This window comes from Gracilinanus agilis, chromosome 2 (assembly GCF_016433145.1).
Source record: "Gracilinanus agilis isolate LMUSP501 chromosome 2, AgileGrace, whole genome shotgun sequence".
NCBI lineage: Eukaryota > Metazoa > Chordata > Mammalia > Didelphimorphia > Didelphidae > Gracilinanus > Gracilinanus agilis.
Window position 1 is genome coordinate 278,497,766 of NC_058131.1, and position 72,089 is coordinate 278,569,854.

The 72,089-nt window shown below is 40.1% G+C and overlaps 1 protein-coding gene across 1 annotated transcript; it reads right to left on the bottom strand.

Moving 5' to 3' along the window:
- Nucleotides 1–30,447: 30,447 nt before the first annotated feature.
- On the bottom strand, nucleotides 30,448–39,016 carry GFI1B (growth factor independent 1B transcriptional repressor). The gene is made up of 6 exons (XM_044661310.1): nucleotides 38,917–39,016; nucleotides 35,505–35,630; nucleotides 34,179–34,441; nucleotides 32,105–32,242; nucleotides 31,322–31,586; nucleotides 30,448–30,626 (listed from the first exon to the last, which is right to left on the bottom strand). The coding sequence occupies exons 1-6, from the start codon at nucleotides 39,014–39,016 to the stop codon at nucleotides 30,448–30,450; spliced, it is 1,071 nt and encodes a 356-aa protein (XP_044517245.1).
- Nucleotides 39,017–72,089: the final 33,073 nt, after the last annotated feature.

Below are 72,089 nucleotides of genomic sequence, written 5' to 3' on the forward strand. Positions count from 1 at the left end.
CATATACAAGCATCTGCATTGGATTTTGTTTTTTCCATCCCCTTTATAGCCTGGTTGAAGGGTTGATTTCAGGGGAATACAATAAGAAAAGCAAGATATTAATGAATTCGAAGTTCTACTTCCCCTAACCTCAAAGCCAGAGATAGCGTCCATTTCTTCTCCTGCAGGCTGACACCTCCCCAGCATCCAAAGGAATAGGGATATAGAAAGCAATGAAATAGAAAGAAATGAATAGAAAGCAAAATAGGGACTGAGAAAGCAATGATTCCTGCCAATCCCAGGGACCCCTAAGATGGAATTCATGCTTCATTCATCCCCTTGTCCTACGTAGACACTCTGCTTCCCTCAGAAAAGTTGGGGAACTGGCAGATATGCAGTCGCAGGCGCAGTCGCCAGAATCAGCGCTTAGCCCTGGGAGCGCAGAAGTTCACAGGGGAAAAGTTATTTAAAAAGGAAGTGGTTAAGTCGCCGTGCTTTCCTCCCCACCCCACCGTCTCACCTCTACATCCCTCCAACCAGTACACACACGCACATGCCACACAGATACAAGCACACAGATACACTGTCCCACACACATACACAGAAACTTGCGCGCGCACAAGTGTATAAGCACCACTCATACAACTTCCCCCTCCATCCCTTCATCCTCGAACAAATACATCCTCCCGCACCGGAACACTTACGTATAAATACCCCGATTCCCTCAATACAAGAGTGCTCGCACTTGCCTGGGCTGGGGCTAGCCCCCATTGTAGTGTTGAGCTAGGAGAGACCTGACGGTACTGCCTCCAAATCCCCGGGAGCAGACGCTAAGGGGCGCTGCTCTTCCGCCCTTTTACCTAAGCCTAAGCAGCCTCCCTGGGGAGGACAGAGGGCCCAGGGGTAGCCCTGGTAGAATGCGAGGTTTAGGCTCTGGGCTTCTGTACTTTACACTCAGTCTAACTAGGGTCTTCTTCCTCACTCCCCTTTTCCACCTCCCCAAACTGTAGTCCCAAAAAGGGAAAATTATTGATACTTCGACAAATCAGATTTTCAAGACAGCTCCCTCCAGCCCGCGCCTACCCCGAGGGCTAAACGCGGGCTGAGTTCCGAACAAAGGATGACAACCCTAAAAGAAGAGCAGAGCCCGGGCGAATCAGAGCTGTCTGAGCAACTTCAAGAGTCCAACTCCGGCCACTGCTGAAGGCAACGAAAAGGCAGAACCATTGAGCACACAAAGACCTGGGGTTCTAGTGTCCGCTCAACCTGGCTTTTAAAAGCACCCTGAGTGGGAGGGAAGTGCAACTTCTGCAAGAAGCGCTTAATTTATTCAGTAGCGTCACTTGTGGAATCGAAAGAGGAGCTATTTATAAAGAAGTTTACTTATTTTTTATCCTGATTTTAACAAACACCAAATAAAATGGGCATTTCCACATATATAGTAGAACAGAAAAAGATGATTATATATGAAATTTCAAGTCGCTCTTATGGATGACTTGCTTTTATTTATTATACAAGAAATTAATCTTGTAGCTTTCAAAGCTTCCCTTCTTATCTATGCTTCTTTCTGGTTTTCCTTCAGTTTACTTCTCTACATTTAAAAAAAAAAAAAGAATGCTTCAACGATCCTCTTTTCTTTCTTTGCTACTCTATCCTTATGCCCCTTCACCCTATTACCCTTTTGGGGGAGAGAGAGATGTCCCACAAAGCCCTCCTACCAAATACGCATTATCAAACAAAACAAATTTGCACACTGACTATCCAAAAATGTAGATTTTATTCTGCTTTTTAAATCTATTCTCGAGAAGGAGCTCCATTTAAAAGAATCTTTCAAGTCTAGGTTTGACAAAAGCTCTTGCCCATGATCAGATCTGACTGAGAGCTTAGATAATGGGGGTCCCATTACCCCACCACCACCACCACCACTAGTCTAAGGATACCTCTAAGACTAACTTATTTCCTTTCTAGGGTTTCTAAGTAGTGTTGTCTTAGACTCCTCCAGCTACAGCTTATTTGACTCAAGCCCCTGACTTGGATTTGTTTCCCACCCTGACCACCAATATTACTGTAATATAATATAGTCAATAGGTATTTATTAAGCACTCACTATATGCCAGGCACTATGCCAAGCTCTAGGGAATCAAAAAGAGGCAAAAACATAGTTCCTGCCTTCAAGGGTAATAGGGTGAAGTTCCTGCCTTCAGGGGGTCCATAATCTAATGGGGGGGAGCCAAGCAAATATATACAACAAGTTATATACAGATAAATAGGAAATAAGAGAAGGAAAACACTAGAATTAAAAAAGGGTTGGAAAAGATTTTTTTTTGATGTGAAACTTTTTTAAATGATTAATTAATTTAGAATTTTTTTCCCATGGCTACATGATTCATGTTCTTTCCCTCCCCTCTTCCCTCTTCCCTCTCTAAGCTGACAAGCAATTCCACTGAGTTATATATGTATTATTGTTCAAAACCTATTTCCATATTATTAATATTTGCAATAGAGTGATCGTTTAAAGTCAAAATCCCCATTCATATACCCATCAAACCACGGGATTGATCATATGTTTTTCTTCTGTGTTTTTCCTCCCACAGTTCTTTCCTTGGATATGGATAGCGTCCTTTCTCATAAGTTCCTCAGAATTGTCCTGGGTCATTGCATTGATGCTAGTAGAAAAATTTGTTACATTTGATTGTGCCACAGTGTATATCAGTCTCTGCTCTGCATCAATTACTGAAGATTGTTCCAGTTCACATGAAATTCCTCCAGTTCATCATTCCTTTCAGCACAATAGTATTCTATCACCATCATATACCACAATTTGTTCAGCCATTCCCCAATTGAAGGGCATACCCTCATTTTCCAATTTTTTGCCATCACAAAGAGCTCAGCTATAAATATTTTTGTACACATTTTTCCCTACTATCTCTTTGGGGTACAAACCCAGCAGTGGTACAGCTGGATCAAAGGGCAGCATTCTTTTAAAGCCTGTTGGGCATAATTCCAAATTGCCCTCCAGAATGGTTGGATCAATTCACAACTGGGAAAGGCTTTTTGTGGAATTTTAGTTGGGACTTGGAGGAAGCCAAGGAAGCCAATGGGAGAAATGAAGCCAAGGGAAAGGGTATTCCAGGCATGGGAGATAGCCAGAGAAAATATTCTCCAAGTATTTCTCTGCCCGGGCATTTAGGATTGTTATTTCTTGTATTTGCAGAAGGTAGTAGTAGAGTCAGAGCAGAAAGGACAAAGTGAAATAAGAGGATACTGAAACCAGTTGGGAGTCCACTCCTGACCCCATCTTCACCTCTTGGTTCTCTCCTGTGCAGCCTCCACATCAGCTGGGTGTATCTGGTTGGGGTAGGCTGAGGGTAAGGTAGAGGTTTGGATTTTCTGAAAGGCCTCCTCTAAGATTTGTCCTTTGTTGTCTGTAGGTCCCGGAGGGCACCTATCTCAGGCAATATCTACTCCTAAATGAATACGGGGGAAGGACTCTAAACAAAAGAGAAGGGAAGGTTTTAAGGTGGGCATAGTAGCTGTTTTCCAGTATTCAAAGAATAGTGTTATAGAGAAGGGATTAGATCTACTCTGCTTGGGTCTCCAAAGGGTTGAACTGGGAGGAGTAGATGGCAAAGACAAAGCACATTTGAGACTATTAAAACTGTACAAAAGCAAAACAAGCTACCTTGGAAGAAAGTGAGTTCCCTATTTCTATAAGTCTTTATCTCCAATGTGAGGGCTTGCTGAGCCCTTTCCAGGGCAGTTCATCCTTTTTTTGGTGTTTGCTTCTCATCCAACTCTCTCCTGTGGCTCCAAGAAACTGTGGGTTGCTTAGCATCCACACCTGGTAAAATCATCTTGGCAGACAGTCCTCAAACCCTGATTGGTGAGTTTGAGGGGTGTCTACCCTAGGCATATGAAGACTTCCCCAGCAGATGTGAACAATGTGTTCCATCAGCCATGAAGGCAGCTGAAGTAGATGCTGTGGAGCTCTTAGAGCTTAGTCAAACATCAAAGAAGCCAATGCCATCCACTTCATCCCGGGCCATCACCAGACATCCCGACTTTTGTCTTGTCACTGGACTTTGATGAATCTGGAAGAGAGAGTGAGTCTGACGACTTCGTGCAACTCTGCCTCACTTAAATCCATGCTCAGATCAAGACATCATTGTTCCTCTTTGAAAATGAAGGATGAACAACAACAATTCTTCAAGAGGAGGCTGCATGACCTGTTATGGGGCATGGTGTAGGGGGAGATTTGTCTTGGACTGGATGACCTCTGAGGTTCTATGTGATTTCATAATTCTGTTGTCTCTTCTTCCTCTTTGGCCATAGTACTCACAAAACTGCAAGATGAATTATAAAGTCTTTGAGCCAAAAAGGGCCTTAGAAATATTTGATTCCAATTCTTTCATTGTACAGTTTGGAAAATGGAGGCCCAGAGCAGAGAAAAGAGTGGCCCAAGGACGTGTAGCAAATTGGTAGCAGATTAAAAATATCTAGTTCTGTGGTATTAGTCATCTTTTGGGGTGTTAGTTGTCTCCCTGGCTGTGGGGAGGCTGTGAGCTCTAGGAGGTCAGGAACCTTCTTTCCTTAATTCTACAAACCTTTACTGAACATGGTGCTAAATGCCATCCCTTATTTGTCATTGTACCTACACCTACTCCTCCTATAGTACCTATATAGTTACTGAGATTTGTTTAATCCATATTAACTTAGTTTAGTTCTACTCTATACTTCATTTTGGTCTCCTGGGAAGAATAATTTGGGAGAGGATCTTAAAGTAGCTAATCTGGAATTAATTCCACAGATCAACTTCCCTTTTTACACTAATTTTTTTTTTTTTTTTTGCAGAGGGGGTGTGATGTTGTGACCAACTCCCCTGGAAGCCCCAACAGCCTGACCTCCCTTTGCTATGTTTCATAGAGGAAGTCCTAGCAATGAAATAGGCCTGCTACCCCTTGAGGACCCAAGGCCTGGGCTAAAATCACACCTATCTCAGCTAAGGAGAGAGAGCCAATCACATAGCTAGAAAAGCAGGCCTTCTCTAGGAGAACTATTTCTGCTGGAAAAGCCTCCAGGGATGATAAGCCCCAAACTCACCCAATCTTTTCCCAGAAGGGTTTCCTAGTCACCATTAACTGTCCTATGTGTTATGTCTTCAGACAAAGAGTTAGCATACTCATTTGGGGGCATTGGGGATGCAGCCCTTAATTCCTTCAAACCAATCTAACTCCTTAGGAACTCTGTTAGGAATCATGATTCTTTACAGGTACAAGCTTCTAAACTTGCTGGACAATCTTGCTTTATGCTACCCCAGGAGTGGCTGCACCTCAACAGCCACATCTATTTATAGAGATGCTTTGGAAGAACAGGTCTATTTCCCCATGAATTAATTTATAAATTAAGGTCAAAATCATGGAAAGGACAACTAGCAATTTGCTGCCCCATTTCTATCTGCCTGGTCCCCAGATGCTTTCTGAGAGGGGAACCCCACCCTTCTTGCTCCCCCCTTTTGGCCTGGGGTCGGATGGCCACACCAAACCTAAGTTAGCTGGTTCCTCTTTGTCTCTAGCTGGCTTTGCTGCATAGATCTCTCAGCTTTGCAACTAGTCCTCAGATCCCCGGTTAAGAACATGTATCTTCCTTCTAGGCCCTACTTCCGCCTTGCCTATCCTCCTCCTCAGACCTGCTGCTGTGGACTCGCTGGGCTTTTTAAGGACTATGGAGGCCTGAGGGGAGGCAGAACCCTTATCTCTCCTCTGGAGGGTCTGCTCCTTCAGTTGAGAGTTTGTAATCTGACATTGTGATTTTTTTTCCACCCTTGTTCTTTTCTCCTCAGAGGGGAGAAAGGGTTCAGGGAAGGAGATTTGCTGAATCATTTAGGAGGAGGTGGTGGTAGGTGGTGGTGGACAGGACAGACAGCTGTGGAGCAGCGATAAAGACTGTCTGAGTCCATACACAAAGGTCTCTTACAAACAGGGCTAGAAAAGAAACTGTGGCCTCACTCTGGCTTTCGACTGGGATTTCTGAGCCGCCTAATACTAAGCTTAGGTCCTTCAGTCCTTTTCTTCTTTAGGGGTCTGGTCAGGCCTCCCAGTTGGGATGGAGGAAAACTAAGAAATTGGTAAAGTGCTGTTCTACAGAAAACTAGGCCTCTAGAAAGGGCCCAGCTGTCAAATCTCCAGATTGGTTTCATTCTACCACCACATCCCAGGTTGGGATCTGGAAGGTGAGAAAGAGGGAAAGGAGGAAGGTTAGGAAGCAGGTCTATGTTTGTGGTCATTAAAAGATTAGCATGACCCAAAGATTAAAAATAATAATAATAATAGATTTAGAACTGGAAGGGTCTTAGGAGGCCATAGACTAGGTCAATCTCCTCATTTTATAGATGTAGACTTGAGATCTAGAGAAGTTAAATGACTTGTCTGAAGATACAAGTAGCAATAGGCAAAATGATTACAGGTAGAAATCAGCAAAGCCAGTGTGTGAACTTGAATCTCTAACTCCAAATCTAGCACTCTTTTCATTGTATTAGAGACAATTATGCCAATTTGTCCTTTAAAACAAACAAACAAAAACCCTTACTTTCTATCTTAGTAACAACTCCAAGACAGAACAAGGGCTAAGCAACTGGGGTTAAGTGACTTGCCCAGGGTCACACAGCTAGCAAGTATCTAAGGCCATATTTGAACCCATGTCCTCCTGGCTCTAGGCCTGGCTCTCTATTCTCTACTACCTAGCCACACCTGAAATTTGTCTTTGAATTTAAGTTCACGGCACCAGTCCTCCCTACACAGAATTGCTAAGGCTGGAGCCTGAGTAGTGGCTCAGTAAAACAGTATTGCCATGGAAAAGGTTAGAAATGGTCCTCACAGCTGAGACTTGATTTGGGCTCTCCAGTTTAAAACTATAAAATATCAAAGCTGGAAAGAACCTTAGAGATGAGAATGCCAAAGACTGAAGGAAAACAGAATATCAAAACTAAACTTGACCTCTGTGGCTGGGGCAAGATGAAATGACTGCGGAAACAAAGGTTTGATCTTTTGAGCATATTAATTTATTAAGCAATGCTTGGCAACTGCCAACAAACCAGGACCAGACCTCCACAGCTTAGGGCTGGACCCCAAATACAGGGAGAAACAGAATTTTATACATTAAAAACAATCAAATAAAGCTGGCTAATTAAAAGGAAACAGTACAGCATTAGGTAATCTGATTTCTAATTGGAAGAAAGATTAGGGACTTCCAAAGTTGGGAGTAGGGAGAGTGAACAGGTACAATTCCCTGAATTCAGGAAAAGAGGTATCTGTAAACAAAACGAGCAAAGAAACATGGAAACCATAACTGATTGATCAGTAGGGAGCTAGTTTTCAGATAAGACACATGGATTTCTTGAGATGTACAATTGTGAGAAAACTCCTTGCCTCAGTCTTTGGATCTGACAGTATTTCTGGTCAATATAACCTAGGTCAGTGATGGTGAACCTTTCAGAGATTGCATGCCATTCCCCACCCCACTACATGCCTGTACCCCACCCCAGCTTGCTGCCTTACCCCAGACAGGGGAGGGAGAAAGAAAGGGGAGTGGTTCTGGTGCTCCACTCAGGGGAGAGAGTAAGTGCATCCATTGAGCTGCTGGGTAGTGGGGCTGGGAGGGATGGTGGAGAGGGGAAAGGAAGAATTTCCACAGAGTCCCTCTTGGTCTTTCCAGTAACTAACTCTGGCAGGCAGCATATGCCCACAGGGAGGTCTCCGTGTGCCATCTTTGACACACATGCCATAGGTTTGCCATCATGGACCTAGGTCCTTAGTTAAGGGTCTCTATATAGCAAGTATAGGTGGCCCAGTTTCCAAGTCATGCAGGGCTAAGTTCAAACAATGCAATGCAAAAACTGGGAATTTCTCCCAGTTCCCAAAAATGAACAAATTTTTCTCACAAGACAGAAATTTGACTAAACTGATCATTGAATGGAAACTGAGCAAGTTTCAGAATTGAGTCCAAAGACAGTGTGGTTCACTCAAATGCCTCAGTTCTTACTACTGCTTACTATCCAAATCCCCTCAATTCCCTTACCTGAAATATAGAATGTCAAGCTGGAAGGAACATTAGGACTTGGTCAAATAAAGCAATCAAGCATTTATTAAGTGCCTTCTATGTGTTGAGCACTATGCTTAATGCTATATATACAAAGAGAGCCCCCCAAAAAGTCCCTGCTCTTAAAAGCTCCCATCACACTCTAACGGAGGAGACAACACAGAAACAACTTTGTACAAATAAGATATATTCAGAATAAATTGGGGATAATTTCACAGGAAAGTCACTAAAATTAGGAGGCCTGGGAAATATTTCTTTCTTTTTTTTTTTAAGCCCTTACCTTCTACATTAGAATTGATACTATTTATTCCAAGGTAGAAGAGCAGCAAGAAATAGGCAATTGGGGTTATGTCACTTGCCCAGGGACACATAGTTAGAAAGAGTCAGAGGACAGATTTGAACCTAGAACCTTCTGTCTCCAGGCCTGGCATCTAGCTGCCCCTAGAAAAGATTTCTCAAAGCAGGTGGGACTCTAGCTGAGACTTGAGGGAAGCCAGGAAAGACAAGAAATCGAAATGAGAATGGAGAGAGCTTCAGGTAGGGAGGCAACCAATAAAAATGCAAAAACTCAAGAAAGAGAAAATTGTATGCTAAAGACTAGCAAGGAGGCCAGTTTCACTAGATTAAAGAGTAAAGGAGTAAGACAAGGGAGTAAAGTATAACTGGAAAGGAAGAAGGAGGCTACATTACGAAGGGCTTTAAAAGCCAGAAAGATATTATCCTTGATCCTGGGGGTAATAGGGAATTGATGGAGTTTTTTGAAATGGTGAGGAGAGCAATATGGTCAGAATTGCCCTTTAAGAACATCAATTTGACAACTGCCTGTAAGATAGACTGGAATACAGAGATGAGTAAGGGAAGCCAACCAGAAGGACAGTACAATTATCCAGTTGTGAGGTGATGATGTCCTGTACCAGAGTGGTGGTAGTGCCAGTGGAAATAAAGGAATGCGTATAAGATATTTCATAATGAACTGGAGGAATTCCATGTGAACTGGAATGACCTCCAGGAATTGATGCAGAGTGAAAGGAGCAGAACCAGGAGAACATTGTACACAGAGACGGATACACTGTGGCACAATTAAATGTAATGGACTTCTGAACTAGCAGCAATGCAATAATTCAGGACAATTCTGAGGGACTTGTGAGAAAGAACGCTGTTCACATCCAGAGAAAGAACAGTGGGAGCAGAAACACAGAAGAAAAATAACTGCTTGATCACATGGGTCAGTAGGGATATGACTGGGGATGTGGACTCTAAGTGATCACCCTAATGCAAATATTAATAATATGGAAACAGGTCTTGATCAATGACACATGTAAAACCCAGTAGAATTGCTCCTTGGCTATGGGAGGGGAGTGGGAGGAGGGGAGAGAAAGAACATGAATCATGTAACCATGGAAAAATATTATTTATTAATTAATTAATTTCAAAATTTCAAAATAAAAAAAGATATTTCATAGGTAAGTTCATTAGGGATTGGAAACAGATTGAACATGGAGGGGGGTGGTGAGAGAGTAATAAGTTGAGGACGATGCCTAGATAACTGGGAGGATGATGATTTTGACTTTTAATGTCAAAGATTGAAGGAACTTTAGAAATAGAATGAGAGCTGGAGAGAAACAGAACACAGAATATCAGAAAAGACCCTGAATCCAATGTTATCCAAGATAATCTTACCAAAACTTCAATTTTACAGATGGAGGAATTGTGGCCATGAGAGGGAAAATTACTTGTCTTATGTCACACTTCTAGTTAAAGAATTAGAACTAAACCCAAATCTTCTAACTCTTAGTCTATTATTCTTTCCATGGTACATTGATTTGATATTAGAGGGTCTCTTTCTATTCTTATCCAACAGCTAATAAAACTAGAACCTATATACTTGAAAAGTTATCTTTAGAATACCTGGAATACATTGGAATAGCTTCTTCAAAAATTCTGTACCTCTATTGTCCAGAAAGATCATCCTGGATTAGGATACCACCAAAATCTTCTAATGCCATGATGGCAATTGTCCTGCCACCCCCCAATGTTCTTTGATCCCAACTGACTTTTCCACTTCTTCCAATAGTATATGGAGGAATTATGTATGTGGACTATATGGATTTTCAGAAGCCCTGGTACTGCCAGTTTTTCTTTTTCTCCTTTAGCCTCCTTCACCCATTCAATTGTCCCTCAGAGCACTCACTCTCATTCTCACCCTTGCTCTTGGAGTTCCCTACAAAGGACATACCTTGGGATGAGAATAGAAACAAGTCAGTCCTGCCATATGCTTCCCTAAGCTGTCTTTTTGGCTGACTGATTTCCAATCCCACCAGGAGTAGGATGGGCAACCACAGTCCCTGGGGGAAGGGGGGTGATTGATGCCCTGAGTCAGTGACCACTTCCCCCTCATCACTCCAAAAAGAGGCCTCTGGGTCAGGAAGAGCTGCCCACCATGGTCTCTTCCCTTCCTGCTCCCCAAACTGAGCAGAGAGATAAGTTTTGGCCTCTCTAAGGAGAAAACTCTAAGGCTAGGACAGCCGTAGAAATCATGTCAGAGTTCCTAATATAGAGGAGCCTGAAGAGCATGATAACTCCCTTTATTTTTAAATGCTCTGGGAGGAAGTCTAAAGTCACAGCTCACATAAATAGTGCAAAAGTTCCAGCTTGGAAAGACTGTGGTGACATCTGTCAGAGAGTTGATGGCCCTATCCCTAGCCCTACCTCTACTCCTGCTCCTACCCCTTCTATCTTGCCTACAGTAAGACATTCATTAAAACCAAGGATTCCTAATTTTTTTCAATCATTTATCTGGTCACTTGTCAAGACCAACTAAGATGGAGGAAATGTCCATCTCTTGGTTTTATCAATTGTTTGTATATAATTCCCTTGCCCAGTTAGAATCATGGCATCATAGATTGAGAGCTGGAAGGGACCTGAGAAATCTAATTCAACCTCCTTCTTTTAGAAATAAAGAAACTGAGACCCAAGGAAATTAAGGAACTTGCCTGGGTCATGCCAGTAATAAGTGGCAGTCAGGATTTGAACCACATTTGACTCCAAATCTTATATTCTTTCAAAGCTGTGTTTTGATAAATTGTATATACATTTTTAAAAAAAATCCTTACCTTCCGTGTTGGAATCAATCCTGTGTACTGGTTCCAAGGCAGAAGAGTAGTAAAGGCTAGACAATGGGGAGTGAGTTACTTGCCCAGGGTCACACAGCTAGGAAGTGTCTGAGGCCAGATTTGAACCCAGGATCTCTTGTCCTGGCTCTCAGTCCACTGAGCCACCCAGCTGCCCCCTAAACTCTCTATATATTTTAATAATTACTATGCTTACCCAAACTTATGCCACTGAATAAATACACTACGGCACCAGCTTGAGAACACAAGTGTTCCCAACATTCACTGTCAGCTTATATACATCTTTAAAAAAGTTTTATTACTTAAAGATGCCCTTTGTCTTATACATTTCCCAGTATTACCCCCATTGAGATCTCCCTTGTAACAAAGAAAAAGTTGAGCAAAATCCAACTAAGAAAATGACCACATGGGAAAGCATATGACCATTCCCCACCTAGAATTCCCCACTTCTTTACTGAGAGAAATGAAGAGTATTTCCTATCTAACCTCTAGGACTAAGATCAACCATTACATTGAGTGGGATTAACTGCCTTTTGGGGTTCCTTTCATTTACTTTATTGCAGTCATTGTTAGTCAATAAACATTTATTAAGCCCCTGCTATGTTCTAGGCAGTGCTATGTGCTGAGGATACACAGAAAGGCAAAAGATAGTTCCTGCTTTTGGAGGGACTAAGAAGAGATGTAAGATATAAGATTGCACAATCTAATGGAAGAAACAGCATTGTGTATGTTATCCTCTTGGTTCTGCTTTCTTTACTCTGCATCACTTCAAGCAAGCAAGCAAGCAAGCATTTATTAGACATTTACTCTTTGCCAGCCACAGTGTCAGACCTGGAGAAATTAATACAAAGAATGATAAAATCATTTTATGAAAAACCTTGTATTCTAACAGGAGAGACTTCATATAAGCCTTCCTATGTTTCTCTGAATTCCTTATTATCATTATTATTTTGGCACCATAATATTCCTTTTCATTTATGTACTATAATTTATTTAGCTAATTCCCAATAAGAAGGCACTTGGAAAATTTCTCCTTCAATGTTTTGCTATCACAAAAATATAACTATGAATATTTTAGCATCAAAAGGACTTTTTCTTCTATCTTGGACCTCCTTGGGCTAAAGGCTGTCTTCAAGGGGCCTTTCTTAATGTGCCCAGTTTTTACTGCCCTTCTCTATCATTGTACATTAATTATATATTAACACATATAATTAATATTGGTATTAATTATATATTATTTATTTGTAAGTGTGTTATATCCCACTAGTAAAAATGTAAGCTTTTAAAATTTTTTTAATTTCATTTTTCTTTCATTTTTACATCAACTACATTTCCCACTGTAACTCTCCCCTTACCCATTCCAAGAGAGTCGTCACTTATAATAATAGAAAAAGAAAGGAAAAAAAATTCTATAACATTTTTTAAAAGTTTAACATTATAGTTAGTTTTCCAAATTTTTGGCATTCCCCACATACATACTATTTCTTTGTTTTTAAACCCTTACCTTCTGACTTCATATCAATTTTAAGACTGAAAAGTAGCAAGGGCTAGACAATCAGGGTTAAGTGACTTGCCCATGAGACTAGATTTGAACTCAGGTCTTCCTGACTCCAGACCTAGTGTTCTTATCCACTGTGTTACCTAGCTATCTTCCCCGAACACCTTGGCCCCATGGGCCCTACTCCACTTCTTAAAAGGAATTGGTAGAGGCTACTTCTCATCTCTCTTCTTTGAGCTCAAGGTCATGTTGTAGTCACTTCTGTTGATTTCCTGATTGCATAATTTCACTTTTATATCAGTTCACACAACTCTTTCCAGGCTTCTTCAAATTCATGTTCATTATTTTCTTACAGCACAGTATATTCCATTGCTGTCATGTACCTTAATTTATTTAGTAGTTGCCCAGTTGAGCGTATCTACTTTGTTTCTAGTTCTTTGCTACCAAAAATACACTGCCATAAGTATTTTTGTATAGATAGGACCATTTTTTTATTCTTGACCTCATTGGGGTATATGCCCAACAGTGGAGCCTCTGGGTCCAAGGGAAGGAACATTTCAGTCACTTCCCTTGCCTAATTTCCAATAACTTTCCTGGATGATTAGACCAAGTCACAACTCTAGCAAACGAAAGCTTTTTAAGGAAAAAGACTGATTCATTTTTGTAATTGCATTTCCAGGACCTAAGGCGGTAACTGGTACCTTTTCTATATGTGTGTGTCTGTGTGTGTGTGTATACATATATACATGTGTATATGTATATTTGTATTTGTTTCCTATATGTGAAATGTTATCTATACATATATTTACAAATACATGAATATTTATATATTATATTAAATAAATATATATTATACATACATTTATAACATTTTTATAATTTATTTTTGAAGCTTGGTCCCATAGATGAAATGAGAAAATGTGTCCCCTGCCTTTCTTCTTAGAGGTGGGACTATAAGTGCAGAATATTGCATATATTGTCAGGCTCCATAGATGGTATTAGTTCATTTTGTCATATTGCCTTTTCCCCCCTTTTGTATTCTTTTTTACATGGAATATCAGTCAGTCTATCAGTTGATTAGCATTTAAGTGGGTATTCTGAAGGAGGCACTAAGTTAAGAACTAAAAATATAAAGACAGAAAACAATCCCTGCTCTCAGGGAGCTTACAATCCAATGACTATCTTACTGGATAAGGAAGAGATAAGGGATATATTTGAAAGTGAAGGTGATATAAAACAAAAGACATAACTAAAATTTAATTTAAATTTAAAATTTGAAAATTAATTTAATAAAAATTTGAAATGTAATTTAATTTAAATTAATAATTTAATTTAAATTTAATTTAATTTATTTTAAATTTGAAAATTAAACATAATTAAAATATATAGCTAAAAATAAAAAAATTCATTAATAGCAAGGTCTCTGGGTCAAAGGATAGTTGAAGGACTGCCTAATTCTCAATAGAATCTGAATGATTTTTTAGTTCAGAACTCTGTCAATAGTGTATTAGATTTCATGTCTTCCTAGATGCCCTCTTACACTGACTAGTTCCCTCTTTTTTGGAACAGCCCACTATGGACTGACATGTACGGGTGTACATGTACTATAGTCTGCATTTCATTGTTTTATCTCCTCCATGCAGGACACACAGTCTGCAACACACTAGAAAAGGCTAATGCTGGAGAAAGAGTGAGAGATGATGAACGAACAGCCTGACTGCTGCACCAATATCCATAAAACAGCAAAAGAAGCAGAAGTCGTTCAGCATGTTGGTAGATCCTCCATGGAGAGCGTACAGCGTACAGGAAGAAAAAGATCAGAATGGCACAGAAAAAAGAAAGTCTGAATGGGTTGCAATATGAACTTATGAAGATAACACTACCTTCACTCACCACCCTATGATTTCACAGATTTATCAGAACATAAATATTTTTTAAAATCCTTATCTTCCAATTTAGAATCAAATTGTGTATTGGTTCCAAGGCAGATGAGTGATAAAAGCTAGGCAATGGGATTGAAGTGACTTGACCAAGATCACATAGCTTTGAACCTGGGACCCCACATCTCTGGGCCTGGCTCTCAATCCACTGACCCACCTAGCTGCCCCCAGATTCATCAGAATATTGAAGTCAACTCCCTCAGCATCCATCATAGAGCTCTACGCATGGAACATACTTAGCATGTTTGTTATATATTAAAGTCCCATCCCTTCCCCCTCTCATTTCCCAGGTAATAAATATCAAGAAAATCTGTCTCACTTATCGTGTTAATTTGACAGATTATAGGTTTTGTTGGTTTAGCTTCAAAACCATGCTTCTGACATCTTTGTACCTCAATAACATTTTCCTTTGGAGTTTTAAAATCCAATTATGTTATTCACACAACAGGTACAGTTTTGACATTTTGAATGTCTACTTACTTAACAATATTCCAAAGACTTTGTTCCTTTAATCTTCAACCCAATATTTAATTCCCTTCAAAATATGACTCCCATCTACCTTTCAAGCCTTAATACATGTTATAACCCTCTTCAAGAACTCTCTGTTCCTATCCAACTGACCTGCTGTTTTCTTTTCCTACCTCTCAGCCTTTGTAGAAATAACTCACTTATCTAGATCTTATTTTCTCGTACCATATGCCTTACAGAATCTCTAGATTTCATCAATACCCAACTCAGGTGCCAACCCCATAAAGATTTTCCTTCCTCTTCAGACTGCACAAAAATCTCTTCACCCTGGAAGTTCACTCTACCCCTTGACTTCCCACACTGTAAGTATCTACCTTCCACTCCTGTGACTTCCTCTTCTGATTAGTTGGTCTCTCCAAGAACTTCTATTTTAAAGAGGATATCTAGGTCAATCATATCTTCATTCCTCTTTGGTCTTCTTGCCCTCCTGACCCTCTGGACTTTCTCCACTGTGCTTTCTCCTTTCCCCCTGTCAACATGAAACTTACAAGCTAGTCCTAAAACTTGGGGTTCATCAGATCTTACTAGCTTACAGGTTTGGAGTTTCTAGATTCCATGTAGACACACCACCCTGAATATCCTCTCCTTTCTGCCCTCTTTTCCTTTTTAGCTTTTGTAAATACATAAATATGTTGTTTTCCCTCTTTAGAATGTTTCTTGAGGGCAGGGACTGTCTTTCTGCTTGTATTTGTATTGAAAGTGCTTCCCTGGTGTGTAATGTATAGCAAACACTTATTAATAAATATTTGTTGATGACTTTTTTTAGCCCTTTGGGTTATTAATGTTCACCAGCTCTTGCAATTACCTTTTTTATACTTATTTCCTTAGTAACCCATACTTTTGGATCTCAAAATGTTAGCTCTCAGGGTCAGGAGAAAAATTTTCAAATTAATTTATGTTTTCCCTGCTCCTGGTACATAGTAGGCACTTAAGAAATGTCCTTTGAAGGGGCAATTAGGTGACCTAGTGGATATTAAGCCAGGCTTGAAGATGGGAGGTCCTGGGCTCAAATATGACTTTAGATACTACCTAGCTGTGTGATCCTGGGCAAGTCACTTAGCCCCAATATTCTAGCCCTTGCTACTCTTCTGCCTTGGAAATGTACTCAGTATCGGTTCTAAGACAGAAGGTAAGAGTTTTTTTTAAAGTGTTTGTTGAATTGAATAGCTCAGATTCTTATATCGGGTACATTAAGTATTACCAAGTGCTTTATCTATAACCCCCACCCTGAGGTAGGTAATATTTACAAACATTATTTTCCATATTTTACAGATGAAGGAACTGAAGTTTGGAAAGATGAGGAGACTTCTCTAGGTATCATCTGACTAGTTCATATCACAATCAGTTCAAATTCTGATTAAAACCAACTAGTGGTTTTATTGTACAATAGGATAAATTATAACATGTTTATCTTTGTGTGTAAATGTCTTACCAAAGTTCAAACTAGGAATATATTTTATTGAAATGCAAATTATAAACATATATATATATATATATCCTCTCTCTAGGTTAACTATCACTGCCTCTCCCTTCCTAGTCAGGAACTGACAGATAACAATAATAGCACTTTTTCCTTAGAAGGGGTCTTATTGAACATCTAATCAAGTATCTCCCCTAATTTTTATTTTATTTTTCCCCAATTACATGTAAAAACAATATCCAATATTTTAAAGAGAATTTTGAATCTCGAATTCTCTCCCTCTATCCCCCCCAGTCCCCAAGATGGTAAGCAGTCTCAGATAGATTTTACATGTGTAAACATGTAAAACATTTCCCCATATTCAGATGTTTATAGAAGGAAACTTGAACAAAAAAATTAAGAAAGTGATAAAAGTTTGCTCTGGTCTGGATTCAGACCCCATCAGTTCCTTCTCTGGAAGCAGATAGCATTTTTTATCTTGAATCCTTTGAAATTGTTTTGGATTGTTGTAGTTTTGAGAATAGCTAAGTCATTCACAGTTGTTCATTGTACAGTATTCCTGTCACTGTGTACAATGTTCTCCTGGTTCTGCTCATTTTACTCTGCTTCTGTTCATATAAGTCTTTTCAGGATTTTCTGAACTCTTACTTGTCATTTCTTATGCACAATATTATTTCATTTCAATCATATGCTATCCATTATTTTTTTTTAACAAATGAGGAAACTGAAGTCCAGAGCCCAGCTAAGTAAAATCACTCAGACAAGGTCACACAGTGGCACAGACGGGACTAGAATACAGATGTCTTGATTCTCAGGCTAGTGCTCTAGCCAGGTTGCCACACAGCTTCTCAAATGAGAAAACTAGTATATTGTAACTGATTAAGGGTATTTTTGCGATCTGCTTTAAGGGCAGCATGCATTTATTAAGAACTCATTTCAAACAAAGTATCAAGGTAGACTATAAGAGAGATATAGAAGTAAATCCTAGCCTCAATGTGTTTATAGTCTAGTAAGAGAGATAAGTCCTATCCATAAATTACAACAACATATGGTTGAATGTGGGAACTACTCTAAGAAAGATACAACATACTTTGGGAATTTAGAGAGATGAAAGGGCACTTCCAGCTTGGGTGATTAGGGAAGGTTTCAGGGAGGAGGTATCATTGGCTTTCAAAGGAAGGAGGAAGGTTTTTAACAGGCAAAGATGGGGTTGGGGAGAAAAGGTGCATCAGAAATTGTATGAGTAAAGCATCGGGGCAAGGAAGTTAGAGATATTTTAGGAATGGTAAATGGAGTCTTGAAGTCCTTGCTGAGAATCTAGAATCTGTGTTTTGGAAGGGGCATACTATACTATACTACACTATAACCGATCAGGAGTCCTTGCTGCCTGAATATCCTCAACTTTGGTTTCAGAACCATAGGCTAAGGGTTTCATTGCATATCCTCCTTGCTCCTGGTCTGGAAGTTCAGAGATCCTGAGTATTGGTTCAGCTTCCCTTGGTTATTGAGGGAGATGTGAAGGAGGCATTGTTTTATGATAATTTTACTTCCTGGCACTCACAACCTCTTGATACTGTCATATCTGTTAATCTCCCATCTCCATTGCTTAGTGAAAAAAACCATCACCATTTGATCATGTCCTGAGCTTTTATTTGGCATACATGGCTTATAAGTAGTACCTTTCCCAAGAACTTTCCAGACTTCAGAGTTAGTTAGCTACGTGTTAGTTAAATCTGAAAGTGTTTGCCTGTTTTTCATACATATGACTCCCTGAAGAGGTGCCTCTAAGGGCAGGGAGAGATCAGATTCAAATTAGTTTCCTCCTTTAGTGCCACCTCTAATGGAGGGAAATATGGTGGAGTGGAGAAAGGGCTAGGAAGAATGACCAAAAATGAGGGTTTTGATCATTTCCTCATTTATAAAGTGAAAGGAGTGGATTATTGGGTCATTGGATTCTGAGGTCCTTTCCAGCCATAATCTTTATTCTCTTTCCTTATTCCCACGGCTCTCTTGACTCATTTATCCTCTCAGCTTTTCCATTATGAGCTGAATGTAGACAGGAAATGGACAACTACTTAGAAGCAGTAGGGATTTAGAATAGGCATGAAGAAGGTCATGGGAGTATAGGATTTAGACCTGGACAACTTGAAGATCACCAATCTAGGGGGTAAACTGGGTGGCTTAGTGGATTGAAAGCCAGTTCTAGAGATAGGAAGTCTTGGGTTCAAATCTGGCCTCAGACACTTCCTAGCTGTGTGACCCTGGGCAAGTCACTTAACCCCCATTTCTTAGTCCTTACTGCTCTTCTGCCTTGGAACACATGCATAGTATTAATTCTAATATGGAAGGTAAGGGTTTAAAGAAAAAATCACCAATCCAACTCCTCCCTACATTTTGCAGTTGAGGAAATGGAGGTCTAAAAAGATAACGTGATTTACTCAAGGCTATAGAGCTAAGAAACAGCAGGATGAAGAGGTTTTGATTCTGAGAGTTGTAAGAAAAGGGGGGAAAAAGTCTAGTGATTTGGTGTCATCTCTTTTAAGGAGAAGACTGATATCCCATCTTTTATAAATACACACACACACACACACACACACACACACACACACACATACATACACATACCACCACCACCACCACCACCATCCAATCTGGCTGGTATGAAGGAAATAGCTTTCACTAGGTGACTTTTCTATGTTCTTTGACATTTTGAGGACTTCCCTGCCTCTCAGTTTCAATGGCTGGTTGGAAGCCATTTTCAATAGATGGATTCCCTAATTATATACATTCCCTAAATATATGTCATTCCCTAATGGCTGGCACAAAAGATAAAAACAGTCAGGACATTTGCACTGGTAGCCAAAAGTATGGATCAGATTGAGAAGGAGAATGCAGTTGCAGTTGGTCTCTGCAGTAGCTACAGAGATGCTGGAAAATAGGAAACATACAGAAGAACCTGGGAACTGCCTCTTCCTGTCAATCTATCTACTGCTGGGATGAAGAGGTTGAAGGTTGTAAAGTGTTCTTTGTCTCTCTCTCTCTCTCTCTCTCTCTCTCTCTCTCTCTCTCTCTCTCTCTTCTCCCACCCTTCCCCCTGTCTCTCTGTTTCTGTCTCTCTCTCTGTCTCTGTCTCTGTCTCTCTCTCCCCCTTTTCCCCCTCCCCCCTGTCTCTTTGTTTCTGTCTCTCTGTCTCTCTGTCTCTCTCTGTCTCTCTCTCTTACTGCTCCAGGCCCCCTGATAACATGTGAAGGCTCCTATCAGGTGCCCAGGAGCTGTTTTCCTTCCCGGGCTTGCCTGCCTTCTCCAAGCTGACGGTTGGCAGCCGGCACAGTTTGATAAACTTATCAGCCCAAACCTGAGCCTGCAGACCACTGAGCAACACCCCTTCCTCAGATTTTCCCTGTTCCAATGTCCTTTGGCCTAGCTAAAGTTCAAAAAAATCATAAGCTTTAGAAGTGGAAAGGACTTTAGAGATCATCTAGCCCATCATTCCCTTTTGATGGATAAGGAAACCAATTTCCATGGAGGCCAAAGGACTCGTCTCAGGTTACAAAGAGACTTCCCTGCCACTTTTTCCCCCCCTCTCCCTCCCTGATTGTAACTGCCAGAGCCTTTGGCTTTCATTTCCTCCTTTTCCAGATGGCCACCAAGGAGCACTGCCAAGCTGTTAGTCCAAATACAAAATAGGCAAACCCACTCAATAAAGCGGCCTGGGCCCATCCCCAGGAAGCCAGGTCCTAGGTAGAAAGAAGGCTGTGAGGGGCTCAGCTATTGCTGTTCTCTCCAAGAGCTAAGTAAAAGGAAAGGCATTTAGTTATCTATTGTTTCTGCTGCCAACTGCTTCCACAAGTCCCTAAACTCCCTTGCTCACTGTGACCATCTCTCAAGAGGTAGAAATGTACACTGACTGGGTTTAGAGTCAGAAGAGCTGAATTCAAATTCTGCCTCAAACTCTAATTAGCTATAGTATCTAGTTGCCTTTCCATTAACTTGCTCACACGTGTTTGTTGAAATTCCTCCCGGGCAATAGACCTCTGAAACCCTCTTAGCGATGACTGTATTTTAATTATACTTGACTTTTGGTTAACTCTGACTTCAGAGTTTTGCTCATCCACTTTACAATAACTCCTATATGTTATCCATAGAGGTTCAGAATGAGCCACCAGGAGAGACACTTTCTCAACCCTATATGGCTCACATGATTTTTCAGTTGGTAGCTAGTCAATTCCTAACTTAACAGTTAGGAAAAATCCAATTTAAGAACTGCTCTCTCCAGGAAGTCTTCCCTGATTATCCCAGCCAAAAAATGACCTCCCCTTCCTCTTCAATCTCATGGTGTGCTTTTTGTATATCTCATGCATTTACCACATTTTATCTTGAATTTTAGCGAGCAAGAGAGAGAGAGAGAGAGAGAGAGAGAGAGAGAGAGAGAGAGAGAGAGTGTGTGTGTGTGTGTGTGTGTATTTTCCTGTCTATATTATGAGCCCTGAGACTGCCCTGTGGCTGCCATTTTTTGAGGTGCTGTAGGAAATACAAAAGGGTATGTGTGGCAGGGGAAGGGTGTACAAACATCTTTCCTGAACCTGAACTTAGAAAAGGGGTGAAACAAGTTCACCTAACAAGCCACCCAGTCCTTTTCTGAGATTTGAATCAGTCTCCTCTGCCATGCTCTGGAGAGTACTAGTAAATGCTTAACAACTGGCTTCCCAAGAGAAATGTACATATGCAGCAGCTTTTAAGTTGTTTTCTCTCTCTTTCTTGGATCTAGACAATTAGCAAAACAAAAAATCAAGCCCGGATTTGTAGCTTTTGCTGATTTCCTAAGTGTGAGTGCTCACAATGAAAACTGAACACTCTTTCCTGGAAAACTAGTTCCGGATGGCTGTAAAATATATATCCTGTAGGGCAGCTGGGTAGCTCAGTGGATGAAGAACCAGGCCTAGAGATGGGAGGTCCTGGGTTCAAATGTGACCTTAGACACTTCCCAGCTGGGTAACCCTGGGCAAGTCACTTAACCCCACTGCTGAGCCCTTACTGCTCTTCTGCCTTGGAACTAATACATAGTATTGATTCTAAGATGGAAGGTAAGGATTAAAAAAAAAAAAAAAGAATACATATCCTGCCTCAGGATGACTCTTCATAGGCAGTCCTGTACACTGAGTTCAGAAGAAAGGCTCAGAGAAGAAGGGAACAATCAGAAGAGCTGAAAGAACAGAAGAAACATGGAGCTGGAGAGAGAGAAGCTATTGAAAACCATATGGATCTGAGGGAGTTCTGTAAGAAGCCATGTAGATGGGTCAATGACAAGATTGGGGATACAGACTAAGCGATCACCCCAGTGCAAATATTAATAACATGGAAATATATCTTGATCAATGACACATGTAAAACCCAGTGGAACTGCTTGTTGGCTATGGGAGGGGGTAAGGGGAAGGGGGGAAAGAACATGAATTATGTAACCATGGAAAAATATTCTAAATCAAATAAAAATTTTCAAATAAAAAAAAAGAAGCCATGTAGAGCTGAGAACAGAAGAGTTGGCAGAGGGAATGATACAGGTTCAAAAGTATATATGGAAAGTAACATTGAGGTTTGGGTTTGTATTTGGCTCTGACACAAGCTGAGTGAGCAAGGACAAGTCACTGTATCCTTGAGTTTCTTGATTTTTTTTTTTTAAACTCTTACCTTCCATCTTAGAATCAATACTGTGTATTGTTGGTTTCAGGCAGAAGAGCAGTAAGGTTAATTAGGGTTAAGTGACTTGCCCAGGGTCACATAGCTAGGAAGTATCTGAGGTCAGATTTGAACCCAAGACCTCCCATCTCTAGGCCTGGCTCTCAATCCACTGAGCCACCCAGCTGTCCCCAAGTTTCTTAATCTTTCAAGTTTTATTCCCTCATTTATACAATGGGATGTATTTTTAAATTTCTTCTAAGGTGTCTTCTAGGAAGAGGTGTTCTAGAACCATCTTGAAGAGAGATTCCTGCGATTGCTAGCCCTTGGAAATGGGAAAAAGCTACAAATCAGAGCTTAAGCTATTGTTTTGCTGTTTTTCAAGACTTAAGATATCAAAAATGTTAATAAAGTAGGTTAAATTTAAAAGTATATTCTGCAATTTTTGTTTGTTTCTGGAGGGCTGTCAAACATTTTCCTAGCACACTACTACTTCTAGGTCAAAATCTAAAAGTTTGAGGTTAGGGGTGCTTTTTGTAAACCTTAACATATTCTGGATATGAGTTGTTATTAATATCAAGTGTATAAGCTTGAACAAAAAAAAATGGTCTTAAGATGTGTCAGGATAAAAGTTATCTTTCTGACACTTCTGATCTCCTCCAAAGCAGTAGTCCAGAATCCCTTTTCCAATCTTGAGGATTTTTAAGGAAACCTGAACTCTTTTCCTCTTTGTTCTAAATGTTTACTTTGTCATTATAAACAGTACTAATTGGGAAATGAGAGGGTGTTCATTGACTGGGGAATGGCTCAATAAATTGTGGTATATGTTGGTGATGGAATAAAGGAATGGAGGAATTCCATGTGAACTGGAACATCCTCCAGGAATTGATGCAGAGTGAAAGGAGCAGAACCAGGAGAACATTGTACACAGAGGCTGATACACTGTGGCACAATCAAATGTAATGGACTTCTGTACTAGCAGCAATGCAAAGATTCAGGACAATTCTGAGGGACTTATGAGAAAGAAAACTATCCACATCCAGAGAAAGAATTGTGGAGCCAGAAATGCATTAGAAAAATATATGATTGATCACATAGTGCAACAGGGATGTGATTAGAGTTTTAATGTTAAAAGATTACTGCAAATATTAATATCACGGAAATAGGTTTTGAACAATGATACATGTATAACCCAGTGGAACTGCTTGCTGGCTTTGGGAGGAAAGAGGAGGGGGTTATCATGTAACCATGGGAAAATACTCTAAATTAAAAACAAACAAATAAATAAATAAATGAACAGTACTAACCCTAGACAGTTGCTTGTAGGGATTGTACTTAATGGGCATATAGTTAGAAGGAATCAACTGTTGGGAGCAGCTGGGTAGCTCAGCAGATTGAGAGTCAGGCCTAGAGAAGGGAGGTCCTAGGTTAAAATCTGACCTCAGACACTTCCCAGCTGTGTGACCCTGGGCAAGTCACTTGACCCCCATTGCCCACCCTTACCACTCTTCCACCTAGGAGCCAATACATAGAAGTTAAGGGTTCAAAAAAAAGAAGGAATCAACTGAGAATGGAAATCTCCCCAACAAAGAGATTGAGATAGGTTTAACACAAATATTTTTCAAGAAGAGTTATCTCTGACTGGGAGTTCAAAACTATCAAAAATACAGAGAAAATGAGAGATCCGTTGATACAACTTCCTCTGGTGTAAAATTAGTTTTTGTGTAAGAAAACTCATCTTTGCAACCAATCAATAGGAGGGTGAGGGCAAAATAGGAGTGGTTAAATACTCTGATCACCATCATATCCTTACTATTGTTACACAAAAATAAATGTTTGTTAAATGAATGAGTAACAAAGATTGCAGTAAGGGGGGGAAAAAGATTACATTTGCTCTACTTGACTTGAGTAGTGAGAATCTAGAGTAATAGGTAGACACTGCAGACAGGCATATATTTTATCTAGCTATGAAGAAAAACATACTATATTAACCATGTTGTTGTTTAGTTGATTAGTCATGTCTGACTCTTCTTGAGCACATTTGGGATTTTCTTTGCAATACACTAGAGTGATTTGCCATTTCCTTCTCTAGCTCATTTTATAGAGGAGGAAACTGAGGCAAGCAGGATTGACTGCTATTCAAAAACAGAATGGGCTGGCAAATGGAGGTGAGATAATCACTTATCAAGATTTAATGGAGGAGATTCCAGTTCAATTATGAGTAGTATTAAATTATTGTTGACCTTTTACTCTGAATTCTATGACACTGTAGTCCACCTAATACATATAAATGGGCTGAGAAACTATTTGAAACTTCCTTAGTCATATTCCTGATATCCTTAGGTATGTCTTATCTTTCTCAGAACCTTGGTTTTCTTCCTTATTCAAATGGAGCCATTTAATTTCTCTTCTTTACCTCCAGCTCTTAAGTCTTCAAGAGTAAGGAATTTTTCCTAGCTAATGGGGCTATCTCTGAAACTTCCATTAGAGTTACTTTAATCGTTCCTGTTAATCTTGAATGTCTCCCCAGGGCTCTGTCTTTGTTCTTTTTTTCTGCCTTCCTACTATTTCACCTGATGATCTCATCTGTTCCCAGGGATCCAACTATCATCACTATGCAAAAAGGTTTCATTTCTCCTTAATATTTTTCCTTTTCTCCAATCTCACATCTCGCATCTCAAACTGGGTGCTTCATGGACATTTTAAACTCAACATGTCCAAAACAGAATTTTTTATCTTCTCCCTCAAATCCTCCCTTCTTTCTAACTTCCTTATTACTTAGAGAATACCACCATCTTTCTAGTCACCCAGGCTTAAAAATCTAAGTATTATTCTCAATTCTTCACTTTCACTCTTCACGTATCAAATCAACGGCCCAGATCTATATTTATAACTTCTCACATAATATACTCCTTTTTGTCCTTGGACACTCACCATCTTGGTGATTTTAGGGGAATGAGTATTCAGAGAAAAGAATGCCCAGGAAAATGATGAGACCGGAAGAGCCCTCAGGGCTCTCAGAGGTCCAAGCAACAAACCCAACTGGTAGCCATAGAAGTCCAGCTTGGTGAGGAGCCAGTGCAGGAGCTCAGTGATGTACTTGGTCCAGCCCAGAAGTGAATTTGACTCATCAGGCTGAAACATTGCACACAGCAAAGAGCCAGCACCTCAGCTAGAAGTAAACTGAGTGGGGAAAGGAAGAAAAGGATTCCCAGGGCCAGGATTCAGAAGGCACCCCTTGGCCCCATGTGTTCCCTACATATGTGTTTGGTTTTTTTTTTTAAACCCTTACCTTCTACCTTAGAATCAATACTGTGCATTGGATCCAAGGCAGAAGAATGGTAAAGGCTAGGCAATGGGGGTCAAGTGATTTTCCCAGGATCACACAGCTAGGAAGTGTCTGAGGCCAGATTTGAACCTAGGATCTCCCATCTCTAGCCATCCAGTTGCCCCCACAAGTGTGTTTTCCAACCTTAGTCGTTTGAGTTCACTCTCTCCAGGGACCTTTTGTGTAAGGGATAAGAACACCTACCAGTTTGGAGGAATTATTTTATAACTACTGTTCCTGCTATACCTTCTCAGCAAATGCCCTTCTGTAAAAGCTGGTGAATATTAAATGATCAGTATTGGGGAATATTTCAAGTGAAGACTCATTCATGTCATAAGAATAGAAAACTCAAACCATTAGGATTATCCCCCTGGAATCCTAAGAGAGTGCAGTAAACATTGCTCTCTCTGGGGAACCTAATCTACTAATCCAGTGTAAATTGGGAAGAGCCCAGAGGGTGTGCTGCAATAAGATCATAGATTTAGAAATAGTAGTACCTTAGAAGTGGCACCATCAATAACCTAAGGCTTTAAACATATATACTTGTATTATAGGCAGTCTGCTTGATAGGAACAATAACTCACATCTCTTAGAGTATTTGTTTAGCTTCCCTAGCTAAAGGCTTTTAGAGACCTTAGAAGTCATCTATCTAATAGAATCCTCTCATTTTTATAGATGGGAAAACTTAGGTTTTCAAAAAGGTGCAATGATTTGTCCGTGGCCACTCCACTCATGTCAGAGGCAAATACAATCCCAGAACTCACTGCATTGCTTTCTACAAACACCCCTCAATCTGCACCAGGGACAATCTGTCAGCTCTTCTTTCTTCCCTCAGGACTTCCTTTGATAGTCACTTTAACTAGATTTCATCTGGATACACAACACAGCTTTGGGGGGGAGAGTGATGTGGAGAGAAGATATCATGACATGCTTTGTGGTTTTACCCTGGTTCTCAACCTCTGACAGCTGAGGTCCATTTGGTGTGGGTTAAAGGGGAAAGGAGCCTAGCCGTAAAGGGAAAAAGATGTCCAAAATGAGATCATGGGAGTCATTTTTCCATCACCCCTTGTCTATTTCAGGGTAGGGCTAACTCAAGAGGTGCCACTAGAAGGATATACAATACAACGTGTCTCTTCTACACACACACACACACACACACACACACACACACACACACACACACATCTTCCCCCTTTGGCTCTGGAAGCAGGGAGCTACTTTGCATGTCTCTTATTTGTTAAACAAAACTGAACCAATATCAGAACTTTTGTTGCTTCTGTGGCAAAGGAATTTTTTTTTTAAAGGAGGGGCAAGGGAGAGCGTGGTTGGGTTGCAAGGAGAAAGTCAGACAAGGAGCTCTTTCTTCATCCTCTGAGGTTAGTTGAGATTGGGTTTTAGGTTATCTGGTTCCACCACTGACCATCCATCAAAGGGGTGGGAGGAGCAATGGGGAAGGAAGAGGAGAGACCAGTCTCAAAGTAAGGGCAAACTAGAAAGAATTTGCATATTGGGAGAGAGGGACCAGGTGAGTTTATGTGAAGTCAGACAGCTCCAGGGAAAGCCTAATTAAAACAGTCTTCACAGGAGCCAGCTCAGAGTCAGGCATAAAAGTCTGTCTCCTTAGCTCTGAGAAGAGAATAGTTAAATTGGGAGCTATCTAACTATCACATATCTTAATTGTGCACTGCTTGTCTCTTCAGCTCTGGGAAACAAAAGTAAATTTGTCTTTCTACTCTGTCCAAGATTAGACTACAAGCTCCAAAAGGGTTTGGACTATGTATTATAGAACCACTGTATTATATTCATTTCCACCTACCCTCATACTTCACACATAGTAAGTGGTTTCTTGATCAAAGTTGAATCAATCAGCCTATGATTTAATGAATCCTAGAGCTGAGAACTTGGAATTCATACTGGAAAAAAGATTCTTCTATAGAGTTAAATAAATCAGCATTGGTTTACAGATATCTAGACAGTGGAAACTATAATCCAAGTTGAAATCAAAAGTCTCTACTCTGTCTTCTTTTCAGGGCCCAGATACAGTCCTTTCCTGTGTATCTCCCTCCTCCTGACTTACATGTATTTTTGCCCTTGTCTTCCTACTTAACCTGAATTTTTCACTTCAGAATTAAACAACCAAGATGGGACCATTGTTTTTGAAAAACTTCTTAGAAGAAAAGGAAGGCTCTCAGGATCTCCATCAATCCTTCTCCTATTAACATGCAAACATGAATTAATTAATCAGATTATAAAGGTCCAGGGAGCCCTCAAGCATGTCATCTAAGACAGAAAACATTCCACTCAAACTGAGCTACTCTTTGTTCCCCAAACATGGCCTGAACTTTCTATCTCTATGCTTTGGATTTCACTGCTTATTTCTTCTGGAATATTGTCTCTTTATCTCTCTGTCTGTTAATATCCAACCCATCCTTCATATCATCTCCTATACTAGGGTCCATTATCTTCAGAATCTCAGCTTCAAACTTGCTCTTCTTGGGTCCCCAGGATTGAACAGAATTGAAGGGTAGTGGGGCAGCTAGGTGACTTAATGGGTAGCCAAATTTGGTTTTATAATTTATTTTTTAAAAATTTTTAAATATTTTTCCATAGTTACATGATTCATTTTCTCTCCCTCCCCTCTTTCCTCTTCCCCTCCCAAAGTTGACAAGCAATTCTGCTAGGTTATACATGTGTTATCACTTCTGGGTTCAAATTTGGCCTCAGACACTTCCTAACTGTGTAACCCTAGACAAATCACTTAACCCCCATTGTGCAGCCCTTACTGATTTTCTACCTTGGAACCAATACTTAGCCATTCTAAGACAGGGAGTTAAGGTTTAAAAAGAAAAAAAGACTAGAGTCTTGAAGAGAGAACAGCACATTAAGACTTTTAAGCCAGATCTTTTGGTATTATTGGCTTTACTAGAATAAGGTAAATCTGGGAGTCTAAGGAATCCAATCCTTTCCCAGGCTAAGAAACCTAATTCAGACTAGAGATCCCCAGGTTTCAGGATCATGGACTATGGGATTGAAGGAGGTATCTGTACTGAAGGGATTTCTTTCTTTCTTTTTTTTAAACCCTTACCTTCCCATTGGCTCCAAGGCAGAAGAGTGGTAAGGGTAGGCAATGGGGGTCAAGTGATTTGCCCAGGGTCACACAGCTGGGAAGTATTTGAGGCCAGATTTGAACCTAGGACCTCCCATCTCTAGGCCTGGCTCTCAATCCACTGAGCTACCCAGCTCCCTCCCTCCCCCAAAGGATTTCTTAACCCAGACGTCAAGGAAGGAAGCTGAAGAGAATCCTATAAAGGAGCATCCTATCAAGTTTTCTTCACAAAGGGATCAGGGAATATTCCAGAAATTTAACACTAGAAGTTTCATTCCTCTCTTTCTTTGATTAGTCCTCTCCAGGCTTGTAGACTGGGAATACACAGTCCACCTATAGCTTCCAACCTAGGCTGGTCAGGTTAGAAAGTACACAAAGTGTCTAGGACTGGTAGGACAACAGACTCAGGGATGCCATCTCATGCAAATCCTAGATAAGAATGGAAATATCCTTCAGAGTCCCATTGTCTGCCTGGCTCCAGATTTGTGTTTATAGCTAAGGAAGGCAGCTGAGTGTGTTTGGCCTTCCCATTCTCAGTGCCCTGAAATGCCATTTCATGGAGGGAGTGGGAGTTGTGCAGGATGGAGAGCAATCTTCAGATGTTGGAGGAGGGAGATTTTAGGATGCATTTCCTGAGAAACAATAGGTCTTCAGGGTCTTGGTGAAAGAGGAGCAAAGACTGTGAATATGGGTAGTAAGGTACAGTGGGCTGAGGTTATCAACTCCTAAAAGTGAGAGTCCCAGGATATCTTTCATAGTAGGCCCTTAGTTAAAGGAAAAACTCTCCAAAGGCAGGAAACACAATCACCCTAGAGATCATATATTTTCTTAAGCCTGTGTTTTATTTTATTTTACAATGCTCCCCCCAAATGGCATATAGAGTACAGAAGTCGCTACTGGAAGTACATGATTGATTCTGTCTCCTAGATAGAAGGGCTGGAGACCTAATGGAGAGCTGTTTGAGTTAGGGCTAATCTCTTGTGCTTCCCACTAAGGCCAAGAAGCCACTATGATTATCTACTTGGGAAAAAAAGTGTATAAAAATCAAGACCAAACTATCTTCCCAGCTCCCATTACAAAGCCTTATACGCAGAATATACTCAATAAATGTTAATTGAATGAATGAATAAATTTATAACCAAAGAAAGGGTGGGAGAGCTTTTCTTTCTGACTCTTCCCATCTCTGGCTTATTCCATCTTTGAAGTAAACCAGATCTAGTTCAAGTTCAGGTTATGGAAATTGCTCTAGAAAATGAAGTCCAAAATAGTATTCAAAAAACAAAACAAAACAACTCTTTACCTTCCATCTTAGAATCAGTACTATGCATTGGTTCTAAGACAGAAGACTGGTAAGGACTAGGCAATGGGGGTTAAGTGACTTGCCCAAGGTCACACAGCTAGGAAGCGTCTGAACCCAGGATCTCCTGTGTCCCGGTCTGTCTTTCAAGCTACTGAACCACTTAGTTGTGGCCCCTCTTCCTCCCCTAGTATTTTAGAGACTCACTAGCCCAATCCCTTCATTTTATAGAGGAAGAAACTGAGGTCCAAAGAAAGCAATTGGTCCAAAGTTTCACTAAGAGTCAGCAGCAGAGCTCAGACTATGATCCAAATGATCTGGCTCCCAATCTGGGCTCTCTCTTCAGAACCATTCTCAGCACTGGAGGAACCCAAGGTGGAGAGGCATTCAATCTCTCTGAGGTTCAGCAGGGGAGGTGCTGGCACACTGGGGTTCACAATGAGGAAGCATCATTCATTTCAGACTGTGTTGGCTCTCCCGGTGGCGCCGGAGGTCTACCTTGCGCTGGAAGCCCTTGGCACAGAGCTCACAGCTAAAGGGTTTGAAGCCCGTGTGTTTGCGACTGTGGGTGATCAGGTTGGAGCTCTGGCTGAATGCCTTCCCACACACCTGACACTTGTGGGGTTTCTCGCCTGCAAGAAAAAGAAAGTCACGGGATGTGGCTTTAGAAACCTCAATAGAGCCTAGCTGTTGCCATTGCTAGATTTCCCTAGATTCCTGAATTCTCCTTGATCTTTAACCCTCCTACCCCCATCCTTAGAACTTGGCTTCTCTGTCATAGTTAGGATTGAGGAACAATGGCATTGATGATATAAAACCGACATAAGGATAATTATTTTGGTTCAACTAGAGTAATCTCCCAACATGGCTTAGCTGAGGCCAATATTAACTAAAGGTTGTACCCTTCACACACACACACACACACACACACACACACACACACACACACACACACACACACACACACAACATTGTCAGGTCCAGAGACATTCCTTTTTTTTTTTTTTTTATCCTTACCTTCCATCTTAGAATCAATACTATGTATTGGTTCCAAGACAGAAGAGTGGTAAGGCCTGGGCAATAGGGAGTTGAGTGACTTGCCCAGGGTCACCCAGCTAGGAAGCATCTGAGGCTAGATTTGAACCCAGGTCCTCCCATCTCTAAGTTTGGCTTTCAACCCACTGAGCCACCCAGCTGTCCAGGAACATTTTTGAGTGAAGAGGAATATAGTCTGGAATGAAGTCATGTCACAGATGATCCCGCCCCTAGATAATGGAGAGTTAAACCTTTGTGGGTTTTGGCATTTGTGTGATTGTCCCCAGCTTACCAGTGTGGATGTAGGTGTGCTTCTTCATGTCTGACTTCTGGTGGAAGCGCTTGCCGCAATATTGGCAGGGATAAGGCCGTGTGTCCGAATGGATGAGGAGATGGGTGGACAGGGTGGAGGAGCGCTTGAAGGTTTTGCCACACATCTTACATTCAAAGCTCCTCTCCTGCCGGAGGAAACGGGGCCCCGGAGGGTCAGGTGCAGGCAGGACCTCAGGGTCGTTTATTGTGAACGTTTGAGCAGGACTGGACCCAGCTGGGATCCCCTGAGGAACAGGAGACTCGATTGGGATGACTTTGAGAACACTGGGTACCTAGGAGATGAAGGTCCCCATTTCTATCCTCCTGGGGTGGGGGAATGTTGGGGAAGGATGTCACAGGGTTATAAGTGAATGTTCTGACAGTATTCACTATCTATACGCCCAGCTTATTTTTTATTGCTTTTAAGAACTTTTAGCATCTGCCCTGAGGCCTCAGGAACTCATACTATGCCTCCACATCTGCAGTTTTGTCATCTGTGGTGCATCCCAGCTTTTCTCTAGGGGATTGGGGGGGACAGGGAGGGAAAAGGACCTGTGTTGTTGATAAGAAGTGATAAAATAAGCTAGAGATAGGAAAGGAGATGTTTGACATAGGGGTGTGGAAAGGGCTCCCCAACTGTCTCCTCTCCACTCTTTCTGCCTCTCCCTACTCTGAGTTGTTTCTTTTAGGATGGGGCAGCATGGAAAAGAACAAGAGAAGAATTCTTGCTCCCTTCTTTCTCCACCCATTGCAAACTACTAACCTGGGAGTGGATATGAGCATGTTGTTCAAGACTGACTGCATGGCCAAAGGTTTTGCCACAAACTTCACAAGCAAATGGTCGCGACCCACTGTGGGCCCTCCGGACATGAACCTCCAGTCCATGGGGGGTAGAAAACACCTGCAGGGAGGTAGGAATGAGGAAAAGAGAAAACAGTGGGTGAGGGCTAAAGTGCTTCCTCTGAGGGCTGATCCTTTTACTGTGGGGATAAACTGAAGTATCCCCCCTGGGTTTGGTAAGATTTAATAAGGGTTTAAGCCTTGGGCAGCCAGGATTACTCCATTACCTCTCCATGGAAGCAGTGGGAAGAGCCCTGGACTGAATTCAGAGAAATACTGAAAGTGACTACAGTCTTTGGAACAGGTAGATAGCCCAGGGGATAGAGTACTGTTGGGAAGGCCTGAGTTCAAATGTGGTAACATGTACTTCCTAGTTGTGTGACCTTGTGCAAAGTCACTTAGCCTCTGCCTCAGTTTCTTCATCTGTAAAAAGGGGATCATAATAGAGCCTACCTCCTAGAGTTGTGAGGATTAAATGAGATAACAATTGTAAAGTGCTCAACAGTGCCTGGCATGTAGTAAATGCTATATAAATGTTAGCTATCATTATTGTTAAATGATGTAAAGTGAAAAAAGCACAATTAGAAAAATAATAATACATGCTGAATGGAATGGAAATGGAAAAATAACAATGAATTAATAGAAAATTAATATTATAAAATTAAAATGGCTAAACTTGGTCCAAAATAAAAGATATGAAAACATCCTGCCCTCTCCCCCTTTCTTTGTAGAGATGAGGGACTGTGGTTGTGAAGCAATAATATTAGTCTTTTTCTATATGTTAAGTTAGTTTCATTAAACTGCATTTTAGCCTCTCCTTTATTTTCTTGCTCTTTTGGTAGATGCAGGGAGAGGGAAATATCAGAAAATGTAGATGATCTAAAAGTCCTTCCTTCCTTCTATCCCTCCTTCTTTCCTTCCTTCGCCTTCTTTCCTTCTTTCCTTCCTTCCTTCTTTCCCTCTTCTCTTTCCTTCCTTCCCTCCTTCTTTCATTCCCTCCCACTTTTCTTCATTCCTTCCCTCCTTTTCTTCATTCCTTCTTTCCCTACCTCTCTTCCTTCCTTTTCTTCCTTTCTTCTTTCTTTTCTGCCTTCCTTCCTTCTTTCTCTTCTCTCCTTCCTTCTTTCCCTCCTCTCCTTCCTTCTCTCCCTCCTCTCTTTCCTTCCTTCCCTCCTTCTTTTCTTCATTCCTTCCCTCCCTCTCTTCCTTCCTTCCTTTTCTCCTTTTCTTCCTTCCTTCCTTCTTTCTTTTCTTCCTTCCTTTCCTCCTCCTTCCTTCCTTTCCTCCTCCTTCCTTCCTTTCCTCCCTCCATCTCTTCCTCTCTCTTTTTTGTTTCCTTCCTTCCTTCCTCCTTTTTTTAAAGTGTCCTAGAGGATAGGTTTGATTAGGTTGAATCTTTGCTCTGCTGTGAACTGCTGGTTTGATATGGTCAGGCAAGTCACATAACTCCTTTATACTTTTGCTTCCTCATCTACAAAATGAAGGAATTAACATCCTAAGGAAGGGGTTCTTAACCTAGAATTCTGAGCTTGTTGTTCTTGTTTTTTTAATATTTTGATAACTTTCAATATAAATGGTTTCTTTTTTTGTTACTATGTGTTTTTTTTACATTTAAAAACATTATTTTGAGGAGCCCCTAGGCTTCATCAGATTTCCTTAAAATGTTAAGACCCCCTGACTTGGGAGGTAAGGTCCCTTCCATCTCTAACATTACCTATTTTAAGGTCTTTCCCAGTTTTGATATTCTAGATTCTACATACTAAGGTTCCCTCCAACTCTTATAATCTAGACTGTATATTCTTAGGTCCCTACCAGCTCTAAAATTCTATAGTTATTTGATTCCCATGATAGACACACAGTCACTCAATTCAACATCAAGACAAGGTAATTCAGAGACATCCTTTGATAGTAATGGAGAAGGTAAGGAGATAGGAAGGCCAGGCAACCTGCTCAGAGATGACTTCCAAACATCTCTTCTGTTTCCTCTGATGACTTACCTTATTGCACTTGACACAGTGATAGGCATCCATGCCCGGGGAGTAATGGAGGCTGTAGTCCAAGGGAGGGTCAGAGCTGGGGACCAATGAGCTGCCATACAAGCTTACTGAGTTCTCTAGGAAGGCAGATTGCATGGTGGAGGTGATCTGTCCATAGCCATAAGGGGAAGAGAAGGCATCCCAAGAGAAGCTGGGTTTGTAGTAGTGGGGTGGGACAGGGGATAAGTTATGGTCCTGGGCCTGGAGAGTCAAGACGGAAGTCTCTAAGGGGGGTGAATGGAGAAGGAACATGAGTACAGAGACTTCTGCATAGCTCTCCTATTCAGTAGACCATAGTCTAAAACAAAAACACTGTAATACCCGACCCGCTCTTAGCTCTGACCAAAGCCTGCCTCTATCAGATAGCCAATGCTCTATCTTGAACAGTGAAGGATGCTGGGATGTATCTTGGTCAACAACAAGCACTTAATAAAAGCAAACTATGTGCTTAATATGAGAAAGCCTGGGATAATTGATAAATAGCTGGCCTTGGAATTAAGGAAACCTGAGTTCAAGTCCTACCTCTGATATATACTGACTCTGGGGCCAAGGGCAACTTAGTCTTTCACTAGCCCCAAGCAATTCCTTATAAATGTTTAAATTCTTTTGGTCCTAAGTATCAACTCCAGGACAAAAAAGGAAGGGCTAAGCAAATGGGTTTAAATGACCTTCTCAGGGTCATAATCCAGTAAGAAGTGTCTGAAGCCAGATTTAAATTCAGGTCCTACTGACTCCAGGCCTGGCACTCTATCCACTGTGCTACCTCCACCTCCTTATAAGTTTTCAAAGAGGCACCTATTTGCATTGGCAGAGGGAGGTTCCTCACCCAGGAGACCCCTATACCAGTGAAATCACAGATCCAGTCTCTGTTCTGACTTTAAATCTTACAGATGTACCAGGCACTATGGCAAGTACTGAGGTCACACATTTTAGTGGAGGAGACAGCACTGAAATAGTGAGATACATATATGGAAGAAGTCAAGTTTAAACAGGGTTGAAAGAATTGGTTCTGCATTCTATCTTTTCTCCTCACCTCAGTCTTGCCTTGTACTGGGTCAGTTCTATCACTCTGAACTCTTGGTCTTATTCCCCTGGTCTTCCAGAAATCTAAGAACACAGCTCAGTTGGGTCTGCCATGCTTTAGAATTAAAAACCCTTTGGGGTAGGTTATTCATCCTTCCCGGTAGTAGATAGCCTTTCCCCAATTCCCACCCTTACTCCTCCCTACTTCCTCTGGCCCCAGGGTGTTGATAAGGGTTCTCCCAGAAGGGAGTCTGAAAAAGATACCTGGAACTGAGGTGGTCCTGGTCAGACATCGGTCCTTGTTATGATCTTCTTTGGATTGATGCCATTCTGGGCATTGGTTTTGGCTATTAAAGGTGTTGTTTTCCCCTAGGACCTGATTGGTGGTAGCTACAGGGAAAAAACACATGGAGAGTTACTATCCTCTGGAGGCAATAACATCTGCAATTCCCTTTCCAGGGGGATAAACTCAAAAGGAAAAGTCATCCATGGGAAGAAACCAACTAGAATTCCCATCCATTGTTCTCTGGCCTAAAGGAAGAGGAATTTGGGGGAGGGGGGATGGGACTGAAATTCCAACTTCAACAGCACTGCCTCCAGAGATTCTTCCTCCCTCTCCCCTCTCCCCTCTTCCCCCCTTTTCCTCCCCACTCTCTCTCTCCCCTTCTCTTCCTCCCTTCTCCCCCCCACCTCTCCCCTCTTACCTTCTGTCTTAGAATCTACACAGTATTGGTTCCAAGACAGAAGAGCAGTCAGATTTGATCTTTGTCTCATTAGTTGGGAACACCTTTACAACCACCATCACTATCCTCCATCCTTACAGAAAACATTTTGTTTTGTAGCTCTCTGATGCATTTATCAATTATATTATGTACTGCTATATATTAGCCTGTGTATGTCATATCTCCCTATTGGGGTATAAAGTTTCCTGAAGGCTCGGCCATTTTATATTTAAAAGTTGTTTCTCCCCACCAGTGCCTGGTTCTCCACACTTTAGGTGCCCAATAAATGTTTGATGAACAATAAGTTGACTTATTCATTTGACATAAATGATGAATGAAATTGGACATAATTTGGCACATAAAGTTGAGATGACAAGCGTTATGGCACTCAGTCCAGTTTAGGAGCATGACACATAGATTGATGCAAGACAAAAGGATCTTAAGGCAGATCAGGAAGAAGGTGGTTGGCTTTTGATTTGGGCTTTAAAGTCAAAATTCAATATGAATTGAATAGGAAAGGATAGGGAAAGAATATATAGGGGAAAGGAACAACATCCTGATCCAAGCCATGGTTAGGGGTGGGAGTGGGAAGCACAGGGTTTATTCAGGAGGGGGAAAGGAAGCAATCTAATTTAACTGGAATAAGATTAACAATTTAGAGCTGGAAGGAATTTATGACATCTAGATCAGTGGCATCAAACCCAAACAGAAATGGGATCACTTATGTACACTAAACTGTACATAAGGATCCTTGCCAGCCATATATCAATGCAGAAAACCACATATCAGATTATCTATGTTTTATTGTATTTTAATTTATTTTGTTAAATATTTAACAATTACATTTTGATCTGGTTCTGAGGGATGAAACCTGGTGTTTTGGTTTGACCTCTCTAATCTAGACCAATCCCTTCACTTTATAGATGAGAAAACTGAGGCTTAGAGAGATGAAAGTGAACTGTCCATGGTCACACATATAAGTTGCAGGATCAGAATTAAAACCCAGATGTTCTACCTCCAAATCTGTATATTTTTTCAAGGTACCATATTTTCTCTTATAAGTAGTATAAGATAAGGATGAAAAGGCAAGCTGGTACCAGATTTTGGAGGACCAAGAATAGGAGACTGAATTTTACTTTGTCAACAATAGGAATTGAATTCATACGTTTCCCAGGAGATATAGATACAAGGTTTTCCTTTACTTCCCCCTTTCTTCTGAGCAAAGTTTCTCTAAAGGCTCTCTGACCGGAACCAGAGTAAAATGGGTATGAAAAAAAGGGAGACATCAGAGAGTGCTACAAAAAAATCAGACTTGTGATCTCACTATTCCCCTAAGGACCTTACAATTAGTACTGAGTTCTGATTAGGACCACACATTTATTTTTAATTAAATCTTTTTTTTAATCAGCAAAAATCTGCCATCTCTCCTTTCCCTTCCCCATAATCTTCTAGTGAGAATGAAAGAAAAATGAAATCCATTACAATGTTTATTCAAGCAAAAAAACATTTCCCAAATTGGCCAAGTTAAAAAAAAAAAAGTTTCATTCTCTTGAGTCTTTTACCTCCCTATCAGGGAGGGGACAGCATATTTCTTTAAGATTTTTGCATCTATGTTCATTAAGGAGATTGGTTTGTAGTTTTCTTTCTCTGTTTTTGGTCTTTGGAATCAATACCATATTTGTGTCATAGAAGGAATTTGGTAAGATTCCTTTGCTTATTTTGTCAAATAATTTGTATAGTATTGGAATTAGTTGTTCTGGGGATTTTTTTCTTAGGAAGTTCCTTGATGGCTTATTCAATTTCTTTTTCTGAGATGGGATTATTTAAGTATTCTATTTCATCTTTTGTTAATCTAGGCAATTTATATTTTTGTAAATATTCACCATTTCACCTAGATTGTCATATTTATTGCCATATAATTGGGTGAAATAGTTCTTAACAATTACCTTAATTTCTTCTTCATTAGAGGTGAGATCACCCTTTTTATCTTTGATACTGTTCATTTAATTCTCTTCTTTCTTTTTTTGGTTAGGTTAACCAGTACTTTATTTTATTTGGGTTTTTTCTAAGTACTAGCTCCTAGACTTATTTATTAGTTCAATAGTTCTGTTACTTTGAACTTTATTAATACCTCCTTTAGTTTTTAGGATTTGGATAGCATATTTCATCATGAGCCCACTGGCACTGAAACTGGTCATTACTGAGTCTTCACAGTAGTATTCCGTCACATTTTTATACCATAAATTGTTCATCTACTTCCTAATTTATGGACACTTTCTCAATTAGGATCATATATTTAGGGTTTTAAGGGACCTCAGAGGCCATCTAGTTCAATTTACTCTTTTTTTACAGCTAAAGAAGTAAAGATCTGTCTAGAAAGAATAAGAAACCTATCTAGGTAATAAGTAGCAGTGCTAGGCATTTAAACCCCAGGACCTCAGACTCTGTCTTTAACCTCTGCTTTCCACAAGGCCACACCCTAAAAACTCTAGAAAGTTTTCCAGAGCAGATGGAAACTCAAGGCTCCTATTGTAGTAGGGTGTTAGAAAGGATGGAAAGATTGATGAATGTAGAGCTTGGGGATCAAGAAAGGAAGGAAAATCTTAAATGAGTGATCCTATTGCTCTCTATCTTCCCCCTTTGAATTTAGCAATGAACTCTTGAGTTCACAACGCAGCTGTTCAGTGGATAGAAAACCAGCCCTGGAGACAGGAGGACCTACTTAAGTTTAAATCCAGCCTCAGACACTTATAAGCTGTGTGATCCTCAGCAAGACACTTAACCCTGTTTGCCTCGGTTTATTCATCTGTCAAATGAGCTGGAGAAGGAAATGGACAACCATTCCAATATCTTTGCCAGGAAAACCCCAAAAGGGGTCATGAAGAGTCAGACATGACTGAAAAAAACACAACTAGTGTTTATTCAAGGGGTCCCAAAAGAAGGATCTAGCTCACCTGAGGTGGGGATATGAGTCCAGAGTAGATCATCTTGCTGGGCCCTAGGCTTATGGTAAGTATGGGCCTTTTTACTCTTGACCAGGAAGGAACGAGGCATTTTTAATCACCTTTCTGGAGCTGAAATAAAGATAAAACCAACAATAACACTTTTGTGATGCTTTTAAAGTACATTCATTAGAACAATCCTGGAAAATGTTAGGAAATTTTATCATCTTCATTTTATAGATAAGGAAACCGTGAGCCTGAGGGTTTCTGTGATTTGTACAAGCAAAGCTAGGAAGGATCAGAGTCGTGACTTGGACTGGTGTTCTGATTCCAAATCCAAGGTTCTTTCCCAACTTAGCGTGAAAAATGGGAATCTTTTCCTTTTCCACTAACTCCTGGAAGAGTCACATTAATATACACTTTATAAACTTTCCTCACAAAAAACCTGAGTTAGGTAGGGTAAATTATGTCATTCTCAACTTTGAAGATGGTCAGAGGAGAAAAATCCAAACCTTCCCATCACATTACAAACTGAATAGTTATTATATGAAACCTCAACAGTCTTGCTGTGAAATCAGAACTGCTTTTTTCCATTCTCATGAAAATCTTAACAGATCCACATTCCTTTCTCCAAAAGAGCAAAGGAGGAAGGAAGAGGCAAGAATTCCAATTTTTCAGAGGGAGGGAAAAGGTCACAGAAAATGTACTTTATCTAATTTCTCACTCACCTCAGCCTTCTCTGACTGGGAGCCCTTAGAGATTTTGTAGACAGGACAAAAGAAAATGCAGATACGAGTCTTCTTCTCACCAAGGGCCCCCAGTCTCCAGCTTTTCCCTTTAGATGCTCTTCTGGGTCCATCAGCCTCCCCTACCTCCTGTTTTCTTTGCCTGCTCTGCCTTCTCTCTCACCTTCCTCCACCTCCTCTGGCTCAGGCCTTTTGTGGAGTATTCCTTCAGGACCTTCTTGTGCTACTGGGCTACTTTCTTTCGAGGGGGGTCTCCTTTTAGAGGAGTGGTTAATCCTCAACCTCCTCCTTTTGTGGGCTGGGTCACCATTGTCTCTTTTCAACTACAAGGTCACCACCCAATTTCCACTTAGATTAACACCTTTTATTTTCCTTAAGCAGAAGATGTGAGCAAAGCCAATCTTTGGACATTTCAGAGACTGAGAAAGCCCAGTGTGTAAGGCAGTTACAACCCAAGTTAGTGACAAAATGATTCCATTCTCTTCAGTTTAGCACTCACTTTTTAAGTGCCTACTGTGTGCCAAGAGGGTAACAAGAAAAGCATCTTGTAATCTGTATCTTAACAATAAAGGATAGCATTTTCCATCTTTGTGTTCCTAGAGAGATCACACTTCCATGATTGAAGATAAAAGTCTCTGATCATACTTAAAGCTGTTCACAACCTGGCCCTTCTCTATCTTTCAAATCTTTTAATTATATTATCACCTCCCCACGTCCTCCAGCCATGCCAGTCCTTTGCACCAGCTATCCTACAATATCTACGGTCCTTGGTACTTCTACCTCAGATACTCCCAGGAAGCTAGGTAGTCAAATAGCTAGAGCCCTGAGTCTGGAGTCAAGATAGACCTGAGTTCCAGTCTGGTCTCAGACACTTAGTGGTTGTGTGAATATGGACATATCACCTAATCTCTGTCTGTCTCAGTTTCCTCAACTAGAAAAGAAGGGTATTCATAATAATAAAATCTATCTCCCTGGGTTATTGTGATATATCAAATGAGATATTTGTAAAAGTCTGCCACAGAATATTTCTTTATTTTTTAGACCTTTACTTGCTGTCTTAGCAACATGTCTTAAGACTAAAGGGCAAGGAAGGGCTAAAAAAATGGGATTGAGTGACTTGCCCAGAGAATCACAACTAGTAAGCATCTGAGTTCTGATTTGAATCCAGGATCTCCCATCTCTAGGTCTGACTCTCTATCCACTGAACCATCTAGTTGACCCCAAAGAGTATTTATTAAGCTCATTTCTTTATTTTCCCAATACCCCTTTCCCCTCCAGTAGTAGCGAATCCCTTCTGTTCTGAAACTTTTCATTAGCTTCAGCTTCTTGGAACCCCAGAGGAGAGTTATAGACACTTTTGGTGCCCACATTTGGGGTCTAAAACTCTCACTTGTGGCTGTCCCTTCCCCTAGTGGAATGGGAGAATGAGAAAAATTTGTTCCAATGGCCATGAAGGTGGTGGAAGGCCTAGAGCTTGGTCAGACATCAAAGAAACCAAGGTCATCTACTGAATTCTAGGCCACACCAGTTGTCTTGGCTTCTATCTTGCCTTTGGAATTCAGCGACTGGAGGAGAGTGAGGCTGCTGACTTTGTGCAACTCTGCCTCACTTAAATCTAATTCAAGGGCAAGTCAAGACATCACCACGGGATATCATTGGTCCTCTTCAAAATGGATGAACAACAAATTTTCTTGTTGGTACCTATTTTTATGCCATGTTGTCTTCCCTGTGAAAATGTAATGTTCTTAAAGGCAGCAAAGATCTTTGCTTTTTCTTTGTATCTCTGGTGTCTACTGACTTAATCAATGTTTGTTATTGAGTATAAGTACTACACTGTTAGCACTGAATAATTCTAAGAGCTGATACTTGTAGAAAGCATTCAGGTTTGGTTTTGGTGTACTTTGTAAGCTGTCTCAATCTTGCACTGCCCAGATAGTATCCCTATTGTTTCTTTCCTTTTTCTCCTCCTCATTTTAAAGATGAAAACACTGAGAATCAGAAAGGATGAATGATTTTCCCAGATCACACAATTAATATCATCAAAGTTCTAAGTCAGGCAACAGTCATTTATTAAATGCCTAATCTGGGCCAGGCACTGTGCTAAGTTGATGAAACAAAGAAAAGTAAAAGACAGTCCCTATTCTCTAAGGAGTTCCCAATCCAATGTTCCTTCCTCCGAACTGCAAGTCCACCATTTTGTCCCCTCCAAGGACACTACCCTTCTCACCTCATTACTTCCTAGCTTGTTTCATGTTCGTATCCTGTGGCCTCAACCAAGCTGTATGTATGATCCTTGGAGGCAGGATCAGGGTCTTCTGCTTTTATGACCAAAGTGAGAATGGTGGTTAAGACCCTTTTTTTTTTTTTAAACCCTTGTACTTCGGTGTATTGTCTCATAGGTGGAAGAGTGGTAAGGGCGGGCAATGGGGGTCAAGTGACTTGCCCAGGGTCACACAGCTGGGAAGTGGCTGAGGCCAGATTTGAACCTAGGACCTCCTGCCTCTAGGCCTGACTCTCACTCCACTGAGCTACCCAGCTGCCCCATTAAGACCCTTTATAACAGCCCCCTTCCTAACTTTCCAGTCTTCTCCATTCCACATATTTTGTGAGTTGAACTAGCTTACTTACTGTTCTTTGAGCAAAATACTTCATTTCCCAACTCCAGTAATTTTCATTGATTGTCCCTCATGCTTGGAATTCTCACTTTCCTCCTCTGTTTCTTGGCTTTCCTGGCCTCCTTCAATTCCTAGCTAACATTCCACTTTATAAGGAACCTTTCCAGATCCTCCTTAATGCATGTTGTTGTTTTTCAGTCCTGTCTGATTCTTTGTGACCCCATTTAGAATTTTCTTGGCAAAGATCCTAAAGTAATTTACCAGCACCTTCTCCAGCTCATTTTAGAGATGAGGAAACTGAGGCAAGCAGATTAAATGACTTGTCCAGGATTACACAGCTAGAAAGTGCCTGAGGCCAGATTTAAACTGAGGAAGAAGAGTTTTCCTAACTCCAGGCTTGGCACTCTTTCCACTGTGCTGCCTAGCTGCTCGTCCCTTAATGCTTGTGCCTTCCTTCTATTGATTATCTCCAATATATCCTGAGGAGATCTTATTTGTACAAACATAAAGTTTGTCTGTTGTCTTTCTCATTAGACTGTGACCTCCTTGAGAGCAGGGACTATCTTTTGTCTTTTCTCATATCCCTTATGCTTAGCCCAGTACCTGGCACATAGTAGACCCTTAACAGCTCATTGACTATATTCTAGATATTTCATAAATGCTTATTGAATTCTTCTGATAGAATCATTTCAAATATTTCTGAAAATTTCCTTTGCCCATAGAGCTTTGAGACTGATATCTGTAAAGTGCGGGAAAAGCATTGTAGCACCCTCAGAAAGCAAGCTCTGAACAACACTTTAGGGATGGGGTGGGTGTTTTTCACTGATAAAACATCTGGCTGGGACAAGGAGGGTAGGTGCCACTGGGGAGATTACCCAGATCCCTACAATATCAAGCTCTGGTCTTTAGGGCAGTTATAGGAGGTGTGTGTGTATGTGGGGGCGGGGGGGGAGCTCCCTGAACCAGGAAGGGAGAACTCCAAGCACAAAGGACAACTGTCCCCAGCATTTGCCTGTTTTCTCCATATGTCTCTACCTCCCACACCCAGTATTAGTGTTTTCCTCAAGCAAGGGCGCAGGAAGGAAAGAAAGATGTGAAACTATTTTATATTTTTGAAACCTACAAACCTTTGCCCAAATTTCTAATCTTAGGGACAAAAGATGGCCCTTCCTGAGTCCCTTAAACCCATAAGGTCTTATCTTTCCATGACAGCCAAAGACCTCCTATGCCTGGGTTAGGGAAGTAGAAAGAACACTGATCTGGACATCAGGAGACTCCGGTCATAGTCTCTGCTGTGCCACTTACAAGATGTGTGACTTTGGGCAAGTTGAATCCTCTCCCTGGACCTCAGTTTCCTTTTCTGTTAGATGACAGGAAGGGATTAAATGCTAAGAAACCCTTTTGACTCTTAGATTCTAAATTCTAAGAGTATAGGGAAGGAGAGACAATGAGAAGGCTCTGGGTATTGTCCCTCTCAACCCCTTGTCAGGCAAACAGAATGGGCTGGCACTGTAATCACCCATACTTTCCTTGCAATAAATTCCTTATCTCCTGGGGACAAGGTCTTCCTCCCCTTGTGTCCCCACCGCCACCAACACACACACACTCACCCCACAACCCCTCCCCTCTTCCTCTCCTCTTCCTCCAACTCTGTCCTTCACTAAATTAGTTTGGTTTATGGGAACATGAAAGACTAAGTCCTTGATTACTGACAGCACTCTAGGTCTGGTGGGCTCAGGGTGGGGGAAATGTGGGAGTTGGGATGGAGAGTGGATTTGCATGAAAATTTGCATTTGTTCAAGTACCCTTGGGTGGGTAGCAGCAACCTGTCACCCCTGTAGGTGAACTAGCTTTGGATCTCCCCCTCCTCCCAATTTCAGGGAAAGTTATTTTTCTTGTTCTAAATGCTTTTAATCAGACCCATTAGAGCTGAAGGTACTTATTTGCTGTTCAGGAGAAGGAAAATAATGACTCTTTTTTTAGAGCTTCAAGGAAAAGTCAAGGCTAACTCAGGCTGGGGAGCCTCTGATTGCTAGGCTGTCTATCGCTCAGGATGCTTCCCCAAGGATATATGGGCAATGAAAGAACACAATCCTAAGCAAGACGGACTCCAGAGAAAACCGGTGCTTAATTGTGAAGCTGGCAGGTTTGCTTCCTTTTGGTAGAGAGGGCTTCCTGGCCCAGATTTGAGTAGCTAAAGGTGGACAATGCTTCTTTGTGTGAAGGTGGAATGGAAAGGGTGGGGAGGGGGTCTTCTAAATGGGCTAACTACAATTGATTCAGGCTGGGCTGGTTGGAGGGGACCAGGAGGGCAATTTACCATCCTATTCCACTCATTGAGGCACTTGGGAGAATCCCATTGGCTTTACCTTCAAAGGCACATATACTTCTGGGGATCAACATAGCTACCCTTCCGAAGCCACAGAGAAACACTACCCAACGGCTTAGGGCAGGAAATGGCAAGGGACCTCACTGAAACCACAGGGCAGGGGCATCCTGATGGTTTTTCACATTTTAGGTCACACAGGACACCTTCCACTAGCAGATTAGGGTTTGCCAATACACTCAGAATGGCCAAATCAAATTCTCCGGAGATCACCTGATCTCTTTTAAATCTTTCCCTAAAACTAAATATGCAGGGGGCAGCTGAGTGGCTCAGTGGATTGAGAGCCAGGCCTAGAGATGGGATGGTCCTGAGTTCAAATATGACCTCAGATACTTCCTACCTGTGTGACCCTTGGACAAGTCACTTAACCCCTATGACCTAGTCTTTATTACCCTTCTGCTTTGGAACCAATATGCAGTATTGATTCTTTTTTTTTTTAAAAAACCCTTACCTTCTGTCTTAGAACCAATACTATGTATTGGTAAGGGCTAGGCAATGGGGATTAAGTGACTTGCCCAGGGTCACAAAACTGGTAAGTGTCTGAGGCCAGATTTGAACCCAGGACCTCCCATCTCTAGGCCTGGCTCTCAATCTACTGAGCCACCCAGCTGCCCCCCACAGTATTGATTCTAAGATGGAAAGGAGGGATTTAAAAAGAAACTTAAATACACACATATACAGGAATTGGAAAGAATCTCTTCCTTTCCAGGAGAGCTATGTGGAGAAAGGCAGATGAAATAATAGAACACCCCATTTAGATTATAAGTGACCTGACCTCCTTTATGGAATTTCAGAGATAAAAGTAAACTTTTGATCTCATCTAGGACAACCTACCCATTTTACAGACAAATAAAATGAGGCCCAGAGAAGTGGAGTGGCTTCCAAAGTCACACTATAATAACGGAACCAAGTCTTCTAACAGCCAATCCAGACAGAAAGGTCACACACATACCAAAATCTTCATGGCAGTACTTTTTATGATAGCAAAAAAACCACCAAACAAAACCCTGAAAATAAAATGGGAGTCCAATGATTGTGGAGTAGCTAGAAAATTTATGGTATATAAATAAAATGAAATATTATTGTGCCATAAAAAATTACAGAGATGATGAATCCGGAAGAAACATGAGGATATTTATAGCAATTGATGCAGGGTAAACTAAGTAGAACTTGAAACACATATGCAATAATGTGGTCCCCTTTATCATCAATCACACAGATATAAAAGCATCACAGTATGAGATGGCAGAACATGGATGAATGGCAATGACCAATCTCAGATACTGAGAAGAAATGAAAAATCCACTTCAGTTTCTCTCTGGTAGAAGAGTTAGAATATGGATTCAGAATGTGCTGGTTGGACTCAAAGCAATGTAACAATTGGATTAGCTATAATAGCGTTATCTGTTTTTATTTATTACCAGAAAAGGTTCAGTAGGGGAGGGGAAAATATATTGGAAAAGGATTGTGGATTCAAACAAACAAAAAAAAAAACAACAAATTTTACTGCTCCTTTTCTCCCTGTGTGATTCCTTTTATAAGAACTGCAAAGCTGGATTTAATGATACAAGGGACCCCAAGTTTGACTAAGCCCTAAGTACAGATATAATGAGGAATGCCTGAAAGGCACTTCCCTTTGCTCTACAACCTTTCCCCCACCCCACCCCATCCCACACACAAGAAAACAGGAACAAATCATCCATAATGCAGTTAATTAACAACTAAATAGCTAGTAAAATTTTTTTGATTCACACAGATCTAGCCTGGCAGAGAGCTGAGGGCACAGATTGTGAAAGAAGGCACCGATTTCTTCATAAAGCAAGTGTCTTAATCTTATCAGGTGTCCAGAAAGTCAACCACTGTTAACATCTTTTCAGAAAACTTCAATTCCTGAGAGATCAGCTCCTGATTTTAAGTTAGTATGATATTTGGTGCTTCTGTAAACATATCCAGCATTTTGTTTTGACTCAGAGTGGTGTCTGGTCTTGGATGTATCATGGTACAATTTCTGGTGCAGACAAAGGTAAACAAAAGTATGTGATTTGTTATACAAGGACACGTTTAGGCAGTAGAACTGAGATGGGTGGTGTATCACATACATAAGAATTTTCTAAAGCAATTGACTTGAACAGGTAGCAGGAAGCAGTAGAAAGGGCACTTTATTGGAGTCCAGAACTGGGGTTCAAATCCAGTTTGTCACTTATGCAATATTGGGTAAGTCATTCAGGCTCTCTGGACCTCAGTTTCCTTATTTGTAAAATGACCAGATGATCTCTATGATTCATTCCAACTCTATATTCAAGGTCCTATGAATTTAAGGGTGTCCTTTCCCTTCCAAGGGAACTTTCCTCTCTGTAAAATGAGAAGAATAGACTAGCTGATGGCTGAATTTTTTTTTTAACACTTACTTTCTATCTTAGTAATAACTCTCAAATAGAAGGACAAGGGCTAAGCAAACAGGGTTAAGTGACTTGTCTAGGGTCACATAGCTAGGAAGAATCTGAGGCTAGATTTGAACTCAAGTCCTCTGGATGACTTCAGGCCTGGTACTCTATTCACCATGCCACCTCAATCTCCAACTCCAAGAGCCTATGAGTCCATGTCCTCAAGTGACAGACTCACCTTGACAAAGAAACTTCTCTTTCTGGTGTTCCCTTTTAGAGAGTATTGGGTAATTCTCACAGAACCTTCCCAAGGTCAGTAACATGGGACTATCGACTTCCTTTGTGTTTAAAGACCATGTTCAAGCCCTCTAATGGTAAACTTCCTGAAAAGACACTATGATATGCCTATGTCTACCTTTAGCTATAGAAGTCAGAATAGTATATCACTTTAAGAGCAAGTCTACAAAAAGTAATTGTGCTTATTCCTTTTTTTTAGAATTTGGAAGAGGCTAATTATATTCTACTGTTAAACTCCAAGAATGAATGTATACCTGAAGTGCACATAATGGAAAATATATATAGCCTTTGGATATCTAAGTAGTTCCTATAAGTTGTTTTTTTTTCTTAAATTATTACTATAGTGAAAAGAATAGCCCAAGAAAAAATACTACCATCTTCTAGGCAAGGGATTCTTAACTTGGGGTTCATAGTTTCCTCCCCTGCCCAAGAAGTTCAAGAAGCCTAAAGACAGATTTCTGTGGGGTCTGTGAACTTGGATGAGAAAAGCATTTTGAGAACTGTTTTTCAATATTATGGGATTTGGGGTAATTATTCTAAAAGGAAACCATAGGCTTCACCAGACTACCAAAGTTATCTGTGACATGAAAAAGGTGAAGAGCTCCTGGTCTAAACTGACCTGGGGCAAATCTTTCTTTTGTTCCATTTAAGGGCTAAGATAAAGCACTTTTGTACCCTATGCAACAGTAAATTCCTTGCAAGTAATACTGGAGCAAACTTTCCCAGGAATAGCTAGAGAGGACCAGTCCCCAGAATTTTATGGTGCCCTTATTCTACCATAGAGTTGTCTTCAACTTTATTCAACAATACCTTTAGAGGATGTAGTACATTTTAAAAAACAGTTTGGGGTCAGCTAGGTGGTTCAGTGGATAGAGAGAGAGGCCTTGAGATGAGAGATCCTGGGTTCAAATCTGGATTCAGATCCTTCCTAGCTGTGTAACCCTGGGCAAGTCATTTAATCCCAATTGCCTAGCCCTTACCGCTCTTCTGCCTTGGAACCAATACACAGTATCTATTCTAAGACAGAAAGTAGGGATTTTAGAAAAATAAATAAATAAATGAAAAGCAGTTTTGGAGAATGAATCAATCAAATTTTAAACTAGCTATGAAACCTCAGAAATGATCTAAGTTTCACGGAAGGGACCAGTACTGAAATGTTCTGAAGACCCCTTGGTACACTGGCCCTTCCTAGAGAGATTGGAGGTGGTTAGTTTCAACACAGTGAGTTATTTGAACTTATTATATGTCATCAGGCTAGCTAGAAGTAGATCGAACGTGATCTCTACCCTCCCATTCACAAAGACTGCACATACTCTGTGCCTTTTTTCTGAAAGGAAGGTTGAAAAATGGTGAAAATCACGGGGAAAGCAAACTTGGTTATGGCACCCCATATCTATGCAACACACTAAGAAAGTATTTTCTTTGTTCGACAGAGGAGGTCAGGTGCTGGATATTAGTGATCTACAAGCTTTGCAGAAACTGGCTTCCATGTGGAACTTTGAAAAGAGTGTCTATGAGCATACAAAAGAATACTCAGTGTGTGAATTTACACGTTGTAGGTGTGCAGTGAACATTTGCCAGATTAGTACAGAATCACTGAATGTTCAAACTGGAAGAGACTTTAAAAATCATTTAGTTCAGTGCCCGCATCCTACCGCTCAGGAAACAGCCAGAGAGAAGTGGGGTGTCTTGCCCAAAGACAATGGCAAAGCTGGCACTAAAATCCTGATCCCCTGGCTTCCAGCTTAGTACACTGTAGTGTATAAACATCAACTAGTCATTCAATAAGAATTTATTAAACCCCTATTGCCATGTGCCAAGCAGCAGGCTGGGTGCTAGGTACACAAATACAAAAAATTAGTCCATTTTCTTAAAGAAGTCTAATGAAGGGTGTTAACATATGTGTAAATACATTTGTACATGATGGTAAAAACATGCACATGACATTAGAATATGAATAGAATTCACAAGCAGAATTTGTAGCTTGGGTACATATGAATCATAGGTTCATATATCAAAAGATAGAACTCAGAGGCTATCTAGGAATAGGATTAGATCAGAGCATCATAGATTTAGAGCTGGAAGGGATCTTAGGAGTTGTTGAGTTTACATACACACCCATTTCACAGATGAAGAAACTAAGGGCCAGAGAGGTTAAGTGGTCAATGGGCATTCTGGTAGTAAACATCAAAGGGATTTGAAAATGACTTTCTGACTCCATAGCCAGTGCTTTTTGCATTGATCCAATAATGACTTGGAATTTTAGGTCAAGTTAGGGAGCTAAAAGATTACTCAGTAAAATACTTTTATTTCAGGGATCGGGAAATTCAGGTCCAGAAGGGTTAAGTGATTTGTTTCAGGTTATACTGCAAGTTAGAGTCAATCAGCACTATAAACCTGGTCTAATTCCCAGTCTAGGCTCTCTTTCCATTATTATACCACAGCATAAAAATAGCATTTCAGACCTAGCTAATACCTTTCTAAATATTTTTATTTTCATAATCTTTTAAAATCCAGACTGTTCCCGAGTTCTTTGTAAAACTACAAAATGAGCCACAACACTACACAAAAAAATCTAAGTTAGACATGCAAATCAAAAATCTATGAAATCAACTTTTAAATCATTCACCTGTTTGGGAGACTGAGGTTCACTCTCTTCACGTTTTGACTTCAGTTCTTGCCAGAAAGACACTGTGAATAAAAGGATTTTTACAGCATTCTCTTTGGGTAACGTTCTCCCACTCTGTCAACTTTGTTACTCTCTGCTCAATAGATACTTCTCCTTTTTTTTTTTTTTCTACTGTTCCCCTCCCTGATTTTTCAATCTGATTATTTGTGTCAAAATCTGGCGGTGAAGAAACAGCCAATAGAGAGAGAGAGCTCAGGCTGTATTTGCTTATCAAAACTTTCCAGGACTTAAGACTAGAGCAGAATTCTCATTCCTAGTCCTAAGCCCCTTATGGCAGCAGCACCCAGTTTGCTTGAGTTCCTGAATGCTATTAAAAAAAAAAAAAGTCCTGAAGAGTGACAAACTGAATACAGGAAAAAAAAAAAACAAAAAAAAAAACCCAAACCCCAGTTTGCATCAAACCTGTTTTAATATAGAGAATTAACATGATACTTCTCTCTTTCTTACTGGGAAATTAGTCCCCCTCCTTTTAAATCACAAGAATATAACACCCCTACCATTAAATGTGTGAAATTATGGGAATCATGAGACCTGGGTTCTAGCCCTAATTCCCTGCTAACTAGTTGTGTAAACAATGGCAAATTGCTTCCCCTCACTCATAAAGTGGGCAGGGAGAAAAAAGAATGGACTTGATCAGAGGTTAATTATTTTTTTGCAGCATGGACTCTTCTGGCAATCTGGTGAAACCTATGGATCTCTTCTCAGAATCATGTTCTTAAAAGCATAAAATAAAATACCCAAGGAAGTCATTCAAAGAAAGTCATTATATTGAATAGTTATAAAAACATTTTAAAAACAAGTTAATTTGTTTTGAGAACAACACCTCCCCTCTCCTCCCATGTAGGCAATCTCTCAGATTCTTGTCAGCTCTACTGTTCTTCTTTAAGGTTCTCCAAATTCTGATAATCTATGATCAAAGGTCTCTTCTATCCATGACATTTTTTTAGTTTTAAGGTTCCTTCCATTTTTTACATTCTATGTTCGAAGATCCGATCCTGCTCTAACATTCTATGTCCTAAAGTCTCTTCCAGTTCTGACAGTTTATGTTCTAATATCCCATGACTTTGTTTTGTTAGCATTTGTTTTGTTAATTTTGATTATACTATTGAAAAAATGTCACTCTGTGAAAGACACCACTTTTTTTTTTTTTAAACCCTTACCTTCTGTCTTAGAATTAATACTGTTTCCACGGCAGAAGAGCAGTAAGGGCTGGGCAATGGGGGTTAAGTGACTTGCCCAGGGTCACCCAGCTAGGAAGTGTCTGAGGTCAGATTTGAACCCAGGCTCTCCATCTCTGGGCCTGGCTCTCAATCCACTGAGCCACCCAGCTGTCCCCAAGATACCACTTTTAAGAAGAAACCTTATATATAAAAATTTCCCAACTCAAAGGCCAGAAAATTTAGCATGTTTGATGAATGTCTATTCCTAAAAGCAAACACTCTGCTTAGTATTGTGTGATTATCTGCCCTATCTTAGGGACATGATGCATAATAGATTCTTAAGGGATGGGGCTGGTAGCATCGAGCTATTTCTTAGGTACTGCTTATGAGGCCACCTGGTGGTGAAAGAGAGAATGAAAGAAATTCATCTTTTCTCAACACAAGCATGAATTGCATATTTGATGGGAATTTCCTTTAATCCCTAGAAAGTTGTCATTTTCTCCTACAAAAACAGAAATTAAAAAGGAAAAGTTCTTTCAAAAAATGCTGAACTGTGGTGAATTTAAAGCTTCCCACTTTGGCAAATACTTTCCTCTATTCATTCTTAGTCTTCTCCTCCCCCATTCCCCACCCCTCCACTTCCCCATTCCCGTCCCCCATTACCTACTGGCTCATTTATTTATGTAACCAGGTTTTGCATGAAGTAAGCTGTTCACAAAACAGAGGACTGTTAGGCTGATTTGCATCATCTTAAAGCTGGGTGTTTGAGGGATTATGTTTCCCTTCCTATGAAAACAAGTTGATGACAGGAAGCGCCAACTTAAACTGGAAGTTCAAGATTTTTTATGTAAAGAGGAAAATGATTAATTAAACCAATAGCAACTTTGATTGATAGTTAAAAGAATTGAAAATGGAGTGACAGTTCGGTAAATTCGAGTTTTAGTTCAAATAAAAGAGCAGAACAAGGACACATAGAAATCTCAGGAAGATAATAGGGAAGACCAGTTTCTGATCTCACTAATCACACTGGCTAAGTGCCTTGGACAAATTGCTTAACTTCTCTGAGCCTCAGTTTCCTTATCTATAAAATGGGGATTTTTAACCCCCATAATACCCACCCAACAGAGTTACTGTGAGGCTCAAATCAGATAATGGATACAAAATGCTTTGCAAACTTTAAAGTACTATATAAATGTCAATTTTTATTATCTCCCTAAACCAGGACACATTCTACTATGTCTCCACAATCAAAAAACACCTTGTAGAGTTTGATTGGTACTATCTTTGATGAAAGGAGCTATGTTATTACCATCCTTTTGCTCATTAGAGGTCGTCAAAGCATAGACATCCCATTTTGGAATCACAGGATCATAAAAATGTTAAACCTGCAAGAATTTAAATTAAATTCAAGAAGACCAGCAATTTGGTGAGGGGTGACATTTTGGGGAGAAGTGGGAAGTGTGTAGTAATAGTGATGCATAGAAGAAGGAGGAGGAGAAGGAGGAGACCTAAGTAGGTAATATATTTGTTCTCACACCTTAAAAAAGATTATTTTGTCATTGTGTGAAAGATTTGGAGAGAAGAGACTAGAATCAGGTAGACAAGTTTAGAGTCTGTAAGTAAAAGATGATTGGAGCTTGAGTTGGGGCAAAGATTATATGAGTAGAGAGAAGTATATAGAAGCCAGAGTTGTGGTAGATAGAATCAATAAGACTTGGCAAATAAAGGGCTATGGAGGATAAGAGAGAGAGAGAGAGAGAGAGAGAGAGAGAGAGAGAGAGAGAGAGAGAGAGAGAGAGAGAGAAGAATCATGGGTGATTCCAAAATTACAAGTCTGGGTGACTATATTCCCAAATGATTCAGCAAAAGAGATTGAGAAGGAATAGTCAAGGTGGAAACATCACAGAAGCCAAAAGAGTCCTGAAGAAAGGGGTAAAAGGGTGATCTACAGAACCAAAAGCTTCAGTTTCATTTGAGTGATAGACCTGGAAGTAAATGTTGCAAAGAGAATTCTTTCTTGGAGTTTGGCAATGAAAGGGAAAAGATACATAGGAGAGGGAGGCATCTTCAAGTGACTTTTTTAAAAAAATGTTTAGAAGGGCAGAGAAGTGGATCAGTGGATAGAGACCTAGGCCTGGAGACAGGAGATCCTGAATTCAAATCAGATCTCAGATACTTCCTAGCTCTGTGATCCTGGGCAAGTTACTTAACCCTAATTGCCTAGCCCCATGTTGTCAAAGATGTGGCAAAGATGTGTCACATGTGCCCCAGCTTGCCCTGGCTTGCACAGCAGGGGTTGCTCTGTTCTCCTTCTCCATAATGCCTGAGGACATTTTTCACATGCCCCATCTCTCCACCCAGCAGCCAAATGCTCATCATTTCTTATATCACAATAGTATTCCATCATCATTATATACCACAACTTGTTCCGCTATTCCCCGAGGGACATCCCTTTAGTTTCCGGTTCTTTGCTACCACAAAAAGAGTTGCTATAAATATTTTTGTATAAGTGGTCCCTTTCCCCTTTTTTAAATGATCTCTTTGATATACAGACCCTTACTCAACATTTATTAAGCACCTACTATATGCCAGGCACTGTCCTAAGTACCATGGACATGGGGGAAAAAAGCAAAAGACAGTCTCTGCCTTCAAGGAGCTTATAGTCTAAAGGGGCAGATAGCATTCATTCAAAGAAATATATAAAAGCAAGCTATGTACAGGATAAATAGGAAGTACTCCTCTGTTACAGAGGAAAGGCATTGAAACTAAGAGAGGTTGAGGAAGACTTCCTATATAAGGTAGGATTTTATTTATGATTTAGAGGAAACCAGAGAGGAAGGGGGAAAGCATTCCAGGTATGGAGCGCAGCCATAGTGCTCTATGCCTAACTCATGGAAAAGCCAAAAGGCTAGTGTTACTAGATGGGAGAGTACCCATAGAGAAGCATCTACAAAGACTGGAAAGTCAGGAGGGGACCAAGCTATGAAGGCCTTTGAATTCCAAATAGAGGATTTTGCATTTGATGCCTAGGCAAAAAAAGCCATTGGAGTTCATTGAGGTGGGAGATGGGGAAAGGTTGGACATGATTGGATCTGTATTTTAGGAAAATCACTAGTGACTGAATGGAAGATAGATTGGAGTGGGGAAATACTTGAGGCAGGCAAGCCTACCAGCAGACTATTGCAACGGTCCAGGTATGAGAGGATGAAGGTCCATAGTAGATTGCTGGTAGCATCAGAGGAGAGAAAGAAATGCATTTGAAAGATGTTGCAAAGGTAAAAGAATTTTTTTTTTACCTTTACCTTCCATCTTGGAATCAATACTATGTATTGATTCTAAGGCAGAAGAGTAGTAAGGGCTAGGCAATGGGGGTTAAGTGGCTTGCCCAGGGTCACACAGCCATGAAGTGTTTGAGGTCAGATTTGAACCCAGGTTCTCCTGTTTCTGAGCCTGGCTGTCAATCTACTGAGCTACTTAGCTGGCCCCTGCAAAAGTAAAATTGACAGGCCTTGGCAATAGCTTGGATATGGGTATGATGAGAGACAATGAAGAATCCAAGATGACTCCTTGTAAGCCTGAGGGATTGGGAGGTTAGTGTTGCCCTCAACAGTAATAGGGGAGGTAAAGAAGAAGGGAAGCATTTAGGGGAAAAGATAAGTTCTATTTTAGACATCCTAAGTTTAAGATATCTATTGGAAATAGTAATAATATAATAATAGTTAACATTTATATAGTTCTTAAAGTGTTTTATAATTCTTATTTCATTTGATCCTTATAACTATCCTGGGAAGAAGACACTATTATTATCCCCATTTTACAGATGAGGAAACCGAGGCAAACAATGGTTAAGCGATTTGCCCAAGGTCACACAGCTAGTAAATATCTGAGGACAGATTTGAACTCAGGTCTTCCTGTCTCCAGGCCCAGTACTAGGCACTACCTAGTTCCAAATATCTGAAAGGAAATTAGAGATGAAAGATTAGAGGTGAGTAGAGAGGATCAGTTTCAAGATTTGAGAATCATCAGCATAAAGATGGTAATTAAAACCATGGGAGCTGGTGAGATCACCAAGTGAAATAGTATAGTGGGAGAAAAGAAAAGGACCCTGGACAGAAACCTGAGAGCTGTTATGGTCAGAGGTCCATGATCCAGCAAAGGAGACAGAAAAGGAGTGGTCAGATTGGTAGGAGGAGAGCCAGGAGAAAGTCATTTCCCAAAAATCAGGTTGGAAAGAATGTGAAAGGCTGCAGAGAGGTCGAGGAGGATGAAGATAAAGAAAGGGCCCCTGGATTTGGCAACTAAAGCAATCATCAATATTTTTGGAGAGAGTAGTTTTGTTGTAATGATAAGGTCAAAAGTTTCATTGTAAGGGGATAAGAAAAAAGAAGAGTCAGAGGAAGCACCTATTATAGATATTATTAGATAGCTTTTTCAAGGAGTTTGGCTCCAGAGGATAGAAGAGATATAAGATGCTGTTAGCAGGGACATCAGGATTAAGTGGGAGTTTTTCAGAATGAAGCAGACATAGGCATATTTGTAGTTAGTAGGAAAGGAGTCAGTAGACAGGGAGACATTGAAAATCAGTTAAATAACAGTGGGGATGGCAGATGAGACAACCTGACCTTGGTAAGGAGTACAGCCACTTCGTCATGTGAGACAAGGGTAAAGGAGAATGGCAGATGGTGTCTGAAGGAGAAGAGATAAAGAAGAGGAGAGAAGAGGGAGTTCACAGAGAATGTTCTCAATTAGGCCTATTAGATCAGTCATTAGGATAATGCTGTTTCAGGTAAATTTGAAAACATAGTTATACATGTCTGTCTCTAGGTGACAATACTAGATATTGCCCATGTGAAAAGTGCTTTGTATGCAATTATGTGTTTTCTACTATACATGGGAATTACTGCATGTTTGAGTATGCTTGTTTAAAAAAACTTTTTTTTTTTGCTGTCATATTCCTTTGACCATTTTGTTCTATTTTCATGCTATAGCTATGAACAGTTAATTGCTGTGTCTTTTTGCTATAGCTTGGAAACACAGATAGAGTGCCAGGCCTGGAGTCAGGAAGATTTTTCTTCTTGAGTTCAAATCTGTCCTCTGATACTTCCCAGCTATGTGACCCTGGACAAATCACTTACCCCTATTTGCCTCAATTTCGTCATCTGGAAAATGAGCTAGAGAAGGAAATGGCAAATCACTCTAATATCTTTTCCAGGAAAATTCCACTCTAGGTTGTTAATGGCAAAGACTCTGGGGAGATGTGAAAAGAGCTATTAGTCTCCATTTTGTCCCTATCTCCAGATTGCTACACTAGAGATCCTAGGGAATTTCTCCTTAAGTAAAATATAGGATTCTCCCTCTCTTGGTTGAGCTGAATTTTCTTTCTCCCAATGGAAGATTTCTTTCACTCTCTATTGTCTGGTACATATTCTCATATGTGTACTTTTTCTGATTTCTGTTTTGCTACTAATATATAAGGAACTGAATCCAATTTATAAGAATAAGAACTATTCCCCAGTTGATAAATGATCAAAGAATATGAACAGGAAGTTTTCAGGGGAATTTAAAAAAAGTTTAACTTTATTATCATACAAAACACACTTCTACATTGGTTATTCTTGTACACACTCATACACAAACTCTAAAATAAAACCATGAATAAATAAATTAAGTGAACACAGAATAGTATACTTGTCAGATCTCTGGGAAAGGAAAGACTTTAAAACCAAGCAAGAGTTAGAGAAAATTACAAAATGTAAATTAAATGGTTTTGATTATATTAAGCTAAAAAGCTTTTGTACAAACAAAAACAATGTAGTCAAAATCAGAAAGGAAACAACAAATTGGGAAAAAAATCTTTATAATGAAAAACTCTGACAGGGGTCTAATTACTCAAATATACAAGGAGTTAAAGCAATTGTATAAAAAATCAAGCCATTCCCCAATTGAAAATTGGGCAAGGGACATGAATAGGCAATTTTCAGGTAAAGAAATCAAAAGTATCAATAAGCACATGAGGTAAAATCGAATGTAATGGATCTCTGTACCAGCAGCAATACAAAAACCCAGGACAATTCTGAGGGATTTATGGTAAAGAAAGCTACCCACATCCAGAGGAAGGACTGCAGGAGAGGAAACATATAAGAAAAACAGCTGCTTGAACGCAAGGGTTGGGGTGGACATGATTGAGGATGTGGACTCGAAACTACCACACCAATGCAACTACCAACAATTTGGAAATAGGTCTTGATCAAGGACACATGATAAAACCAGTGGAAATGTGTGTTGGCCATGGGTGGGGGGAATGCGGGGGGGCAAAGGGGAAAGTAGGAGCATGAATCATGTAACCATGTTAAAAATGAATATTAATAAATGTTTAACATTTAAAAAAAATAAAACCATGAATAATCTGATGTGAAAGATAATATGCTATGATCCATATCCATCTGACTCTAAAAGTTCTTTCTCTGGAAGTAGATAACATTCTCCATCATAAATCTTTCAGGTCATTGCATTGTTGATAGCCAAGTTTTCATAGTTGATCATCATACAATATTGCTATCACAATATACAATGTTCTCCAAGTTCTGCTTATTTCCCTCTTCATCAGTTCCATAGATCTTTTTCCAGCTTTTTCTGAAATCATCTTGTTTGTCATTTCTTATAGCACAATAGCATTCTATCACCAACATGTAGCACAATTTATTCAGCCATTTCTTAGGGGAAAATATTAAAGCCATCAATAAGCTTGTGAAAAAATTCTCTGAAGCACTAAAAATTAGCAAAATATAACTAAGGCAACTCTGAAGTTCTATCTCATACTCATCAGGTTGGCAAAAATGACAAAAAGAAAGATGACAATTGTTGGAGGAGTTGTAGGATAATAATGATGGCAATACATTGTTGTTGGAACTGTGAATTGGTCCAACCATTCTGGAAAGTAATTTGGAACTGTGCCTAAAAAGCCACTGAACTATGCAAATTCTTTTACTCAGTTGTACCAATACTAAGTTGATACTCCCAAAGAGATTAAAGAAAGAGGAAAAGAACCCATGTGTTTATATACAAATATGTGTATAAGTGTGTCTTTGTATACACATAAATATATGTTTATGTGTGCATGCACAATATTTAAGGAAGGCAGAATAGATATCTTTACATTGTCACCCATCCTCTTCCAAGAGAGACTTTAATTCCTGTCAGGAAGGGAAGCAGGAAACTGGGGCCAGAGGTTGCTCTACTCTCCTCAGAGAGATGGGGTTCAAAGTTAGAATTATATCTATCTTCTCGCTTAAATATTGTTAGTCTAGGGGATGTAGTTTTCAGGTTCAATCAATTTCTGCTCACTGTTCATCATCAGAAAAAAAGAGGACCTCAAGCTTTGTATCCTAGTCTTGACTCCTTTCCTGGAAACTATCATACATAAATCTACAACCTTCCATTATTTATGAAAAGATACCTTTATAATAGCAATGACAATCATATAGGGCCACATTGCTTCAACTCCTCTAACATTGCTAAGTGCCTCCTATTTAAGACTGACTGAAAATTTAAGGTGATTTTTATGACTCTATTACTAGCATAATAGGAGATAAAAGGAACTAGCTCACTCTAACTTTAGTTTTTTGGGGATCTGTGAAGATTTTGGTTGACAGATGGGGTACCTGAGGTTAAAAAATGTTCCTGATAGCTACCTGAGATGCCTGGTATACCAACTGGGTATGGCTATGGTAATGGATATTGAAAAAGCAGAAGATGAGTTGATCAGCTTCTAGGACTGATGCTCTAGGTAGTCTTGCAAAAGAATGATAACACTAACTTTGATCAAAAAGAAACTGCAGCAGCAAATGACAGCTCCAGCAGATGGCGGCAGCAACTCTGTAGAGAAAGAGGAGCATTGAAACAAGTAAATGCCAAGAACCAGAGCCATGAGAAGTGTCCCAAGAGTAATGCATCCCTAGGAATGGGAGCTGTCTTGGACATGTTCCATCTTCTGATGTTGGACTCTATGTATAAGGAGAAGAAGGAGTTTATTACTCCATTTCCCCTTATTTAGTTTGCTAGTTTAATGAGAGACTGACCAATGAGGACCCAGTCCTTAAAGCATAATCTGTTTGGGCCTGCCAGAGCAATTCTTTTTTTTTTTTTTTAATTTTTAAAAATTTTATTCCAGTAACAAATTTACCCATAAGTTTTCCAAACTTACATGATTCATGTTGTCGCCCTCCCCTCTTCCCTCCCTCTTGACTCCTGGAGTTGACAAGCAATTCCATTGTTATACATACAGTGTCATTCAAAACCTATTCCCATATTATTCATTATTTGTAAGAGAGTAATCTTATAAAACCAAAACCCCAAATCACATATTTATATAAACAATTGTTAAATCATATGTTTTCATCTGCATTTCCATTCCAAAAGTTCATTCTCTTTCTTTTTCATAAGTCCCTCAGAATTGTTCTGGATCATTGTATTGCTGTTTGTAGCAAAGACTATTACATTTGATCATTACAGAATGTTTCAGTTACTGTGTATACCATGTTCTCCTGGTTCTGCTTATTTCACTCTGCATCAGTTCATGTAGGTCTTTCCAGTTCTTTCTGAAATCATCCAGATCATTATTCCTTACAACACAATAATATTCCATTACCATCATATACCACAATTTGTTCAGCCATTCCCCAATTGAGGCATATCCCCTCAGTTTCCAATCAGAGCAATTCTTATACAGATATTCTCTGCCAGTTTTCAATTCAGCATGTGGAACTTTGGAAACCTGCTTCCAGCTGTGCATGATTGAAAAGCTGATATTGTGTGAGGATGAAATATCTTCTGATTCAAAAGGGACTGTTGATCTCTCACTCCTCAGAAGGAAAGCTATGGAAAATCTGGCAGTATACTAAAAAGCAGGGACATCTTGCTAATAAAGCTCTGTATAGTCAAAGCTAAGGTTTTTCCAGTAGTAATGTACAGCTGTGAGAGTTGGACTATAAGGAAAGCCGAATGCTGCAAAATGGATGCTTTTGAATTGTGGTGCTAGAGAAGACTTTTGAGAGTCTTTTGGACAGCAAGGAGATCAAGTCAGTCAATACATAAAGAAATTAACTCAGACTATTCACTGGAGTGTCAAATATTGAAGATGAAGCTTAAGTTCTCTGGCCGCATAATGAGATGAGAGGACCCACTGGAAAAGACCCTGATATGGGGAAAGATTGAAGGCAAAAGGAGAAGGGAATAGCATTGAGATGGATTGATAGTGTCTGTCTTGGAATGAACATGAGCTTGGACAGACTTTGAGAGATAGTAGAAGATAGAAGGATCTAGTGTGCTATGGTCTATTGGGATTGGACATGACCAAATGAGTAAACAATACTGATCTCTTGGTATTGTTTCCTTCTCATCTTGAAGTGAGACAAAGAATTACTGTGGGCTGTTGGGTTAGGAAATGGAAGTCAGCTATGTTTCCTCACTTTGACACTATGTGTCCATCACATGGTACCTCTGTTTCTTTGTGTTTATTCTTCCCTGATCTTAGATGAACAAGTATTCCCAGATAGAATTGTTCCCTAGAGCAAAAGTGACTCATGATAGAAGAGCCTATAAATGGATGTCACCAGAAAATGGCACCAGCTTTAGGGTTTGTGATCAATTTTGATGGAGATAAGTGCTAACTATGGACACTCAAAGGGCACTAAAATCTTAGAGTCCAGCAGAGAGTTATACCCAAGGGAAGCCTCATGAGGAGGGAAAGGGACTCCTAGTAGCCAGGAACTTTGGGTTACTCCTTTGTCACCTGTATTCTCTACACATGAACTTCATTACTTTTAAAAATCCTTTCCCTTCTATCTTAGAATCAATATTAAGTATTAGCTCTGTGAAGAGTGAATCAAATTCTCTTTGTCTATCAATCAGCAACTTTTAAGTTAATCAATCAAAAACTTAAGTACCCCTACTTAGTATCTTACCAGTCACTAAATATGAGAGTTCACAAGTCACTTGCTAGAGTGGGTGACAACTCCAGAGGCCACTGCCTGCCCCCTGGGCAGTGCTAGGCAAATTGAAAGACTGCAATTGGTTTCTGTAAAGTGGGGGAATGACAGGAAGTGATGTCAAGAAAACTGCTTTAAAAGACCAACTCAAGGATTCAGTCATGCTCTCTGCATCAGTGAGCCAACTGGAGGAGGAGACTCTTTCCCTCGATCCTGCAACAGCTTGAGGTGGTGAGTAGAGTGATTCCTTCCTTGGTTCTTCAGTGAGGAGACACTCTCTACTCATTGGCTATTTGGTGGGATACTCCCTTCAGCATGAGTTCTGGTGAGATTCTTGGCAGTCTCAGCCTCCTGTGCACTGAAGGTTCTTGTCGGATTCTTTACTGTCTCCTGCTTCTTCCTAATTAGGACTGGATTCTGGTAAGATTCACTTTCAGATTTGCATTTGTGATCTGAAGACATTAGGATTAAACTTAGGGTATTTGTAGCTAGGCAGTACTTTCTGTCTCTCTCTCTTTTTTTTAAACCCTTATTTTCCGTCTTGGAGTCAATACTGTGTATTGGCTCCAAGGCAGAAGAGTGGTAAGGGCAAAGCAATGGGGGTCAAGTGACTTGCCCAGGGTCACACAGCTAGGAAGTGTCTGAGGCCAGATTTGAACCTAGGACCTCCCATCTCTAGGCCTGGCTCTCAATCTACTGAGCCACTTAGCTGCCCCCACTTTCTATCTCTTTATCTACATTTTTCCACTTTCACTCTTTCCACCTCTTTGTAGATCAAACTGCTAAAAGTCATTTTGACTTAAGATGTAATATTTTTAAATTGGTGACTACAATATTACTTTAAAATTCTCATATTTAGCATAAAACCTAAATTTAAATTCTTACAGCTCAGAGGCAGAAGAGCAGTAAGGACTAGGCACTTAGGGTTGTGATTTGTCCAGGGTTATACAGCTGGGCCCTATCTGAGGTCAGATTTGAGCCTAGGACCTCCCATCTCCAGGTCTGGTTCTCTATCCACTGTGCTACCTGGCTGCCACACTTCATTTTTTAAAACCTTTTCCTTCTGTCTTAGAAATTAATACTATGTATTAGTTCTAAGGCAGAAGAGTGGTAAGAATTAAGCAGCGGGTGTTAGTGACTATCCCAGGATCACACACCTAGGAAGTGTCTGAGTCTACATTTTAATACATTTGTTTTTTTTTTTTAATGGGGGGAAACTTTATTTAATTAATTAATTTAGAATATTTTTCCATGGTTACAAGATTCATGCTCTTTCCCTCCCCTCCCCCCTTCCCCTTCCCATAGCTGACCTACAATTCCACTGGGTTTACATTTATATATATATATAAATTTTTTTTAACCCTTACCTTTCATCTTGGAGTCAATACTGCATATTGGTTCCAAGATATAAGAGTGGTAAGGGCTAGGCAAAGAGGGTTAAGTGACTTGCCCAGGGTCACACAGCTAGGAAGTGTCTGAGGCCAGATTTGAACCTCCTGTCTCTAGGCCTGGCTCTCAATCCACTGAGCCACCCAGCTGACCCTCAATATACTTTTAAAAACATTTCTTTTTTTACAATTTAATACCAAATTTTCTCCTCTTTTGCCCTTTACCCACCCATTGAGAAGGCAAGCAATATGGTATATATCAGTGTTGGGGAACCTTTGATGAGTTTGAGTGCCCAGAGGGCAAATTCAAGCTGTCAGTGAGCCCCAACATTGTAGTAGAGCTGAGGGAGAAAGTGCTTGCTTTGGGCCACTGGACAATGGAGTGAGGCATGCAAAAAATGTCCTCAGGCACTGGTAAGAGGAGGAATGGAGCATCTCCCCAAGTGCTGGCCCTGCATGTGTGCTACATCTTTGCCAAGGAGGGTACATATTATACATGTGAAATCATGCAGAACATAATCTTCACTACTATTATACTTTAAGGAACTATGCATGTGTAGTCCTGCCTCATTTGGAAATAATGTTTTTGTAATTAATGTTCTTACTCTATTTTCCCAATAAATTCCTTTTATAAAAATTAGTGGAATTCAAGCAGTCTATTGGTTGAGTAGGTGCTGCATGGAGGTTCGAGATGTGTTTGCATAACTGCGAGTACCTAAAATATCCCACACTCAGCCTGGAGTCTCAAGGACCCATTTATAAATTTTGAACTTTAACAGAATAGTAATAAAAATGTCCTATTTATTTCTATTTGCCCTTCAGAAGTTTTTCTTTTATGCATTTTTCTGCATTTTGTTGCTATTGTTATACTTTATTTGTAATTATTTATTGTTATTTATATTATATAATGAATGAAATTTATTACATTATTTCATATTTATGAAATTTTGTTATACAGTATATATTATTATTACTTATATAATGCCAACTTAAATAGCAATAGTCAGTGTATATATTGCTCTTCTGATGCTGTTTTCTTCCCTCTACATCACTTCATTTGTGTTCTAGAGTTTTTAAAAATTCTCATTTTTCATTTCTTATTGTACAGCAATGCTTCATTCATTTCATATACCATGCTTTAATCAATCACTCCCCAATTGCTGGACACAGGAACTGATTCCAGTTGTTTTATTTCACAGAGGAAGCAACTGAGGCACAAAATCTGAACTTAAGAATAGAGCTGGAACCAGAGCTCAAGCTTCCTAACTCTCTGTCCAGAGCTTTCTATAACACCAGTGGTTCTCAGACTCTTTAATCTCAGGACCCCTTTACACTTATAAAAATGACTAAAGGGGGCAGCTGGGTAGCTCAGTGGATTGAGAGCCAGGCCTAGAGATGGGAGGTCCTGGGTTCAAATCTGGCCTCAGACACTTCCTAGCTGTGTGACCCTGGGCAAGTCACTTGACCCCCATTGCCTAGCCCTTACCACTCTTCTGCCTTGGAGCCAATACACAGTATTGACTCCAAGATGGAAGGTAAGGGTTTTATAAAAAAATAAATAAACGAAATAAAAATTACTGAAGACCTTCCCCCAAAGAGTTTGTGTTCACATGAGTTATGCCTGTTGATATTTATTATATTAGAAATTAAAACCTTAGTATTATTTTGAAAATACCTGATTGACCCCTGACAGAGTCTGAAGGAGCCCCCAGGGTACTCAGAACATACTTGCCAACTACTATTTTATACTAAACACATGAACTCTCTTCATTTACTAATCCAGGAAGCATTTATTGAGTAGTGCCTATGTGTAAGGTGCTGCTAAGTACACAGCCCATTTAGCTAAGAAAAAAACATACTGGGTAATGCTAATGAACATCATTATGTGTTTCCTTTTTACTCTCCACGTTACAACCTCATAAACCAAATGAGCCACACTCTTCATTCAGGGAAGTATTTCATAATGCTTCCACACGGCAGTTTTCCAGCATACATTTTTCTCCAGCCAGTCACTCAATGGGCACGATGGGGTGTTTCTTCTTCAGTGACTTCCAAGACTCAGTTACACCATACTATTCATTTTTATGTGAGAATCACAGGATAGAGAAATAGAAGGACCCTTCAAAATCAGTTACTATGAGATAAATACAAAACATAGATGGAAAGTAACGTTAAAGGAGATGGGCTTATTGAGTCTCTTGACTCATAGTTCAGAGTTCTTAGGTTGTTTTATTATCATCATCAGTCTTACGCTCTAGAATTTGCTAATATAATCAAGCTTCCGTTTTTGTTTTTTTTAAAGCCTTACCATCTGCTTTAGAATCAATCCTGTGTATTGGTTCCAAGGCAGAAGAGTGGTAAGGGCTAGGCAATGGGGGAGGAAGTGATTTGCCCAGGGTCACACAGCTGGGAAGTGTCTGAGACCAGTTTTGGACCCAGGAACTCCCATCTCTGAGACAGACTCTCAATCCACTGAACCATCTAGCTGCCCCTCTTCCTTTTTTATTTTAAATCCTTACCTTCTATCTTAAAGTTGATATTCACTATTGGTTCCAAGGCTGAAGAGTGGTAAGGTAGGCAATTGAGTTTAAGGTTCTTAACCAGGGTCACACAGATAGGAAGTGTCTGAGTTATGAAGCAGGCCAATTTGAACCCAGGGCCTCCTATTTCCAAGTATGAATTCCTATCCCCTGAGCTACCTAGCTGCCCTACATAATATACCCTTTTAAAAACAACTACATTTAAAAGTTATCTTGACTTATGATATGTGTATAGCCCAGATCAGATTGCTTGTCATCTCCGAGAGGGGGAAAGAAAGGGAGGGAGACAATTTGGACCATATAATTTCAGAAAACTTATGTGGAAAATTCTTGTTACATGTAATCGGTAAAGTAAAATAATTTTTAAAAAATTATCATGACTTAGCTATTACTAGCAATACAGTGATCCAAGAAAATGCTTAAGGACTCATGAAGAAAAATGCCATCTGCCTCCAGAGAAAGAAGTGATGGACTCTGAATGTAGACTGATGCATACTATATTTCACCTTATTTCTTCACTTTTCTTTCATTTGTTCCAGTTCTCTTTCACAAAAGGCCTAATATGGAAAGATGTTTTATGCTATTATGCATATAAAATCTATATCAGATTGCTTGCTGCCTTGGGGAAGAGGGAAGGAAGGGAGGGAGGGTGAGAATTTGGCTCAAACTTAAAGAAAATGAAGATTAAAAATTGTTTTTTCATGTAACTGAGTTAAAATAAAATATTAGTTACAATAATAAAACAATTATCATTCCTAGTTGTGTGACTCTGGGCAAGTCATTTAGCTCCAAATGCCTAGTCCATACTGCCCTTCTGCCTTGGAATTGATACTTAGTATTGATTCTAAGACAGAAGGTTTTTTATTGTTGTTGTTTTTTATTTCAAGCATTTATTTTCCCCCCTCCCTACCTAGCCTCCTCAATGAAAACGAGAAAGAAAAAGAAAACTTGTTACAATATGCACAGTAAAGCAAAACAAATTCTCATATTGGCCATGTCTATGTTTAGTCTACTACCTACCTCTCTGCCAGGAAAATACTTTTATTACAAGCACAATTCTAAACTCTCAGCTACATATATATTAAACTGAGGAGGCTACAAAATCACAAAGCAATAGGAACATCTAAGATTTGTTCTTGATTATTTAGGCACACCTCCCTAACACCAGGAATTGTTTCCATGAAAACATGACTTTAAGCAAAACAATTACAAGGGGCAATAAGTTCCACAGGAACAGAGCTGAGTTAGACTGGAGTCAGAGTTACTTGAGCTGACTGAGCAGGGGACCTAAAGACATTTTGCAAGAAGTCGATCAGGGAAGCAGGTGTTCTAGGCTTCTTATTCCTGATATCGGGCAGTTTGGTGACACAGTGGACAAAGCGCCAGACCTGGAGTCAGGAAGACCTCAGTTCAAATCTGACCTCAAATAGTGTTATTACTGGATCGAAAGGTATGCATGCTTTTATAACCCTTTGAGCATAATTCCAAATTGCCCTCCAGAATGGTTGGATCAGTTCACAACTCCAGCAACAATGTATATTAGTGTCCCAATTTTGCCACACCCCTCCAACATTTACCATTTTCCTTTACTGTCATATTGGCCAATCTGGTAGGCGAGAGGTGGTACCTCAGAGTTGGTTTAATTTGCATTTCTCTAATCAAAAGGGATTGTTTTGGAATTCTTACCTTCTGTCCTAGTAACAACTCTAAGAGAAAAGGACAAAGGCTAGGCAGATGGGATTAAGTGACTTGCTCAGAATCACACAGCTAAGAAGTGTCTGAATCTACATTTGAACCCAAGACCTCCTGATTCAAGGCCTGGGGCTCTATCCACTGTGCTACCTAGCTTCTCTACCAGGTTCTCTTAAAGCCAGGCATTCTTTAATAGTACAAAAGATCTATTATTTCATCAGTGGGGGTTCCTCCTCTCCTGAATGATGCCAGAAAATATTCCTCTATGTAAATTTTTTTTTACAACTAAAGCTATTTATACAGCTTTAATAAAATTGTTAATGAGTTGCTATGGTAAGGTGATATGTCCCTCCACTCTTATTGAAGCTAGTCTTTCGACTACAAATATATAAGACTTTTCTTGCTTGATGGTTCTACCAGAGGTTGTACTCTAGTCACTTCTAGAACCCATGGGTACCCCAGCAGAATGAGATATCAAAGAACTACTGTGGAGGAATGCGAAGTCCATCTCTAATCCAGTTCCTGTCTGGCTTTATACTGCTGCTGTTGACTTGTGTTGAAACCCTGATTATAGTTGGTGATCAAAAGAGATAAATTTGAGGTTCAAAGGAGATAAATGGATGTAAAGCACTTTGCAAACCTTAAAGTGCTACATAAATTCCAATAATTATTATTATTAGCCTACAGTTACTAAGCCTTCAGTCTGATGAGTTCTTAATTTCCTCAGCCTTCTCCTACATTCTTACTGAGTTTAAACAATGTTTATAGTGTATTACTGAGTTGTGCTGCTAAATATTTAACAACCAGGCACTCTGGGGAGGAAATTTTTATGAACTCACACTTTTAAGTTTAATCTGCATTATTAATATTTTCTTAAGTTTTGACAATTAGTAAATAATAAATCAAGCCTTGCTCTGTAGGGATTGCTTCAGAAGAATAGATGCTCACACTTAAAATTTAACAATTGGCTTTTGCAAGCTGGTTAGAGCTGGTACCAGCATACCCAAAGCTGCTGAAACTGTTTACATGTAGAGTCATGAAACAATGTAGCAGATGGTTAGTTGCAATAGACATATAAAGAAGTGTTTCTTCAAGGACTCATGGGAATGTAAAGCATAGAAGATGTAGATAAGATTTAAATAATAATAATAATAGATGAAATTAATAGATGACATTAATCTTTTTGTTGTTACCATATCTGAGCTTCAACCATCCTGAGAAGGAGGTACTACAGGAATGATTGCCTTAGAGGTATGATTACTCCTCAATTTTGATCTGCTTCATCATTCAGTGGAATAAAAGTGTTCTATCCAAAGTTACCAATGATCTATTAATTGACTAACCTGGTGGCCTTTTCTTAATTCTCATTATTCTTGACCTTTCTGTAGCATTTGACACTGTCAAGTACCTTCTCCTCTTGAATATTCTCTCTTCTCTCATTAAAAAAAAAATCCTCTTTGTTCTCTTCCTGTCTAATGTTCTTCTCAGTACTTGGCTGTCTCATCATTTAAATCCTGCCACCTGACTATGGGTTTATCCCAAGGCTTAGTTCTGGGCTTTCTTCTCTATTTCTACTCTGTCATTTATCGACTTCATTAGATTTCATGAGTCTAATTATCATCTCCAAGCAGATAACTCCAAGATCTACATAATCAGACCATATCTATTTCCTAAACTTCAGTCCTGAGTCACTTAACTATTGGATATATCAAACTAGATGTCAGGTAGGCTACTCAAACTCATCTTCTCCTAAGCAAGAACTCATTATTTCCCCCCTCCATTCCTATCCTACTTCTGAATTTCTCTATTTCTTTTGAGGGGTACCACCATCCTTATAGTTTCCAAGGTTTGAAACATCAGCACTGTTTTTGATTCCTCACTCTCCCCACCCCAGTTTAGCCCAGCATCTCTTGCATTTGAGCTCTTCTCACTACTCATACAATTACCATCTTAACTCAAGCTCTCAACACTTTTTACACGGACTGGTGCAATACTGCTGATTGTTTATCTGCCTCAAACTTGTTTCTACTCTAATAAAACTATCAGTGATTTTCCTTCAGTATAGGGCTGACCTTGTAATTCTATTCAACAAACTGGCTCTCTTGCCTTGAGCATAAAATATAACATTCTCCATATGGTTGTTAAAGTCCTTCATAAAGTGACCCCAGCCTAACTTTCTAACTTTATTATATATTACTCTCTATCCTCTGACCTATAATCTTACAAATTTGCCTCCTTGCTGTTCCAAATACATGACACTGCATTATCTCTATGTCTTGGTACTGGCCAAACAGAGAGAGAGAGAGAGAGAGAGAGNGATCAACCCAAAAAAGGTAAGACAGAAAAGGAATGGGCAGAGAGGTAGGAGAGAGTAATGTCACAGAAACCTAGAGAGGAGAAAGAATCCCCAAGACCATTATCAACATTGTCAAATTCTACATGTATGTTAAGAAAAGTTAGAATGAAGAAAAGACCTTCAGATTTGACAGTTAAGATCTTACCAATAACTTTGGAGAAAGCAATTTCAGTTCATCAAGCATTCATTAATAGATTTGAACTATGTATTAAGCATTGTGCTATCTCTAGAAATACCAAAACACACAACAACTAAAATACTCCCTGCCTTCCAAAGGTTTATATTCTACTGGGTTAAATAACTAAATATATCTATATCTATATCTATATCTATATCTATATCTATATCTATATCTATATCTTTACAGAGAAAGAGGGAGGGAGGGAGAGAGAGAGAGAGAGAGAGAGAGAGAGAGAGAGAGAGAGAGAGAGAGAGAGAGTTAAAACTATAGTGTTTTACCAGAGCTCAGTTTCAGGCTGGGGGCTCAGAGCTATAGAAGAGAGTTGTTGATTCATTATATGATATTCAAAGGTATCCAAAGAGAGAGAGAATCTTTATACTGAAGTTCCCTTATGTAACTGAATGAGTGCATGTCTGGTGCTTTGTATTCTGTAACTACATTGTTTGCCACTGGGGATTGTGATCATGCTGTGCAGGTTAATGTGCTGATGGGGGAGGAGCAGGGGCCTGAGGCCAAGAGCTAAGGCTTGTGTTGGTACCACTATCACAGTCCCAGCTGTCAGGGACAGACAGGACCTTCCAGAATACCCCTCCCCCCCCATGGGGAGAGTGCCTTCTCTCTAGTCCTGCCTTTCCTCTGCTTTTTCTTCTTTCCTAGTTCCTCATCTCCCTTTCTCTTTTATATGTCATCTCCTTCCAGTAGAATATATAAGTTTCTGGAGGCAGCTGGGTGGCTCAGTGGATTGAGAGCCAGGCCAGAGATGGGAGGTCCTGGGTTCAAATTTGGCCTCAGACATTTCCTAGCTATGTGACCCTGGGCAAGTCACTTAACCCCCATTGCCTAGCCCTCACTACTCTTTTGCCTTGGAACCAATACATAGTATTGATTCCAATATGGAAGGTAAAGGTTTAAAAAAAATAGTAATATAAGCTTACTGAGGGCAAGGACTGCCTTTCTTTTTGCTTACATGTATATCCTCAGTGCTCGTTTACAGAGTCTGGTATTTTGGAAGAGCTTGATAAATACTTGTTGACTTATGATTTGATAAGTATTTGTTGAAAAAAAAATGAGGCCTTAAGAGGGTTCATAACTTGCCCCAGGCCACATAGCTAGAAAGTGTCAGACATTGGATTTATTTATTTTTATTCATTTATTTATTAAAACTTTTGCCTTCCATCTTGGAGTCAATACTGTATATCACCTCCAAGGCAGAAGAGTGGTAAGGGCTAAGCAATGGGGATTAAGTGACTTGCCCAGGGTCACATAGCTAGGAAGTGTCTAAGGCCAGATTTGAACCTAGGACCTCCTATCTCTAGGCCTGGCTCTCAATCCACTGAGCTACCCAGCTGCCCCCAAGACATTGGATTTAAACCAAGATCTTCCTGACTGAAAGTCCAAAATTTGTTCACTACTGTGGGATCCATATTTCTGAGGGGAGTTCAAGCTGCATCACAGAATTCCATAGTGCCCCAAATATGGATCCCACGCTATACAGTGCAATTTAGGCAGGCATTCAAGTCAGGATTAAAGCTTTGCCAAATGACAGTATTCTTATTATTCTCCCATATCAATGAATAGGACTATAGAATAGAAGAAGGGTACTTGGACACATGCTGAGAAACCTAGGCAGTAAATTGTGCTTTTTGTGGAGTGGATATAACCTAAGTCCCTGAAAAATCTGCTTGGTTATTGGGGATGTTCTTCCTTTACATTTGGATGTCTTTGCCAGCATCCCTTTGCTACATTGAACATTTTCTTAGTTGTAGGTTATATACTGCTTTTAAAAGGCAATTTAAAAATAATCAGTGAAATGTTCACTATCTGACCTGTAGTACTTTAAAGCGTGTACTCCCCCTCCAATTTGTATGCACTGGTTAAGTCCCTCAGGGATGGTTATTCCAAACTTAGGGTACTCTGAAGGCCCAGACACCAAAATCTATAGTTAATGGCCTCCCATTGATGTGTTATCTTTCAATAACCAGAGAACCCAACAAGCTTAGAGTAAAGGCATTTACTAGAGTAGCATAGTAAGAGGATTTGCATTTGAACATTTCCTCCAAACCCAAGGAACGATCTACCCTATATATGTACACCATTGATGAGGGGAGTTAGTAAGTATAGAGATGACAAAGTATTTTCCATGTTGGAAATCAATGTGGAAGTGTAATTTATACCTCTAGTGTACAGGACCATGAATAATTTTTGGTGAGGTTTCCTTAAGCTATTTCTTTCTGAGGCTGACATCACTCTTGGACTAGGCTTATGGTTCCACCATTTGGTCATGGCATCTACCTACTCCAGCTCCAATTCTAGTGCTTGGCCACAGTTTACCTTGCCTTCAGCTCCTGGCAAGTGCAGCAAAGCCTATGGCAAGGGCACTTCCAGAATCTTTCAGGAAAAAGACCTTATCCCAGAACCACTGGGAACCCTTACCACTTCTATTCTCCAAATCCCAATAAGATCTCTGCTTCAGTTGTGGAACTTTCTGCTAAACCATTATGTCAACACAAAAGGTAGAAGTGTTCAAATTAAATTTTTCTATCACAATTCCCCTCTGTACCCAAACATGCTTCTGCTGCATCATTGCAGGATTGATTGGTGAACATAGAAGGAAGGGAAATTCCTTCTCTACCTTCCTGAACTCTGCGAGAGGGATAATTGAATTCTCAAAAGCACTTAGTATCATCATGAGCTGAACTCTTTTTCCACAATTCACTCTTTTCTTAACTGATTCCCCATTTGGTCAGCTCTTCCATTTAAAAATT

Coding starts and splice junctions, on each gene's coding strand:
- GFI1B (XM_044661310.1), bottom strand. CDS start 39,016: ATGCCTCGTTCCTTCCTGGTCAAGAGTAAAAAGGCCCATACTTACCAT. Junction 35,631..38,916: donor GACTCATATCCCCACCTCAG/GTGAGCTAGATC, acceptor TTTTCCCTGTAG/CTACCACCAATCAGGTCCTA. Junction 32,243..34,178: donor ACTGTGTCAAGTGCAATAAG/GTAAGTCATCAG, acceptor ACCTCCCTGCAG/GTGTTTTCTACCCCCCATGG.